Source organism: Lytechinus pictus, chromosome 9 (genome assembly GCF_037042905.1).
Source record: "Lytechinus pictus isolate F3 Inbred chromosome 9, Lp3.0, whole genome shotgun sequence".
Taxonomy (NCBI): Eukaryota; Metazoa; Echinodermata; class Echinoidea; order Temnopleuroida; family Toxopneustidae; genus Lytechinus; species Lytechinus pictus.
This window is the reverse complement of record NC_087253.1, coordinates 25,445,233-25,504,994: the sequence shown is the minus strand read 5'-3', so window position 1 is coordinate 25,504,994 and position 59,762 is coordinate 25,445,233. Positions and strand designations below refer to the sequence as shown.

Genomic DNA, 59,762 nt, shown 5'->3' with positions numbered 1-59,762 from the left:
TGTGATACCAGGAAAATTATTCACTGTACATGTACATGTACGGTGTATTGTAACTCTGTGTCAATCAATGCTGTGAATATTATCTGTAAGATAACAGATATTAGGGCGCGCGACACTGGCGCCGGTCTGACAGTCCCAGACCAGTAAAAAATGCTGTCAAGTAACTTTTCAAAAGAAGCCAGATTTACTGGTCAGATATGACCAGTAAAAAATATATTGATACAAATGATATTTCCTCCTCTTTTGTAAATTATAAAAATGGCTCTCCAAAATCGAGAAATGACTCTCATGAATTATGGTACATGTATGTGTTTTTTTTTGGGGGGGGGCAATAAAAGCAATAAAAGACAGCAAAATAAACTCACTTCTTTTTCATGTTTTTCTTTATTTTGGGGACCAGTAAATTTCAGGTTTGGACCAGTCAAAATGGAAAACTGGGTATCTATATGTACTGGTCTGACATGAACAAGTTGGACCAGTAGAAAAAAAGGGTTAGTATGGACCCCTGGATATTACAGGCAAGCTTTTTTTTTCAACCAGTTTATTTCTTATTCTTAACAAATGAGTACTTTTATGTGCAAGGTTGTGATAAAGCACAAACTTCAAGGGTGTCTTCTAATAATTATCTTTTGAAAAATGCAGTGATTTCTAATAAAGACCTATCAATATAATATCTTAACTCTGCCCAGGATATATCTACAAGACTGTTATTTCCTTGGGAGGAGACAGTTCATTCAGGGAAGCACTTCATCGACATTTTTGTCTGACAAGTTGTCAGATCAGACAACTGTCTTTCAGATTTTGATTGGCTGAGAGGCACAGTTCCTATGGTAACTATCGGATAAAACGTCCGACATGTCTTTTCATGAAACGCCCCCCAAGAGGAGTGCTGGTGGCATGATGCACATAGTTGTTAGAATTTTCGACAACCCAGTCTCTGTGATGTCGGGGGAGCATTTTATTGTTATAAGTTACAGAAATCCTTGCATCTGATTGGTTCAGGGGTGCGTTTATCCGCCACTTTTTTACCCTAGAATCATGATCTGAATCATGATTCAAATCATGATTCTGCAGAATCATGATTGCGTTTAGTCGAAATTGAATATAATCATGATTAGAATCACAAACATGAAACACGAAAAAAGAGGCATTTGGAAAGACGTTTCTGCAGAATCACGTAAGAAAATGTTCGAATAAACGATATCGTGATTACAATCATGATTCTATGACCTCACTGTTGTGTCGGGCTACTTTCGGTTTGACTCTGGCCAAGCTCAAGGCGCTCTATATGCTCATTGTATGTACATGATTATGTACTACGCATGCATTTCTTGTCATGTTCAAGTTCTGTGTTGGTCATCGCATCGTCCACTACTTTTCATTTTTTGGTCACGTCGATCTTCAAGTTCTAGTATAAAACTAAATGAATTAACTGGAATGATCTCAGTTGTTGTTGAGTATACAGTATCAATATGGGATCAATATTAAATTGGATCTACGCTGAAATTCACTTCCGAACACCATTTTGGATAAACTATAGTAGCATATGGACCCTATATGATAGAAGTAAACAAAATTAGGTATAGACTGAATTTTGGAAGCAAAAGATTTTTCGAGAGCCGAAACACGTGCGATAAACTTCCTCTGTCAAACTGCGCACTAGTGATGCGCACTGGATTGGCCCGAATCTGAGGAGAAACAGCATTGGAATGAAGGTCGTCTAAACGCTGATTCTGTGATATTGTGATTCATGTTTGTGTTTTGAATCATGATTCAAATCATGATTCAAATCATGATTCTGGCTTGAGGTCACATAAACGCAGCCTTAATCAAATTCGCCGATGAAAATCACTGACAAAGGTGTTTCATGAAATGAACCCCTCATGTGTCTCATGTACAATCAAAACATTACTCATCACACATGCACAGTACATAGATATATTACAGTGGTTGTATATAATGTTATATACAACAGTACATGGTACTAATCACTCAACAAGGCCGTTAATAGAGATGTACTATCGCCTGTCTTGTCTAATAATAGATCCCTAACATTAATGACTGCCGACATACAATACACATGTCTATGATGAGGTACGGACAGGGACAGACTACTGTTCAAAATGATGCAACCAGGAAAGCAGTTCATGACTGACAATGTCAGTTTTATTGGACATTTACCAAAGTAACGGTACTTAATATCAAAATTACACTGTAAGTCGATCAAAATCAAGGAAAATATCAGATCGGAAAAATTTTCAGAAGACAAAATTGACGAAACACTCCCGGATATTTCATGATCCAAGCAGGCAGTTATTTATCAAGATCTTTCAATGTTGCAATATGAGTACCACCTTTCCGGTACGCAGACACAGAACTTTTCCAAGTCTAGCAAGCCAGTTTGCGAGGTCACCTATGCTGTCCTCCGCCTGCTGAGTAAAATCTCAGGTGCAGATCTATTTTTCCGTTTGGTCTCATCCAAACTGGTCTAATCCAAGTTTGTCTACTCATTTCCATCTCAGTCTGAGGGACAGTTTTAGTTTAAAACCATCACCATTTTGGAATAACAATTTCCATTTAATACACCTGTGGTTAATTCCATAAAATGATCAACCTTTTTGTACATGTAATGTACGTCCGACCCCCGGGGGGGGCACTCGACCAAAAAAGTGGTAGGGGTGTGCCGCGGGCGAGACAAAAAACGGGGGCCTTGGAGCGGGCTCATTGTAAAAAGGAGGGTCCTCGGAACGGGCTTCGGAACTACAAATGTTTGTGAAAACGGGGTCCTTGGAACGGGTCGCCTGCGTGCGAGTGCGTATGCATCCCTATGGAACGTATTTGCAGCTAGCCCGGCGGCACGACTGACAGGCGCGCTAGCGCAGAGGCGATGGTCGGACAACGAGCTGCGGCCGCTTTTCACCAAAATTGCGACTGGAACGGCGTAACGGAAAATATGCAAAGCCCTGGAGCGGATTTTTTTCTTCTTTTTTCTCGAGAAGAAGAAAGTGCTATGCTCTGGAGCGGCTTTCTTTGTTCTTTTTCTCAATAAGACAAAAATGCTATGCCTCGGAACGGAAATTTGAGTGTAAAAATGGGGGTCCCCTCCGCGGCACATATCCACTATGCATTATATACTGAGTGCCCCCCCCCCCCCCGGGGTCCGACCCCCATTTTTCTCAATTCTTACTTCACTTCATATTAAAACTGACAGACTCATGGTCCTTTGAGAACATTACAGACTGTCAAAAGAACCAGAATTCAGAGACAGAAAATTTCAGGTCCCACATACAGTATACTATATAGGGAGTTGGACGTACATATATATGTATTTTATGGCTTTTTCTCTGTAGTATTGTTGATGCCACACTATCTTATTCTAATGTTTACACTTTTGACAAAGTTGATTCATCCCTTTTAGGCTTTAAAATGATATGTACAGTACATATATTGAGTATGTAGGCCTACATACACATACATGTATCTGTTTAATAGTACCATAGCACTTTATAAAGAATACGTTGACTATAAATTAATCTCTATTCAAAACAGTCTCCTTGTCAAACAAACACACACACACACACAAATAGAGAACAAATTAAACAATAATATTGGTCAAAGTTCTTTAGCTTTGGCAAACAGATGACTGACATAAAATCATTGCGATACCAAGTTGTCATTGAGAACTTTAATTGTTGGTTTACGGTTTAAAGGTAAATGCTAGTTTTGGTAACGATATCAAAATGAGTTCGTACAGAATCCAATGAAATGACCACCAAAGTGTCCGTTTGTATAAATAAAACGCATGTGCCAAAGGATTCTGGAAGAAATTGTGTAATTGCTGAGAAATCAGCAAATAAGCACAGGATTCGGGTAGAGCGTCGGGCCCGACGCTCAAAGCAATAATTATACACTGTCCCACGTGCGCTTATCTGTGTTGGGGAAGTTCAGTCTGAACATTTTTCAGCGTAGATTTCAAGATTTCACAAAGTTCAGTTTATGTAACTGTACCAGATCTAGATCCTCGATGATATACTGACAATTAAGCCTGGTTTTACAGACTTTCTCATGAAATCAGTGTTTACTGCAACTACTGGAATTTCTCTTTAATTCACTTTATCTGAATGCATTTCGGCTACAGATAGTCTATCACATATACATACAGCTTTTCAGTAGAGTATATTCATCAGAAACTGTAGGTCTACATTCAAGCCTATCTTTTTGAAGAATAGAAGGAACCCCTAAAAATTATGCCTTATTAGATTCTTTATGTATTTTCTATTTATAATAATAATAATACATAAGATTTATATAGCCCACTTTCCATCTTGATTAATTGCTCAAGGCGCTTTAGAGCAGAACAACAAATCTATTTACATATAATACATGTCTGAACAATAAGTCAATGTTATCCTATTTTGATGAAATTTTCAGCATTTTGCTCTGTGAATTTTACTATATTTTTTTAACAGCTCAGAATGGTCAGCTGAGTCCATGCAGTTTATTATAGGGCTATGCTGATATAATAAACGAAACCATCTACCAAATGATCAGAAGTTGATTGAAGTTACAATTATACGTATCACAATATAAACGAACAACACTCAGAAAATAAACTTTTTAAAGAGGTCGTGGCCAATTTGACCTACTACTTTCCCTGTCAATGAAAATTATGATGCAAAGTCAGCTGCAGATCGTGATTTTGCCTGCGAAACATGAAGCATAAACAGCACAGATCGGGATTCTGAAACAGCGTTTCGAAACGCTGATTCTGTCTTCGCAATGGAAGCATACATACAACCTAATGAAGTACTCATAGGCCTACAATGTACATACAAGTGTCTTAAAGGTCAAGTCCACCCCGGAAAAATGTTGATTTGAATAAATAGAGAAAAATCAAACTAGCAAAACGCTGAAAATTTCATCAAAATCGGATGTAAAATAAGAAAGTTATGACACTTAAAAGTTTTGCTTATTTTTCACAAGACAGTGATATGCACAACTCAAATGAGAAAGTTGATGATGTCCCTCACTCACTATTTCTTTTGTTTTTTATTGTTTGAATTATACAATATTTCATTTTTTTTAGATTTGACAATGAGGACCAACTTGACTGAATCATATCGTATTAAACAATGCTCATTTTACATGTTTAGGGAGGAATTAATCGTTGTTTCACTTGACAATGAGGAGAAAAATAGAATATTCCCTATTTCATATAATAAAATACAAAAGAAATAGTGAGTGGATGACGTCATCAGTCTCCTCATTTGCATACCCACAGGATGTGCATATAACTGTTTTGTGAAATTAAGCAAAATGTTCAAATGTCATAACTTTCTTATTTTACATCCGATTTTGATGAAATTTTCAGTGTTATGTTTGTTGGATTTTTCTCTATTTGGTCAAATCACCTTTTGTTGGGGTGGACTTGTCCTTTAAGTACATGTATGCTACTGCTCAAATGTTGGTAGTACATGTACATGTAGGTACATGTAATGTGACCGTCTCCAGCTGTTACACATGTATGTATTTCTAAATTTAAATTAGACTTGTTTATAACAAATGTTGCACATCATGTGTACAGTGATAACCTGGCAAAAATGAGGGTCAATGAACACTGTGTATGAATTTGGAGGATTTAATTAAAAAAATTTATATAATTTTTTTTTTTCTTTTTCTTTCTTTCTTTCTTTCTTTCTTCCTTCCTTCCTTTCTTTATTTCATTTTTTTTATTGGGGGGGGGTTGAGTCATTACATGAAATTAAAATAGGCATGTGAGGTTTTTTTTGTTTTTTTGTATGCAATATGAATAGTGGCAGTCCCCTTTCTTCTTTTTACATGTGATTATCTACAAATACAGAGCAATCCTAGTCTGCAGGCATAGACCCTTGGGTTTTGCAATTCACATAGTGCATAATAGGTGGTTTCAAACCGCCTCGATCACAAGAATCCCCGTTAAATTACGAGAACTTTTTTAGGCTGAAAAATACCCATTAATCATTCCTGCATTCACACCGCCCTGAAACATACCCTTCGGGATAAGTTCCTGAAGTTACGAGCATGCGCAGTATGGTCTGATAAGCAGCAAGGCGCGAAATTCAAATCACTAGCCCAGCAGCAACCCATGCACGGCGCCGCACCCAACGACACGCTGGGCTAAAAGTTCCCGTAATTTGCTTTCAGACCGCCAAAATACCCACGACCTTGGAAAAATCCCCGCGAAAGTTCTCGTAATTTCGCCAAGTACCTACTATTTATCGGGTATTTTCTTTCGGGGATATTACGCGTAGTTTGCTTTCAGACCGCCAAAATACCTGGTATTTTCTGATCGGGGTAAATTTCCCGATCAGAGAATACCTGGAACTGGCGAACTTCGAGGCGGTCTGAAACCACCTAATGAAGTAGTGAGACTAGATTCACTACGTACCGTGGCTGGCTCTACCAAGACAAAGAGGCCGTTCTCATTACGCTTTCTAAAACTAGTTTACTGGAAGCCGATTCGGGAAACCAGTTTGGAAGATCGCTTTGCTAGCGTTCTCACTTGATAACACGAAAGTTGTTTTTAAAATCACTTCACGTAAAGCGCTCTTGTTGCTATGGAAATGCTCTCAGTGGGATGACACGTTTCGCGCGAAATCCGAAACTACAGCATAGGCATTCTACACCTGTCGTGTAGAGTAGCGCGCTCAAAATGTGCGAAGATCTCTTCCCGAAGAACGGTTGTGTCCTCACTTACGTTAAAACCAGTTTAACGAGGCAAAGCGATCTTGAAAACTACATCGCGAGGTGGTTTTCCAAACTGGTTTGGAAGATCGCTTCCAAGACCGCTTTGACCGTTCTCACTACGCGTTAAACTAGTTTCCACTAAACTAGTTAAACTAGTTTTAGGAACGTAGTGAGAACAGCCTCAAAGACAGAGCCTTTGGCGTCTAATACTCTAGACCTGTTTTTGGTGTTTCAGAGTCAGATATGAGTCTGTGCTTTACAGACTAATTCAATTCAGTGTTTACAATTTCCAAACTTGTACTCAACCCTTTCATGACCACTATATTCTACAGATTTTCGTGAGTATAAATGAACACTAGGTTCTTATCATTAATCACCCTTATCTCCATTATGATATGATATCGCATCCGGTTACGTACAAGTACCGGCGATGACGCTCAATTTCTAATTAGTGCAAACAAACCTTTAAACGTTTCCAAGTGACAAATAATGATAGCAAATAATGAGCAACCAATGCACTGTATGTACATACATGTATGTAGACCTACATGTAGGCCTGCATGTAGAATGAGATAAAAAATGAATAAATAAAAATAAAATAAAATCAAAGGATGCTGCTCTTGCCATAAGGCTATACAGGTGGACCTGTAGTTTACATAATATGCTGAAAATTTATCTTCATAATAATGGATGTGATTTTAAAATGAAAGCCTACTGTGTACTGTTTAATACCACAACCAAAGATAAAAACCCAGAACAAAACAAAAAAAGAAAGAAAAGAGAAACGATGTACATGTAGGCCTACATGTAGGCTTACATGTATATCACAAGGGAAACCAGATTGTCAGCAAACACAATTAATAGTTCTAAACAAAAATTAAAAAAAAGAAACACTGGGAATGAGAAAGGGACAGAACTTTAGAATTTAAAGTATAAAAATTTATTGTTTTGAAAACTACCCCCAAAAAAATTACAAAAAAATTACAGACCAAACAAAAAGAAAAACAAATTGTGAGGCAAAATAGAAATGTCACTCAGGAGCCTGAGTTTGATATAAAAGATGTACATAAAGATAGGGAGAATCTGTCAAGCAGAGATGATGTATTCCATTTTAATAGACTAGAGCTGATGGGAAAAATATATCATTCCTTGGGAAAAGAATATCCTTCCTCAAAAAAGAACAAACTTTGGAAATGATTAATTGGTTCAGAGAACTACAATGGGACCTGCCATCTAAAATGATTACAAGCTTGTAAATGTAAATGTCCATCATCCAAAAAGGTCCCTTTACACCCTCCTGACAGCAAAATATACATTATGAATAATAATAATAATATGTCTAATTATATAGCGCAGTTACATGTATGTGCATATACTCAACTGCGCTTTGATACTTGGTATCATATTATTACCCCGGCTGTAGCTGAGCCGCCATATTAATAGGTGCTAAAGCGTTCAAGGAATAAATCCTGCCAGGTACCCATTCACCTCACCTGGGTCGAGTGCAGCACAATGTGGATAAATATCTTGCCGAAGGAAATTACGCCATGGCTGGGATTCGAAGCCACGACCACAACGCTCTATTAAAATGTGACCCATTTCAATGAATTGCAATCACTGAGATAACTACTACGGTCTTCAGCTTAACACCCAATCAAAATCAGGACTTCCATGGTAGTTTTAGCTGTGCTCCCCATATACAGTGTAGGCACTCAAAGTATTCAATTAATTTCTTCCTACTGGGTACCCATTCACCTCACCTGGGTTGAGTGCAGCACAATATGGATAAAATTTCTTGCCAAAGGAAAACACGCCATGGCTGGGAATGGAACCCATGTCCCTCAGATTGAACGACAAGAGTCATAACCACTAGACCTCGATGCCCCTGAATATTATAATATTATTAATTTTATAAAAAGTCTTTTATAATGAAATGACAAATGGGACCCTGAACTTCACAGGCTGAACTGATATCCATAATTTACATGTAAAGATATTTTTTTTATATCCTACATAGATTGAATCCTGTATAGTGATTGGTACAAATAGTATCATGTGACCGAATATATTTCAACTATGATGTTGCATGACGTCAGACCTCGATACACTAATCTGCGTTCTGCTGAGCGAGGGCTCAGAGAAAAGTAGGTAATTCAACGCAAGTAACCGGACTTTGCAAGCTCAGCACATAGATTTTGGTTATAAATTATTAAATGTAGGATATAAAACAAATATATCAGGCGTTTCATTCGAAAGCATAGTGGGAATTATTCATCCTCGGTTGGACTGGCAAAACTACTATTTCCCTCTGGGCTTCGGCCCTCGGGAAAAATAGTAATTGCCAGACCAACCTCAGATAAATAATTCCACTATACTTTCTCAAAGCCTGATATATTTGTTAATTATATCAGGCCGGTGTGAATATACCTCTCCTACTACATAAATACTCAACAGTAAGGTCAAAGAGTTTATATTATTTACCTTTTGAATAAGAATTGCTCTTACAAATATGATACAATAGCTGTAATTTTGTACAAATACATGTAGGCCTACAGGTAATGGGCTTTTAAATCCGAGATCAATTCATCAAATTCCAAGGCTGCAAAATTGTAACAAATATCATTAAAAAAAAAGAATTTGCCCAACCCTTTCTCCCTTTGCTTTTAAAGTATTTTAATACATGTGTACACACTGTAAAGTACTGTACATGTACATGTATCACTTCACAAGTTCACAGATTATCTACAAAAAAATGCAGAAATTCATTGGCAATTGTGTTCAATGTATAAGATCCTTACATGTCTATGATTCAACACAAACAAATGTAAGTTTTAAGATAATTGTTTGATATCTTATTGGATCAGGCTATAAGAATACTTTACCAATTGGGGATAGGGCTATACATGTACATGAACCATGGTGGTAAAAAGGACCTACATGTATACATGTACATATAGCCTACAGGCTTCACTATTCCATACAAGTTTGAGCAGTCTGTTTATGTCATGTAGATCTCATGTACATGTAGGTATACCCAAAACAACCCTACGTGAAAGGGATGCAATGGAACCACGTATACATGAAAGTGATATCCACACAATGATAATTAGAACACTCATTGATTCTCACACTGCAGTCTTATTGTTCTCTGTGATTGTGGCCTTGTGAGAGTGGGCGTGTCTGGGGGATTTCCCCCATTGTCTTTGTTGAAACCCTGTCAATCATAGAGACACTGTGAGTGTGCTGTTGAGTAGTCATACAAAAATAAACACACATATCCCATTCAATGCAAGGCTATTGTATACACCAGAAGAGTATCAATATGTGAAAACACATCCATCACATAGTGCCAAGCTACATGTACATTTGTAGGCCCCTGGCCTACTGCATTAATAGCTACATTTAAATAGTATTAAGTATTGCACTCAGGTCAATTTGGAATTTGTTTTCTTAATTGCAATATCCTACATGTACATATTAAAATAAAATTTGTCATACATGTAGTTATTCTTACGAATGTACATGTAGGCCGACATTACATAGCTAACATTACAAACATAGTATATTGATGTACATGTATGTCGAGGAAAACATTGTAAACATGGGGGTAGCGGCAATGTTGCCCCAGAAAATTTATGCCCTATAAAGCCCTGGAAAAAACAAAAATTCCCATAGGGTCCAATGCAAACTAGTAGGCCTACATTACAATATAAAGCAAAAAATTATTATATTTACTTGAGAGAAATGTGAAGTATTGTTAAGGTTCATTTATTGATTGTGATAATATTTACTTGTGTATATTTTTATATTTAATTGATTCGATAAAGAACCTTTAAAAGGGCTTTAAAAAAAATCAAAATTGGGTTGTGAGCTGAAAAATTAGACTTGGGGAAAAGTTTATTCCGTTTCTCTGTATGTCAGTTTTGCTTTAACTGGCCAAGGTACATGTACATGAGCAAAAATTTATCATAAAAAATAGAATATATTTTTTAATAAAATAAGAAAACTGAAATGAAAAGAAAATACACAATGCAGATGCAATACGGTCATATCATATCAAGCCACGTTCAAAAATATAACAAATCAATTCAATATCGGTTTGTGTTTATAATACCATAATTAAAAATAGATGAAACAACACTAGAGAATGAGATATCTAGGCCCTTATAAAATATTAACCAGAATACATTGCCATGAACAAGTATTTTAATAGAGCAAAGTTCGGGCGTCTGCTGCTTTTACTACATGTATATATAGAAAATCAATACATTGTCTACCCTCCTTTGAAAAACATGTTTTATGCCTGACCTACTATTGGGTGTGAATAAATGGAGCGTGTTTAATATGGCAGCATGCATGTGTGGTGGGTGCACTCCAAGGCTTTTCTAGATTCCCAGCTGATTGACCGGTTATGTGTGATGTTCAAACTGGTCATTATTTGTGGCAAATTGCCATTTGGTCTACACCCACTTGGTCTAAAGTGTATTTTCTGTTTGGCCTCATCCCACATGGTCTTATCCTAGTTTGTCTGTAGTTAACCAGTTTTGTCTCCTACACATTTGATGTAATTGCCATTTATTTTAACCCGATACCGTTTCAAACATTTAAGCACACAACATACAGTACCGGGTACATGTACTGTATGTATGGGAAAATAATTATTCCCTATATACATGTATGTACATGAATATATAAATATATAGTACAAAAAATATGAGATTTAATGTAGTGCAAACAGGAAAAGGACTAACAATTTATTTTTAAGAAATCATAGAATCTCCAAGAGTTTGGGTGGTCCTTTTCAGGACCAACAATTGCCAAAGAAAGATACATGGTGTACCGTGAAACCTAATACTCCAACGTGAAACACAAGCACTAATCTATGAATTTTCAAGTGAATGTTTTTTGTATTTGCTGAATCTTTTAATACAAATTATTTTTACAAGTACGTACATTTAATTCTATCAAAATCTCAATAAACATTCAACATCAGGGAACCATTGCATAAAACTTAAACTTAAAAACATAAACAAAACTCTGGCACATATTAAACGAAAACTCTGGCAAACAGAAATAATTATGCCATTGAAACGTACACATGATAAAACTGGCAAAAAAAATGCCAGAGTTTTTTATGGCAAAGTATTTTATGCAATGGGTCCAAAGATGGTTTCCCCTCTATGAAATACATGTACCTTACTAGGGTTAAATGATTTATTGTTGTTGTAAATTTTTTAGGGGTAGACTTTCTGACTGTAAAGGTAGAATATATTTCATGTGGTTCTGAAAGGCCTTCAAAAAGCCAATACAGAGCTCTATTGATCAGAGATCACGTCATCACACACCCTTAATATAAACAAAGTGTAAAATTTTAGAAAAGAGAACAAAAGCGTGTCAAGAAATCGAGGTCAAAACTCTATGGCTCAGTTAAAAGATAGCTTATGCGTAGAAAAATATTGATACAGAGGTTATTAGCAGTGAATATAAAGTTATATGCCCTACTCTATCCTAGAATTCAGGGAACAGTTGAAATAAATGACTCTCCTTTGAAGAACTCAAAACCAACATACAGGACCTATACATGTATATGTACATGTACATATGCCTACTGTACATTAAAGGAGAATGAAACTCTTGGAGCAAGTTAGCTTTCGTGAAAGCAGAAAAATCAAAGAATAAGATCAACAAAAGTTTGAGTAAAATAGGACTAGCAATAGAAGAGTTATGAGCATTTGAATGTCGAGATCACTAATGCTATGGAGATTCTCCCATTGGCAATGCGACCAAGATCTATGATGTCACAGATGAACAACTCTCCCCTTTTGGACACTGAAAATATACCCCAAAACATCTCTTTTTGCTCATTCTAATCATATGACAAACGATTCATCAATGATATAATGTTGTGAAACCTCTGTACTTGTCCCGCTCTCATAAAGAGAACACCTCACCTTGCATGCCGTGTGATAGACTATAAAAGTGAGAATATAACTAAGTGAAATAAGTACTAAAGTAATGAGGGAGTTGTACGTGTGTGATATCACAGATCTTGGTCGCATTGCCAATAGGAGGATCTACATGGCATTAGTGATCTCAATATTCAAATGCTCATAACTTTCTTATTATTCATTCAATCTTCCTCAAACTTTCAACAATATGTTTCTTTGATTTTTCTCTTTGATATGGATTTAGCTGGTTTTAAGGGTTTCATTTTCCTTTAATCACACTTCCTTTTAGGAAATAATAATAGCTAAAATACAAATTATACGAAACATGAGAAAACAAGTAGGAGCTATTTATTTCATCTCATTTTAGAAAGAATGAAAACATTTTTTATACACATATTAAAAAGGTCAAACATTATGTGTAGTCCCACACATGCATTTCTAAGGTTTTTCTGGTGCACGAATCTCACAGTTGATTTGTATGCTCACTGGAAAAAAAAATACATAGGCCTATTATAATCTACAGATACTGCACATTCACTCCCAAAACATTTTATTGCAGTTCTTTTTTTTTTACTACAATCTAATCTCATGTTAAGAATTTACATGAACCATTTCAAGTTTAAAGAGAAACAAACCCTTTTGGAACAAGTGGACTTGTGTGGAAACAGAAAAATCAAAGAATAAGATCAAAGAAAGTTTTTAAAAAGTCAGACAAAATAATGAAAAAGTTACGAGCATTTGAATATTGTGATCACTAATTTTATGAAGATCCTCTCATTGGCAATGCGACAAAGATGTGTGATGTCACCTGTGAACAACTTTCCCTTTGATGGACTATAAAAATACATGTATCTCCAAAAATGTCTCTTTTTGCTCTTCCTTACAATGTATATACAAACTCTCCATCTATGATGATTTATTTTTGAAAATCTGTATTACATGCCACAAGCCTCAGCTTTTAGGGTATACACCTTCCTCTTTAAACCCAACATGTACATATTTATAATATTGATTTTTGTATGAATTAATGTTTACAAAAAATGTAAAGAAATGGAAGAAAATAAATGTTTATTTGAATTGAATTGGATGCCCTCCTATAGTATAGAAATAATACACTTATCTACTGATACATGTAGATGTGATAAAAGAAGCAGTTTAAGTGAAATACATACAAAAGTAATGGGAAAGTTGTTCACATGTGACATCACACATCTTTATTGCATTGCCAAAAGGATACATTGAAATAACGATCTCTAACTTCAAATGGTCATAACTTTCTATCATTTGTTCAATTTTTATCAAACTTTCATTGATCTGTTTCTTTGATTTTTCTGTTTTCACACAGCTATCTTATTTCAAAGGTTTCATTTTCCTTTAAGGAAAAATTAAGGAGAATTACATGAAAGAATATACTTGTCCATTGCCTGCAGATATTATCCATAGCATATGACTGGGCTCACAAGGTCAGGCATTGTACAAGTTCAACCAAAATAGATTTCAAATGGGGAACAGGTGGATCTTAGATGTTATTAGATCCAAAAAAAAATGGCTGCTTGCATATCTGGAAGAAAATGCTTCAAACACAGTGAGATTGATTGTAGACTTGAAAAAGGTCTGGGCCCCGTCTTACAAATAATTAGATTGATCCAATCAATCGTAAGTCTATGGAAATCAAGCAGTGTCATATTTTTTTCTAGAGGAGATTGGCACAATGTCCTTTGTAAACAAAGAGAAGCTCAGTGAATTTTCAAGAAAACAATAAATGCATGAATATGCTCCATAGTTCGAAAATATTTTGAACAAACATGCATAAAACATGTTGACGTTGCTGGCCGTCCATAGTTGCGATTGATCGGATCAATCGTAACACTTTATAAGACGGGGCCCTGGAATACCGTGAGTAATATTAGCACTGAGTCATCATCACCATCCTAACCAAATAATCACTATGGTTAACCCCCCCCCCCCCCTCCCTCCTCTCCATCTCTTCCTACGTTTTGTCTTCACCCTTATCACATATCACATCTACCGTAATTTTCATCACCTTCCTACATGTATCTTTGTGTCTTTATTTTCTCATTTTAATAGCCTATAGTCTCATGATCTTCTGTTTCTCCTGTCCTTGCTTCATACCTTTGAAATTCTCACACAAGTTCACTACCAGTTTTATTCTCTCTACTCCATCTCCTTCATCCTGTATTTTGACTGGGGATCTCTTGTACATTCCTTCTTCTACTTGAATTCTTCACTTTCTCCTTTCTTTCTTCCTTCTTCCTTCCTTCTTTCCTTCCTTCCATCCATCCGACCATCATTCCTTCCTTCCTACCTACATGTACCTGCCTGCTTGCATCTTCCTTTTCTTTCTTTCTTTTTTTCCTTCCTTCCTTCCTTACTTCCTTCATCCATCCTTCCTTCCTTTTTTCTTTTGTTTGTTCTTTCCTTCGTTCATTCCTTCCATCCTTCCTTCCTTCCTGCCTGTCTGCTTGCTTTCCTTCCTTTCTTTTCTTTGTTCCTTCATTCATAAATTCATTCCATCCTTCCTGCCTGCTTGCTTTCCTTCTTTCCTTTTTTTTCTTCCTTCTTTCCTTTCTTCCATCCTTCCCTCCTCTCTTTTTCTTTGTTCCTTGGTTTTTTGGTTCCTTCTTTCCTTTCTCCTGTCTTTCTTCCTTTCTTTCTTTAATTCTTTCTTTCTTTTTGTCTTTCAGACTTTTGTCAGTCTGTGCAACAATCTGTCTATCCATCCTTCCTCCCTTCTGCCTCTTCCGCATTCTTCTTTTAATAGTTCTTCCCTTCCATCTCTCTTCTTCCTTTTCAGCTCTAGCTCCTCCTCCTCCTCTCCATAATCAATACTGCATCTTTTTTTCAGATGTGAAATGTAACCTTTGTCATAATAAAAGCACTCTTCCAGTAAGGTTTTCATTTTCAAATTATCCCAAGATAGAATCCCCAAATAAGGGAAAGTGACGTCACAGCTGCCAGCATGGGATCTTAACCACCAAGGTAAAGTGTAGCTTACATGAACTCTCATTCTGCACTGAGCCTTCTCTTTGCCAAGGTAAACTGTACACTGTAAAGTGGAGCTTTGATAATACCATGTAGAGCTATTACTATGATAATACCATGTAGGTCCATGATAGTAAACACACAAACTCTAATATTATATCAAAGTCTTTCTCTTTTAAAGATCCAGATCCACCCAATCACAAAAATACTGGTATTTTGACAGTTACCTCCAAGATACATCTATCAATAACAATACTGCAAGAATGTTTGCAGGAATTTATCAAAAACAGGGGGAAAATTACAAGGGGGCTTGGGGCGATTTAGCCTCCAAAAGAGAACCGGAACCTAAAAAGGGAGCACTAAAAATCCCCACTTATTGCAAATTTGCAATGTTTAATAATAAATAATCAAATGTTGAAGATTTAGAAAGTAAGTTGTGAAAAGTAGCCTGCAAAAATTAAACAATAAATTTGTTTTGCCTGATAAAATATTATGGAAAATGGTGGACTTATGCGACAAGTAAATTATAAATACTTGAGAGGCTTGAAAAATGTCCTTTAAAGATGTTACATGTAGGCCTATCTGGAATTCCTTACTGTAAAAGAGTCTTGAAATTTAGACTATTCCTCAGTGGATGTTTTCTATTGTGTAGGGGAAAGATGGAGTAAAGTTGACCAGACAGTGTGAAGGTTCTTGAGGTCAAATCCATAGGTCACATGAAGGGCCTGCTGATAGGCTAAATATTCAGACCCCTTTCTAAAAATGCTTTCAACTTCCTTCCATTGCAATTACTGGGCAAGTCCATCGTAACAATTTCATTGAAATCACATGTAAAATAAGAATGATATGACATTCTAAATTTTGCTTAATAAAAAAAAAAAAGTAATATGCACATTATCCTGGTCAGTATACAAATGAGGTTTGTGTAACTAATGACATCACCAATTTATTATTTCATTTGAATAGATTTTATTACAAGCAATATGAAATAGTAATTGATTTTCTCCTCATTACAATGTGAACCAAAGTTTTTATTTCTCCTTGAACATGTGAACTTGCAATTAATTTATGTGATATGATAAAGAGTGTCAATATTGTTAAATCTGCAAAGCAGACTTAAATATTGTAATCCAAATAACTGTGAGTGACATCATCAACTCTCCTATTTGCATAAATTATCACAACTGTTCTGGGGAAATTATTAAAAAAGATACAATTTAAAATTTTGTAAATTTCATATTTTACATCTAATTTTTATAACATTTTCAATCTTATGCTAGTTTGAATTTTTCTTTTCCCTCAAATCAAATTTTGTTGGGTTGACTTGGTCTTTAAAAGAAACATATTTAAGTGTACAAAGTATTAAAAAAAGGGCTAGAATAATGTTGCTGTCACATTGGTGAAAATGAAACACATTAAAAATTGATGACTTTCCCCAGCAAGTGTGCATTTCATTGACTTCTTAAAAGCTTTGATCCGTAGATTTATAATGATCTGTGTATAGATCTGCAGGTCATTACACTGTTATTTGGAATATATTCCCTTCTCTCTTAAGTCTTGACCAGAAAAATACACCAGAGATCTGGGGCCCATTTCAAACTTTTTCAAAGACTACAAATTTTATAACTTTTGCCATTATTGAAACTTCTATGGTCTATGGAATCTTGATTGTAGTTGGCTGCCGAGCCTTGTTACCTTGGTAGTTGACATATTGATAAAGTTTAATACAATAGTTTGATTCCCACTTGGGTGCCCTAGCGCCCTTTGCCTTAGCTTTGGTAATAAGGCATTAATCCTCATTACCACTACCAGTCCCTCTGATTTATATCAAGTGGGAATCAAACGCGGATCAAAGGAATCCAAAACCCCCGCTCTACCGACTGAGCAATTGCACCTCCTCTCTGGAAATGGAATTAACAGCCAGGCAGGGAATTTGATAAACATGTCATAAAAATTAAAAACCTCTTTCTGGCATGCACATGAATCATATTCATGATCACACGAGTGATAATAATTGCAGTACGTTAGTTACCCTCTCCATGCCCACTTGCACTTATTACGGTACTGACTTAGTAGAATTCTTCTTCTTCTTCTTGTCAGATATTTTGCAGTCATATACTCTTCAAATACATCAATCACAGAATCATGTAATCACATATTCACTATTGGGCATAAGAAATTGCACGCGCCGGTAATGGCAGTGGCTTCCTCAGTCGCTGTTTACATGGTTTATGAAATGAGATATGATCCCTTTTTGGAGTTCGGTCTCATTTTCTCTCTCCAACTCGAACTGGGCAAACATTCATAATGTCAGGTGTAATTCTACAATACTTTTCAAAGTTACAACTTCATTACAAATACTCACACGCAGTACTACTTATTCCTTTCCAGCTATGATATCCGTTTCCAAAATCGCTGACTTTATCGTAATGATTCTACTTTATCACGGTCCACAAGTCATCGTTCATTCATCAACTTCGCTGACTGGATCATATTATCGTACGATTTTACATGCACGCATGCAATACACTGCACTGCACCTAAAGCTGCAGTGTTTACCTTAACAGGACTAAACGGCTATTGACTAAAGCTGGCGCTTTTTCTTACCTGATTTTTACGCAAAATATTTCATCCACCTCATATGAAAATATTAAAAACGTAACAGAAATGAGAGAACAGCACTGGCGTAAATCCGTGTTGATGCATGGGTGGGGGGATGACTGAAATATTTTGGCATTTTTTGCAATCATGTTTTTAGATATGCAATGAATTGTCAATTTGTCATTGATATGTCCACAGCTCGACAGTGGCGTACCGTGGGTCACGGCATTGGGGGGGGGGCACCAGCAAAATTTTTGAATCACTGAGTGAGTGCGCTCAGTTGCCAGTTATACTGACCTAATAGAGACATTTTAAGGACAATGTCATTAAACAGATATGTATCTCACTGATCAAATAATGCGAGCGCGAAGCGCGAGCTGAATTTTTTTTATATTCACACCTAAAAAGGGACATTATAATCAAATTTGTGTTATTATGATAGATACCTGTCTCGCTAAACAATGCGAGCGCGAAGCGCGAGCTAAAAACTTAGATAATTCAGACCTGACGTGGGGCATTCTAAGGTTTCTTTGTAGGAATTAACTAGGACCATACGTATTTCATTAACCAAATGATGCGAGCGCGAAGCGCGAGCTGAAAATTTTTGATATTCAGATCAGAAGAGGGGACATTTTAAGGACTGATTTTGGGAATTCATGAAGAGCAGACATATCTCACCAATCCACTAATGCGAACGTAACCACGGACAGGAAATGTTTCATATATACGAAGACCTTAACATGGGGCAATCACTTTTTGAGACATGAAAAAGAAGCATATATGTCACTACATACTCAAGTGCTGGGAAATATATTTGGTTTGTATTGACTTGAAAACGGGATGTTTTAGTACAACAGGATTATATATCTCGTTAAACAGACAGTGCGAGCACCAGGAACAATGAAGACGTAGGCCCTGGGCAAATTATAAAGTTATGATAAAAATGTTTCTTATGTGATGTAACATAACATAATTATAATATAATATATTATAATGAATAATATTTTCTTCTTTCACTATGTTTCTCTTCCTTTCTCCGTCTTTTCTCCTTTTCCCCCTTTCCCCGTTTTTTTTTTTTTTTTTGGTCAGCCAATGGGGGGGGATGTGCCCCCCCATGTCCCCCGTAGTTACGCCACTGTATGTCCATATGGCAAATACCCCTCCAATATTATTATCTTTTTAACCCCATGATGGTTTAATGGTTTTATTAGAGATTACATATATATTCTTTTGACATTCCATCTTAATCCCTTCCAAAGACCCAAACATTTATGAATTGGAAGAAACGGGGGTTTCTCTTCAATGTTATAATAAGGACATGCGTATTTCGTTTGGAAATGGTGAACTGGCTCTTTATTTGCATTTTATGATTCAATAATATTGTTTTATTTGTTAGGCGGTATTTTAGGAAGAATTTTCACCAATAGAACAATTATCTCTTGTGATTTTTTTTCCATTTCTTTCGTAAAAAGTGGGGGGATGTTTGTACAGGCCATCCCCCCCCCTCCTCAAAAAGTGGGGGGGGGGGGTATATCCCCCCATCCCCCCGGGATTTACGCCAGTGGAGAACAGGGTGTGAAAATAATAAATATAAGGGACGGATCTAACTTAGCTTTCGTCAATAAGGAAGGGGGGAATATTTCATCCACAATTTTCTCCTATTTGCCACTAAAAACTGATTTGTGTGGGTGTTTTTTAAGGGGATATAGTCCCAAACTAAAGATGAAAGATATCGTCGTGCATCATGATATAAAAAAATAAGGCCTAAATAATTATTGAGCGCGCGAAGCGCGAGGTAATTTTTTTTTTATTTGTTGGTTACACTTTCCTGCAAAGGGACATGTTAACGACTGTTTGTAATAAATCATGACGGGGATATGACCCCGGGGGGGGCCACTTACATTGACGAGTGGATACAGTGGCGTACCGTGGGTCACGGCATTGGGGGGGCACCAGCAAAAATTTTGAGTCGCTCAGTGAGCGCGCAAAGCGCGCTCAATTACCAGGTATAGGCCTATTGACCTTATATAGAGACTGTGCCATTAAACGGATATGTAATGTATCTCACCATGGACCTATTACGAAATAGGTCCATGATCTCACTGATCAAATGATGCGAGCGCGAAGCGCGAGCTGAAAATTTTTGAAATTCATACCTAAAAAGGGTCAAAATAAGCTATTAAATAAAAATAAAAAATACGTATCTGTCTCGCTAAAGAAACAATGTGAGCGCGAAGCGCGAGCCGAAATTTTTGTATTTATTGACCCCAAACAGAGACAGTTTAAGGACTATTTTTTAGAAATCAAATAAGAGAATACATATCTCACCATCTAATTTGAGTGCCAAGCGCTTGCTGATTTTGTTAGAAAACATGAAACACCTTTTGTAGTCATTGTAATCATGATTAAAATACGCATCTCACTAATCAAATATTGCGAGCGCGAAGCGCGAGCTAAAAATTTAGGAAATTCAGACCTGAAGAGAAGCATTCTAAGGCTTGTTTGTAGGAATTTACGAAGACCATACGTACTTCACGTACAAAATGATGCGAGCGCGAAGCGCGAGCTGAAAATTTTGTATATATTGAACCCAAACAGGGACATTTTAAGGACTATTTCTTTTTTTTTATCCATTAAGAGTATACATATCTCACCATAGTCATCCAATGCGAGTGCCAAGCGATTGCTGATTTTGTTAGAATCACATTCAAACACATGAAGAGCTTTTTGTAGTCATATAGTAATCTTGATTATCATACGCATCTCAGTAGCGCAAAGTGCGAGCTGAAAATATATGAAATTCAGATCTGAAGAGGGGAGAGCCTTAGAGCCTTAGAGAGATCTAAGGCTTGTTTGTAGGAATCTACTATGACCATACGTATTTCACTAAACAAATGATGCGAGCGCGAAGCGCGAGCTGAAAATTTTTGATATTTACATTAGAAAAAGAGACATTTTAAGGACCGATTTCAGGAATTCATGAAGAGCAGACAAATCTCATCAATCCACTAATTCGAACGTAAGCACGAACACGAACAAGGATTTTTTTTATATACAGACCTTAAAATGGGGCTATCACTTTAAGTAGTCATGAAAAGAAGCATATGTCACTACATAAAACAATAATAACTCGAAGTGCGATGATATATATTTGGTGCATATTGACTTGAAAACAGGACGTTTTGGTACAACATGATTGTACATGTATATCTCGTTAAACAGACAATGCTAGTACCAGGAATAATGAACAAATAGGCCCTGAGCACATTATGTTTCATAAAGTTATGAAAAAAAAAATAATTCTTATGTAATATAACACAACATATAATATAATATAACATTATAATGTACAATAAATTCTTCTTTCCCACTACGTTTCTTTCTTCTCCCTCTTTTTCTCCCTTTTCTCCCGTTTTTTTTTTTTTTTTTTTGCCAGCCGATTGGGGGGGCACGTGCCCCCCCATGCCCCCCCCCCCCGTAGTTACGCCACTGAGTGGATACCATGCGCGACCAAAAAAACACGTAAAAAGGATGTCTTTTTCAAGATAGGGCACGTTACGTACGTAACGTGATAAGGGTGTCAAAGACACAAAAATAATGAAAAAGGGTATCTATTTAGCTAGGAAAGCTACGTGTTTAGGGTCAAATTTGCGGGGATAATAAAACAAAATTAAAATGTTTTCCCAAATGTTTTATAAAGGATGTCCTTTTTGCCCCAACACTACGTGTTTTCGCGAGGTGTGGAAGGTGGGGCCGTATACTTAACCAAAATTAATGATGTGTAAAGGTAAAACCGACGACCGACGGGCCCGTGACATAATAAAATATCGCTGTATACTTGTTTAGGGGTTCATTTCAGGGAATACTTGCCAAGAGTATCGTTTTATTTCTAAAACTTGTTAAGGGTAGGGTTTCACACGCCAATACTTGTTTAGGGGTGCATTTTCAGAATATGGAAAATACGTGTTTAGGGTGCTTTTCGAGATCCCATGGTCGCGCATGGTATCCACTCGTCAATGGAAGTGCCCCCCTGGGGAAAAATCCATATTTTATCATTCGAAATAGACATGAAATTAAGCTTTGCCAAATTGATCGTGGGGCCCGGCAGCCGATGAGCAGCGCCAGATCGACGAGGCTCTATCTTAATTAAATCGTTGAACGCTAAACAGGGTAGCCGGAGACCGGGGAGAAATGGGACACTCTTGTAACTTGAAAACTTATTGGCCAATCAGCAAGACGGTTACATCAGTAAAAAGGTGTGCCTAGGCATAGATAATTAGCCAATCAGCAAGCCGGTTACTTCAGTAAAAAAGGTGTGCCTAGGCATAGCTCAAAACAGATATATCAGCTACTCTATAGCTCTACAGGCAAGTTATAAACGAGTTTCTTTTTTATACCCCTTAGATACTTTTTCATCATTTCTTGTGCCAATATTATATATTATAGGTCCTATATTATGCTATTTAGTAACTTAATAAGTATGCAAACTTCTGAAGATAAAATTGTTTGATAAGAGACAGTTTTTTTTTTTTCAAAAGAAGTCAAAGAGCTGAACTGATCCAATACAAAATTTCAAAAGGACTTGATCAAATTGACCTAAACAACTTCTTCGAGATTGATGTTCATGGTAGAACTAGAGGTCACAGCATAAAATTAAGAAAAAAACATATTTATATGCAAATTGCAAATAAGGCAAACTGCCTTTTCAATTAGGAGTGTAAATAACTGGAATGCTTTACCCGAGGAAGCAGTTTCTGAAGTCGGGTTTAACTTAAACTCAGGTTTAAAGTTGTGGTTTAAGTATGGGAAGCCAAAAGTATCAAAATTTTTATTAAGTTGTATGTTTCTTATGTTTACTGTGCTCTTTCCTGATTCATTGATCATGTTGATGGTGAAGACAATCATCTATTTATAGTTCCTATAGACAATTATGAATGATTTGAGAGCCAAATGAGCTGAAGTATGATATCTCTACTGTTAGTAATTTATGTAACAATTGGCTATCCATACTTAAACCACAACTTTAAACCTGAGTTTAAGTTAAACCCGACTTCAGAATACGGGCCATTATGTTTAAATCAGCTATTGGGAGGCACTGGAAAAAACCATCCACTAAAGTTTTTACCCTACCAGAGACTATCCAACGTGACGAGGGGCAAATAAGCTACAAGCTTTACGTCTCTATACATCCAAGTAAATCTAAGTAATAGGGACTGCAATTTTGTTTTTTTTATTGCAGAGGGGGAAATGGGACCATTTCTCCCCAGGACGTGTACTAGTTCTACTTGTGCAATTCAACTTCCATTATTGTGAAATAGACATCATTATCTTAAGATTGTTATTGCACACTAAATGATTTTCTCAAGTTTATAGTGCTTCGAGGCGAGCTGGCGTTATTTTTCTCCCATAATTTATCTAAGAGCAAACCAATAAATAATTTCCACACTTTATTTTGTTTTTCCTAAAATAATAGACAAGTATAAGTGGAAAACTTAAGCTTGCCAGCAAAACATTAAGTTAGTTTCAAATTAATATTCATGTGTTTAGGCCACAACACATTATTTAACAAGTTGCCTCGTTTACAGAGAATTTTATCCCTATTTTAGGCATAAGGATATTTACACAGGCGCGTAGCCAGGGGGGCGGTGGGGGCGGTCGCCCCCCAAAAACTCTCCCAAAAAGAAAAGAAAAAAGAAGAGGAAAAGGAGAAAAAGAAAAAGTGAAAGGAGAAAAGAGAAGAAAGGTATAGCTCTTGTTGTTTTTTCCTTCTTTTTGGTCAAAAGAATAACAACATAAACGAGACGTTCTTCTCTCTTCATGCTATAAATTTGCTTCCGCGGGAAAAATATCAAAATTGCCATTCTCTTTTGTTTCCCACATCTTTTTTCTACTCTATGTTTCCCCTTCTTGAATGTGGAAATCGTATGTTCTTGCCAGAAATTATAAAGTATACATGGGTGTAAAGAGTATGAAAAGTATTTTTTAAATATTGCATTGATACAAAATGTTGGCTCTTCTGTTCGGAGCGGGTAAACATTACCGTCACTCCCGAGCCCCCAAGTGCTTTTTCTTCCGCTTTTCAGCAAGCAATTTTTGGCAAAGTGTCTGCTCAAAGGGGGAGGAAATAAATTCGTGCCATGCTAGTTGCAGTAGTATGTACGATATTAAACTTTATTCTATATCGCTGCACATCCATCTCCTGTCTTATTTTGCGTCATTGATTTGAAATTTTGAATATCACTGAAGCTTCTTAATAAAAAAAAAGAGGCGCTTAATATGAGCGATATTTTTTTTCTTCCAAAATAAATCACAGAGGTTTCAGCCGTGCTTCGCGAGCATGGGAAATGAAAAGTCCTTCTTCTAGCTTGCATCATCCCTTTAACATTTTGGGATCGTTTTTCTTCTTAATTGTGTTATATATATTCTAAGATATATACAAATTAGAACAGGTTAAAGTTTCAGATAAATTTCTAAAAATCAGAGCGGGAAGGAATAGGGCCTATTTTCTTCTGTATATACCAATTTTCTACTCTGTTTTGCGACTTGAGTTAACGAAATTTAATGTGGATATACTTTTTACACTCAAATCTGATGTGACCAAGATAGGCATAATTGTATCATTTCTTCTTTCTCTTTTTTTAAACGTTTTAAGCTTCCGCGCTTCGCGCGGAAAGAGAAATTATTTAAATATTCTCCAATCTTTTCCCATTTTTTGGAGAGCTCATAATTTCTTTCGAAAACAATTTTTTTTAAATCACAGCAAGTTAATATTCGAGTTGATAAGGGTACTTGAGACGCCTTCTTTTGATTTGAATTCGATGAGATATAAAAAAATTCCCTGCACCCTCCCCCCTAGGGAGCGCGCTTCGAGCGCTCTGTAAGTGCTGGCACGCTTCGCGTGCACTTACCACCCCCTCCAAAATTAAATCCTGGCTACGCGGTAGCACTTACATCACAACATTTTATTTGGGCAACCGACGAGATAATTATCCCAAATGCCAAAAATTTTTACAAGTTCTTTATGCTTTTTGCCATTAAGAAATCAACCCAATTTATTTCATTAGAATTGTTCATAATTCATTATTCTTGGTTAACAGCAGTAAAAGTTATTACACAGTCTACTAGAAGGGCAATTACATCATACATCATTATGTCAAATAACCTAGGCCTAGGTTGTTCTTTGTTTTAAGTGCCCTTTTCAAACGAGGAAGTGCCCCCCACTCTCAGATTTACACGTACCTCATGGGATAGGACGGTTAGGAAAAATCATGTTTTCATAATGTGACTCGTTCACTTCTGTATTTTTCATTGTTTTACAAATAATTATGGTTTTTCAAGGAGGGAAAATGTCTGCAGTCTGAGTTGCTGCTTTGTTACCCCAAAATTAAGGGTTTCAAAAATAATTAATTAAACAAAATAGAATAATGTAGGGGTGGCAATTCATACTTCATTATATACTTCAGTATCTATCAGTGGCGTACCGTGGGTCACGGCATTGGGGGGCACCAGCAAAAATTTTGAGTCACTTATTGCTCATTGAGCGCGCGAAGCGCCCTCAGTTGCCAAGTATACTGACCTAATAGAGGCATTTTAAGGACAGTGCCATTACTGATCAAATAATGCGAGCGCGGAGCGCGAGCTGAAAATTTTTGGTATTCAGACCTAAAAAGGGACATTATAAGCAAATTTTTGTAATCATGATACGTACCTTTCTCGCTAAACAAACAATGCGAGCGCGAAGAGCGAGCTGAAATTTTTGTATATTTTGACCCCAAACAGGGACATTTTAAGGACTGTATTTTAGGAATCGATTGAGAGTATACATATCTCACCATAGTCATCCAATGCGAGTGTCAAGCGCTTGTTGATTTTGTTAGAATCACATCTAAACACGTGAAGCACTTGCAGTCTTTGTAATCATGATGAACGTACGCATCTCACTAATCAAATATTGCGAGCGCGAAGCGCGAGCTGAAAATTTAGGAAATTCAGACCTGTAGAGGGGCATTCTAAGGCTTGATTGTAGGAATTCACTAACACCATACGTATTTCACTAACCAAATGATGCTAGTGCGAAGTGCGAGCTGAGAATTTTTTATATTTAGATCAGAAAAAGGGACATTTTAAGGACTGATTTTAGGAATTCATGAAGAGCAGACATATCTCACTAATCCACTAATGCGAACGTAAGCATGGAAAGGCAATATTTCATATTAAGACCTCGTTAAACAAACATTGCGAGCACCAGGAACAATAAAGACATAGGCCCTGAGCAAATTATGTTTAATTCATAAAGTTATGAAAAAGAATGTTTCTTATTTAATATAACATAACACAATTATAACATAATAATAACATTATAATGAACAATACTTTCTTCTTTCCCACTACGTTTCGTTTCCTTTCTCCCTTTCCCCGTTTTTTTTTTGCCAACCGATGGGGGGGGGGGGGGGTCACGTGCCCCCATGCCCCCCCCCCCCGTAGTTACGCCACTGGTATATATATAGTACACACATTATGATCATGGTTTAGCTTGACAAATTTAAAAAGTTATAAGGAATCTTTCCTGATTATGCAAAAATGTCCAATTTCTCCCCTACGCAGCAGCAACTCCCATCTGTTAACGTCTGTTGGTCCGACGCGACCGGGGTTTGAACTCTCGACCTCCTGTTTGTAAGACGGACACTCTACCAACTAAGCCAACACACCGGTACAAGTACCATTACAAGTGAAAAAACAAGAACAATATTATATCTCGCTTATCAATTAATGAGATGGCGCCAAGCGTAAGCTTATATTTAGACCTGGATACTGAACATTAATAACTGAGAACAGGATATGGGTGTTTAAAAACAATTTTGAATACTTAAAAAAAGGAGCAAGCTGTATCTCAACAACCAAATAATAATAATGCGATCTGATAGTTTTTATATACTATATTATGAAAGGGAACCCCTTAAAGGTCAATTGCACCCCAGAAAAATATTGATTTTAATAAAAAGAGAAGAATTCTATACAAGCATAACACGGATAATTTCATCAAAATCGGATGTAAAATAAAAGTTGTGTCATTTCTAAGTTTCGCTTATTTTTCACAAAACAATTATATGCACTACTCGGTGATAATATGGAAATGAGACTCGGAGTCCGATGATGTCCCTCACTCCTTATGTTGTTTTTTATTGTTTGAAATATACAATATTTCATTTTTTATAGATTTGACAATAAGGACCAACTTTGCTGATCTATATATGTTAAAGCAATGGTAGTTCCACATGTTTCACAAAGTTACAATGAGGAGAAAATTATAATATTTCATAAATATATATTTTATATATTATTTATGTATTTCAGTCCCCGCATTATTTTGGTTACTGACCAGGATACTCTTTTGTAAAATTGAAGTTCAAGTTCAAGTTTTATTTTCCATTTCCATTATCAACATTATAAGCAAATACAAATCAAACATGCATTATAAATATAAACAAATACAAATGAAATATGATAACAATGATTACAAATCAATTGCAAGTTCCAAAACATTTGTAAAATAGGTTTAACAGAATCTGATATGGAATTGAGGGGATCCACTAAAAACCATTGCTTGTAGAGCGTGGATCTCCTAAAAATAGTATATTAAACATTTGAAAAATGGGACTCATTCGCAAGTGTAAATACAATAAGTTAAAATAGAATATTGGAAATAATAATAAGATGGTGAGTAATAGTGAGAAATGATTAAAAGATGACAGAGATACGGAACGATACTAAAAACTAAAAAGAAAACAGACACATGACGAAGAATAGAGGGGAGAGAGAAGGAATAAATTACTGAAAGGGGAGCGAGAGAGGGAGAGGGCAAAGATAAGTGGGGGGGGGGGGAGGGGGGGGGAGACAGATAGAGAGGGAGGCACACACACACACGCAGATTATGTGGAGAGAAAGGGTCAGAAAGAGAGAGAGGGGGGGGGGGGAGCAAGAACGAGAGTGCAAACGTAGATCAAAGAGAGTGTGACTTAATAGCGTGCTTAGACAATACTAAAATATACAAACTAATTAATTTCTTTGGTAAGACAGTAACATAAATATTTTTAGTTTTCTCTTAAAGGAGTGGATAGAGGGGGCCTGTTGAACATCTTCATGGAGTGAATTCCAAAATTTGGGGGCTGTGGAAATAAAAGTACTTTGCCCAAAACGAGTTCTTAAGATAGGTAGATGAAAGTTATCGGCTTGTCTGGTAGGATACCTATTTATGAAAATTGTTATTTTGAGAAAACAAATCATGAAATGCAAAAGAAACCATATTGTTTTTATACATGTACATAAACTGTCCAAGCTGAAATTGGTATAAGTCTTGAATCTTTAAAATTTTATAATCAAAGAAAAGCGGATCAGTGTGAGAACGGGGGTGTGAGAATGAAATAATACGAAGGGCTTTTTTTGTAATAATAATATTTTGTTAAGTAAACTTTGGTGGGTATTGCCCCAAACAAGGATCCCATAGTTGATATATGGTAATATAAGAGAAGAATATAATGTAAGTAGAGAAGTAACAGGTAAAACGTTTTCAACCTATTCATGATGCCTATATTTCGGGATATTGTTTTACAAATATTATCAATATGGCATTTCCAGGAGAGTTTGCTATCTACATGAACTCCCAAAAAATTAATTGAGGAGACACTTTCCAATTGAAAATCTTCAATAAAAATGTCAAAAGGTAAGGAATCTATGGTATTACTGAATAAAATGTATTTAGTTTTTTTAAGGTTAATTGATAATTTGTTAGCTCTGATCCAATTCAAAATATTAGTTAATTCAGAGTTTATTATGTTAACAAGTGTAAGTGGATCATTGTGAGAGAAGAATAGATTTGTGTCATCAGCAAAAATAATGAAAGATAAAATGTTAGATGCTCTGCAAAAATCATTTATGTATAAAATAAACAAGAGGGGTCCCAGAATACTTCCTTGTGGCACACCACAATTAATATTACACAAATTAGAGGAATGGTCATTAAGAAAAACAAATTGTTTTCTGTTAGAGAGGTAATTCCTGAACCACTCCAAGGCCTTCCCACGTATGCCATAATGCGATAATTTATGAAGTAGGATGTCATGATTAATAGTGTCGAAGGCCTTGGAGAAGTCCAGGAAAATACCGACCATGTGTGAAGATTTATCGACAGCATGAGCAACTTTTTCAACAAAGGATAATAAGGCGTGAATTGTACTGTGCTTTTTTCTAAATCCAAACTGGAAATTTGAAAAAATGTTATTATCATTCAAAAATGTAATCGTTCGGGTATATATGAGTTTCTCCAGAGTTTTAGAAAGACATGGTAGTAGGGAGATAGGTCGATAATTGTTAATATTCGGTCTATCTCCTTTCTTATAAATGGGAATGACTCAAGTCCACCTCTGAATAATGTTGATTTGAATCAATAGAGAAAAATTAGAAAAGTATAATGCTGAAAATGTCATCAAAATCGGATGTTATATAAAAAAATGATATGACATTTTAAAGTTTCGCTTATTTTTCACAAAGCAGTTATATGCACAATTTGTTTTTGTTACATGCAAATGAAAGTCCCTCAATCCGTCATTTTTAAATTATTGTTTAAATTATACAATATTTCAATTTTTACAGATTTGACAACTTGACTGAACCATAAAATGTTAAACTATGGTAATTTCACATGTTCAGGGCGAAATAAAACTTTGTTCGCAGGACAATGAGGAGAAAATTAGAATATTTCATATAATATAATACAAAAGAAATAGTGAGTGATGTCATCAGTTCCCTCATTTGCATATAACTGTTTTGTGAAATTAAGCGAAACTTTAAAATGTCATAACTTTCTTATTTCACATCCGATTTGTATGAAATTTTCAGTGTTATATATGCTTGCTGGATTTTTCTCATTTTATTCAAATCGACTTATTGTAGGTGTGGACTTGTCCTTAATTTAAAGACAAGGGGGGGGGGGCGGTGGGAACATTTATTGTTGCGTTGACATCCCCCATGCACACTTTAAAAAATAATTTAAACAACGCTGTTTACAATGTGAATCGCAAAGTAGTTGTTTAAAAAATATTAAAATCTTAAACAACAAATTTCAAATTCAAGTATTTAATCATCAATAATTCAAGCATTTATTTTGTTTAAAATGTTTTAACAACTACTGTACGATTCACATAGTAAATAGCGTTGTTTAAATTATTTTTAACATTGCATAACACAAAATATATTCCTCGGCTCAAACGCCCATGAACCTTGGTGAAAGTCTGAGTAAGTTTTTCCGTCCTTCCCCATATTGTTTCACCCAGAGGTGCGAAGAGAAGTTAAAAGGGGGTGGGGGCACTGTTACCCATGCAGCCCCCATGATCGCCGTCCCTGGCTTCACCTCGCAAAAACTCTTAACAATAGATCGATCAATATACCGTCTACAAGAATAGGACGGCATGGTCCAATAATCGGGAATAATTATCCAACATCGATCAGCCATCGATCGAAATAAGCTTTACAGATAAAGTGGATTTAAAGGCAAACTTATTGAACTCTATAGCCAAATACATCCACAGTTATCACGCAGCATACTGAGCACATTATGAGAAGCGGTATTTTGGAACTTTTTGGAAGATACCTTTGTCGTCAAGTTGAATCATATTCTACACTTGGATCATTTAAACGATTTTTTTAAATTTGTTTAATGATAGATGGTCCAACTTTTCCTCGATCAAACGCTGTCAACTCGTCTTGGACACTTTCAAATCAAGTGAAAGTTCTTTTGAAATAACGGCGAAAGCCGAAGTTTAAATCCAATTTCGCCAGAGATAACATCAAAAGTCAGCGTCACAAACAAACGATATAATTGAATTATGGATTACTGACAAGAAGTTTGGATGACATATACGCAAGGTAACTAATATTTGAACTTCTTTTCAGAAATATGATATAACTTTTTGTTAGGTTCGCTTTCTCATCAGTGTATTCTGGGTGATATATTGAATGATAATATTGGCTATATTCAAGATGATGATTCACGCACAGGAAGGATGATGATGTGCAAAGCTAATTTCTGAACTTTAAATTGGTAATAAAAGGACAAAAATGCTTACTCTAAAGACTAATCTGATGATATTGATAAACATCAATGAAGGAAAATGACTATTTAATTAATGAACTGAATTATTCGACCTGAAGTAGAATTATTCAATTGAATGACCAATACATGGTAATTGCTCGATTCTGTTTGAATATATAACCATGATTCTATTTCGAATTCTATACCTCTAGTTACATTACTCATTTTAGCCATTCTAATTAATCCACATTTCTAATGCTCTCTCTAAGGTAAAGTCCAGTTTTAACTTTATATAATTGAACTGAGACAAGATATTCACAATGCTTCTGTTGCGACGTCACTTCAAAGCAATAACCATCCTCCTCATCACCCTCATCATCTGCCTATCCGTTCTCCTCATCATTGACGGAATCAAAGATAAAGGTAAATAAACAGCAAGTATTTCTTTTATACTACTTGTTCCCCTTCTTATTCATCTTCTAACATTTATTTTCTTCTTTCTTCTTCTATCCTCTTCATGTTTCATTATATGTATATATATTTGTTTTGTTTTGAAACATTTTTTTTAAATTCAATATATTCATAATCAAACATATCATACATGTATCACAAAACATTACAAGACGAAATAAATATTGCAAATAATTATTAAAGGTGACACTTGATCACACTTACTGAAAATTACATATCATAAGACTAATATTACAAAACATTGTTTAATACATGTACATAATTGGAAAAGGAAAAAAAAAGTAATAATAAAAATGAAATATACGCATCCATTCGTTACTCTAACTCAACCTGTTTCCATTTCTGAAGTTGTATTGCAAATTAGGAATTCCTCTCTTGTGCAATCTTATATTCCTCTTCCCTATATTTTCTGCAATGTTTTATTATGATTCCAACAGGTGGCAAAACAGCTTCCTGCCTTGCAGAATAAATCTCTTTTTAACTATTAAAATGACTGCATTTAAACTATTTGAACTTCCATCAATCCCTAACAAAGTGACTTCCATGGAGAGATTCTCCAATTCTTTTAATCTTAATTTATGTCCAATATTTTTCCAAAGTGCTTGAACATTCGGGCAACTTTTAAATAAATGATCAAGAGTTTCAACTTCTTGGTAACAAAACGAACATTTGTTAGATGAATGGAGTTTATCATTTGTGTAAATAACCCCGTGCAGCTGTTTAAACTGAAATTCCCTAAGTTTACAATGTCAATGCACGGTAGAAAAACGCGGTCTCATGATAATATGCCGAATTTGTTTTACTGTTAAACCTGTAAAAATGCGATTGATTTTATGCATTCATCCGTATTTTTTAAACCGTTAATAAAATATCTATATAATTGCTTTGAACAGATCTTGTCTAGAATTACATTTCTTCCTAATAGTTCTTAAGAGATATTGTCGTCATGGGACTGATTACTTTGTAATGGATTAAGCCTGAATGAATGTTTCCACCCAATTGGCAGAGCATCATATATACCATATATTTTTAAAATATCATTATAGGGTCCAAACCGCGGTTTGAAAAGTAAGATACTGGCCTTAAATGGCCGTTTCCATCAATCAAATGAGTAAGTTTAAATATCTTATGAGTATAGAGTTTTATATCAAATACCATTTTGCTATCAATACAAACATGTTTGTTAGTGTTTGAAACACAATCATTCTCCTTTGTCCTACATTCTTCCATTCCTTGCCAAACTCTTAACATTTCAACATAGAATGTTGGTAACTTAACTTTGATCTTGGCGGTATTATAATTACATTGAAAAATGAACACACCACCAATTGATTTACATAAACTATTGAACAGCATTTTCCATTCATCTGATTGTTACAATATAATAATCTTTTCATCCACATTACACGTTGTACTATAATAAAAACTTCAAAATTTGTTACTCGTAAACCTCCATTTTCATAGTTTTGATACATTGTGTTTCTTTTTATTTCATCTTGTCCATTCCAAATAAATTCGAATGTGATTCTTTCTATTTCCACATAAACCCACTTCGGGACCACAATCAAAGATGAGACATAAATAACTTTTGAAAGTGCATAGGTTTTTAGAAGATGAATTTTCCCTAATATAGTCAAATCTCTTTGCTTCCACCAACTCAATAACTTTTTTTATTTTGCTTAATATTTCTTTGTAGTTCATTTCTTTTTAACCTTCACATCCATGGTAAAATATATTCCCAAAATCTTCACTTCTTTAACCATATTCCATCCTTTTGGGACAGAGTCCTGGTTTGTACTGGTTCCTAATCTCATTAAAGTTCTGTTGAGACCACTTAATTTACCAAAAACATCAAAAAGTAATTCAAGTCTTTCTTAGGACCGTTCATCTCGTACAAAAATCGATACATCATCAGCTTACAGCACTTGTTCAACTTCATTCTGAGCCAATAAAATACCCCTAACCCCTGTATCATTTCTTATAACATTTGCAAGTAATTCAATAGATAATATACAAATGTATAAGGCGAGAGGGGATATATATATATATATATATATATATATATACATCCCCTCTCGCCTTACATTTGTATATTATCTATTGAATTACTTGCAAATGTTATAAGAAATGATGTATCTCCACCAAGGGCGGATCCAGAATTTTCCAAGGGGGGGGGGTGGCAAATTTTTCGGAGGATATTTATTACGTACCCGAACAATTTTGACAAGCAAAAAAAAAAAAAGGTCTTCAATTTCAAAAGTGGGGCAAACTCGGTTTTAATCATGGCATTTTTACATTATAAATTTTAATTTTGCTTCTCAAATGGGGGGGGGGGGGGGGGCACGTGCCCCCCTGGATCCGCGCCTGCTCTCCTCGTCATTGAAATAGTCATCTTCACCAACATGATCATGCTATCACCACCACAATCAATCAATCAATCATCACCATCATCATCATCATTAACATCATCTTCATCATCATCAACATCATCATCTTCATCAACATCATCATCATCATCACCATCATCTTCATCATCATCATCGTCATTAACATCATCATCATCAACATCATCATCATCATCATCATCATCATCATAATTATGACCAACACCACCACCACAACCAACACCACCATCAATCAATCAATCAATCAATCAATCAATCAATCAATCAATCAATCAATCAATCAATCAATCAATCAATCAATCAATCAATCAATCAATCAATCAATCAATCAATCAATCAATCAATCAATCAATCAATCAATCAATCAATCAATCAATCAATCAATCAATCAATCAATCAATCAATCAATCAATCAATCAATCAATCAATCAATCAATCAATCAATCAATCATAATCATCATCATACCACCACCACCGCCATCATCATCTTCATCATCTGCATGATCTCAATCATGATCATAATGATGATCTTCATTACATGATTATTGTCGTCTTTGTCATCATCATATCATTTTTTTCTTTCATCATTTTTTCTGGACTCTTGCTTGTTTACTTTATCTCCTCCTAATTTATATTCTTCTCATCCATTCTTCCTCTTTTTTTATTTCATAATCACTTTCCACTTCATCTTAATCATCATCCTCTTCACCATCAGAAAGTTGGTCTTCTTTTTCTCTGTTTCTCCTAGCTCTTTTTCTCTGTCATCTATCTATCTATTTCTTTATTTATTTATGTTTATTTTGTTGGTTTATTTATTTATTATTATTAATTTCATTAAATATATATATATATTTTTTTTTTTTTTTGGGGGGGGGAGGGATTATGGTAATTTTATTATTTTTGTATTTGGCTACAACACTGATATAATGCCCATCATATAATTTTTTGTTTGCTCCTTATCTCTTCATTCTTTTCAGTAAATGGCAGAGAAGTTCAAGGATTTTCATCGTCAATCAGGAGGCTTCGACCTGTAGATGTGTCTGGTGTTGTCAAGGAGGTCGCATCCCGTATCAACATCGACATCACCAACCGCAACAATGTTTCATTCAACGAGGACGCAGTCTCTGCCGTTGGTGATGAGAGTGACAGTGATGAGTGGTTAGATGATGATGATGGAATCGTGCTCTACCCTGATGATAACGAAGATGAGGATGATGTCAAGAATGATGCATTTGATGGTGAAGTCATTGATGATCACAATGATGGAAACGATGAGGATACAGAGCAGATCCCTCAGGTATATACACTGCAAAAACGCCGGTGTTAATTTAACACCAGCCTGGTATCTATAACAGTACACACCCGAGAGGTGTTGAAACAACACCGGATTGGTGTTGGGCTAACACAAATTGGCATTTATGCAACACCAATATCGGTTTGATTATTAACTGGTGTTTTTTCAATGCTTCTCTGGTGTGGACCGATATAGATACCGGGCTGGTGTTAAATCAACACCGGAGTTTTTGCAGTGTACTCCCCCCCCCTCCATTCTGCACCTGCACTTTTACATTAAATATAATTTGTAATTGTTTCCGGGGTTGCCACGTAGTCAAGCAAAGCTTAGAGTGGCAACATCTGCAACCTTCTTAAAATTGTTATAGAAGATACAACCTTGCTCATATTAAAAAAAAACCCATTTTGTTATGTACCATGTTTTTTTCTTTATTTTGTGTTTGAAAGAGTTGCATGAACAATAAATGAAAATGAAATTTTTTGTTTATCATCATGAAATACATTAGTTATATTGAGTTTTATAATATTATGTAGGCCCATCTGAAATTAGCAAAAAGGACAAAAGTGAAGTGACCCCAGAGAAATGACATGAAAGTTTCTGTTTAAATTTTGTAAGAAACAGATAAGGTCTCTAGCTACGATTCCCATGATAATTCCCAAAGTTTAAATACTTTGTGAATTTGATATTCAGAATGTTTATGAGTATGTGTTTTTGAAAAAAACAAGGTTGGCCAATCCGTAAAAAAATGATTTGTTTTTCCAAAAATGTATGGGTCACATACCCTATTTTATTATTGGACTATTGAATATCTGGAATAGTGAAACTGCAGGATAACAAATCCTTTTTCATTTTCAAATTTATAACCATCTTTGTGCGAGTACATGCAATTTGCGTGTCATGATAACAAAACATCAGACTAACGAGCATATACATCTTTCACCTTTATTTATTTCAATGTACACTCTTAAAAATAAGGTGCTGATTTGAACCTATTCTTGCCCCATTTTTGGAACATTTTATGGTTCTCCAAAGGAGCAGAATGGGTTCTAAACAGTCATTTGAACTATTTTTTGTTCTATAAAAACCCCTTTAAGATTTTATTATTTTTTTTTACAAGAGGTTTTGTTGTTGTGAGAACCCTACCAAATTTGAATAGTGTTCTTTATAGAACCTATGGGGTTCTTAACGCCATCAAGAATATCATAGGTCGTATAGAAAACCTTAAAGGGTTCCTTTTTAACCAAAAACGGTTCTAGAGGACTGTTTAGAACCCTTTTCTACTTCCTTGGAGAACCTTAAAAGGTTAAAAAAAAAGGGGCACAGAAATGTTTTAAAATTTCTAAGAGTGTATAGGCGTAATTATTATATGTCTATTTAATCGCCACCCCTCATATTTTTCCTATAGATGAATAAACTAGAGCAGTTAAACATTGACCCCGCCCTGCTAAAAACCAAGGATAAAATGATCGCCAGACAGGATCACTTACACAAGTCATGTGATCGTCTCGGCCTGCACATACGCGATCTTGACGACCCGAAGGACATGAGCGACATCATTGATCACAAAGGGAACCTGGATACACTCTTTTGGAATGACAAGTACAAGTTTGTTACGTCTGTAATTTTCAAGGTAAGATAATCAAAACTTGATTGATGACCGTGGGTTGCGAGATGGTCATTGATTCTCTACTGTATTATATATATATATACACTACTCAAAAAAAGTTAAGGACCACTTTTTAAAACGTACATAAAGATTTTATACAAGGTGTTTTATTTCTGGAAATACCTCAGTACAACTGTCCTAAATGTCCTTAAACACGCTGTAATCAATTTCACGCATGGGTGGTTTCAGTTGTTGCACAATGTCTCTCGCATCACTGCACATCCTGAAAAGTGGGCCCCGAGGGGTATCAGCTACCGACATGAAGTGGTAAAAACGAATGTCTGAGTGTCTTTCAGGCAGTTCAGTAACGAGTGTGACCACCTCCTGCAGCAATAACGGCTTCACAGCGTTGTCTCATGGAGCTGATGAGGCGATTGATGTCTCTGACGTCCAGTGCATCCCATGCAGCCTCCAGAGCCACACCCAGCTGCTGCAGTCCAAGTGGATGGGCTTCGAGCTGCTCGAGACTCCTCCCCATCATGTCCCAGACGTGCTCTATCGGGTTTAAGTCCGGGGACCTCGCTGGCCACTCCATACGCTCAATCCCCTGGCCCTCAAGGAACTCGGTCACCACCCTAGCTCGGTGGGCACGGGCATTGTCATCCATGAAAATGATGTTTTGTCCCACATTTTCTGCAAATGGCACCACTATAGGTTCAAGGACCTCATCCCTGTACCTCACTCCTGTCATTGCTCCCCCTGGGACCACGTAGAGACGAGTACGGTTGGCGTAGGTGATGCCTCCCCACACCATGACGCTGCCTCCCCCATAACGGTCATGTTCTGCAATACAGGGGTCTGCAAATCTCTCTCCTGGTCGCCTCCAGACTCTCGAAACTGGTCGGCCACTGCGGGGTCTCTCGGAGTATAGCCCTGTCTCTCGGTGTCTTTGATTTGCTCTGCTAATGACACTGTGTGACACGCCCATCCTTCTGGCTACTCTTCGCTGACCGAGGCCAGCTTCCAGCATCCCTAGGGCTCTGGCTACATCTGTTTCACTTAGGTGGTGTCTTGGCATTGCTGTTGTAGGCAAGTTATTGATTGTACAGACTAAAGACGGAAAATGCTTTGGAAGACACTTGTCTTATGGCCCACTGCAATGATGCCAGAGACATCATGAAAGAACTGCATGTGTGAAATTGATGTCATTGTGTTTGATGGCATTCTGGACAGCTGTATCTTGGCATTGCTATTGTCAGCAAGTTGTTGATTGTAGAGACTAAAGACAGAAAATGCTTTGGAAGCCACTTTTGTACGGGCACATTGCAATGATGCAAGAGACATGAAAGAACTGCATGTGTGAAATTGATTTCATTGTGTTTGATGGCATCCTGGACAGCTGGATAGCAATGCCAAGACACCACCTAAGTGAAACAGATGTAGCCAGAGCCCTAGGGATGCTGGAAGCTGGCCTCAGTCAGCGAAGAGTAGCCAGAATGATGGGCGTGTCACACAGTGTCATTAGCAGAGCAAATCAAAGACACCGAGAGACAGGGCTATACTCCGAGAGACCCCGCAGTGGCCGACCAGTTTCGACAACCCCTAGAGATGATCGCTACTTGACGAATCTCAGCCTCCGCAACCGCTTTCACAGTGCACGCCGCCTCAACAATGACTTCGCTGCAGCAACTGGAGTGATTGTTTCCACTCAAACAATCCGTAACCGACTTCACAGAGCCAATATGCATGCCAGACGGCCAGCTCAGTGTGTCCCACTCACCCCTGCTCACAGAAGAATTCGTCTCAACTGGGCCCGGGAGCATGTCAGATGGACCAGACAGCAATGGCGTAGAGTTCTGTTCACAGATGAGAGCAGATTTTCCCTTGACCACAATGATGGACGTTCGAGAGTCTGGAGGCGACCAGGAGAGAGATTTGCAGACCCCTGTATTGCAGAACATGACCGTTATGGGGGAGGCATCATCTACGCCAACCGTACTCGTCTCTACGTGGTCCCAGGGGGAGCAATGACAGGAGTGAGGTACAGGGATGAGGTCCTTGAACCTATAGTGGTGCCATTTGCAGAAAATGTGGGACAAAACATCATTTTCATGGATGACAATGCCCGTGCCCACCGAGCTAGGGTGGTGACCGAGTTCCTTGAGGGCCAGGGGATTGAGCGTATGGAGTGGCCAGCGAGGTCCCCGGACTTAAACCCGATAGAGCACGTCTGGGACATGATGGGGAGGAGTCTCGAGCAGCTCGAAGCCCATCCACTTGGACTGCAGCAGCTGGGTGTGGCTCTGGAGGCTGCATGGGATGCACTGGACGTCAGAGACATCAATCGCCTCATCAGCTCCATGAGACAGCGCTGTGAAGCCGTTATTGCTGCAGGAGGTGGTCACACTCGTTACTGAACTGCCTGAAAGACACTCAGACATTCGTTTTTACCACTTCATGTCGGTAGCTGATACCCCTCGGGGCCCACTTTTCAGGATGTGCAGTGATGCGAGAGACATTGTGCAACAACTGAAACCACCCATGCGTGAAATTGATTACAGCGTGTTTAAGGACATTTAGGACAGTTGTACTGAGGTATTTCCAGAAATAAAACACCTTGTATAAAATCTTTATGTACGTTTTAAAAAGTGGTCCTTAACTTTTTTTGAGTAGTGTATATATATATATATCACTTTTATCATCTCTAAAAAATGGGAATAGTTACTTTTCATTATAATTAGTGCTTCCTTTGTATGCTAAACAATGTTCGCAGAATTTCCATTGCAGGTTTTTTATTGTTTCAAGACCACCACATTTACAATTAAGTTTATGCATTTCTTTGTAAATATTGATGAAATACAACGTGTACACGTGCATCAAAAATGGACTTTCAAAATGGGCCTAATATACATAATACTGTATGATCTAATGTGGGAATAATGTCCAAATCATATTAGAAGCATAACAGATCATTTATATTATTGAATATGACTTAAATGAAAAAAAAATAATAAATTCTGCGCATAATTATACATCAAATAGCTAATTGTAAGCTAGAAAAATATGGGTTATGATTAGAATCGTTCTACATTGATCATTATATTTTTTGCCCCCTTTTCCCCCAGAGTGGATCAGGTAACTGGAAGAAGTTCTTGAAAGAGCTTGCGGCCAGGCAAGGTAACACAATCACAAACTTCCCATCCCAGCTGCAGAAAGCAAAGTATAAGCCGGATAAACCGATATCCATTCTGAAGAAAACACCCCTGGAAATCAAATACCGACTAAAACACTACCTGAAGATTGTGACGGTAAGGCACCCGCTTATACGCCTCCTCTCGGGGTATCGCGATAAATTCATCGAACACACGGATAAATTCCGCAAGGACATCCCAAAGATGATTATCGATTCACGTAAAGGAGACGCACGCAGGAATGGACCAAAGCACGTGACTTTTCCCGAGTTCGCCAACTTTCTGACGCGAAATTCGCAGAACTTGAAAAGCGGTGATCCACACTGGACGCCACAATACATCCGCAGCCGACCGTGTGAGCAAAATTATGACGTCATCGTTAAACTAGAAACGTCAGACGAGGATATCGATTTTGTGAAGCGTGTCGTTGGTATCGATGATAAAATGTTGTTCAAAGAGGAATATACAGACCGGCATACGGTGAGCAATACTGAATCGGTTGTTATATCACATTTTCAACAGTTGAGTGAAGAAACATTCCAAAAAGTTTGTGATTGTTACAGCTTGGATTTTGAACTGTTTGGCTATTATCGGCCGAAAAGTGTGAAAGATGTTGGTCAAATATTTGAAGACTTCTTTTGATTCATGCGATTGACGATACTGTCCAGTATCCATCAATGGGGAGGTTTCATGGAGTGATTTGTCAGGATTTTCACTGATAACTGTTAAAAGCTACTGAAATCCTTGTATCTGATTGGCTAAGAGTACATTTATAAGTGAAAATTACTGATATGCTTGTGAAACCTTCCTGTGGATAATGAAAGACTTTATAAACAGTGGGTTAACCCGTTGACTGCTGATTTTTAGAATTCCCATAGGTTTGTCGAGGAGCCACAAAGTTCCAGTGAAAAATGGGTTAATCATGATATGAGCGATAGATGGAGGCCAGACAATGGCTAGTAAAGTTTAGTGTTGATCTTATCACACCCCTAACCCTGGATTTAAAGAAAAAGATAGGAACAAACACCATCGGACATGATGGCTCAGTGGTAGAGCGCCTGCCAAGTAGGCCGTGGGTTCTATCCCCGGCCAAGTCATACCTGAGACTTTGAAAATGGGACCTACTGCCTCCATGCTAGGTGCTTTGCATTTAGATTGGAGAAGGGTAATGATAACATAATTACATGTAATGCAGGGCCCACTGGAAGAACAGCTTACAGTAGAAGAAGCTACATGTGGTAAAGAAGAGTAATAATTATTTTTGTTACATTTACATTGCAGATTAAGATTGACATACTTTGGGTATGATTTGTAAAAATATGTTTTTTCTCTGAAGAAAATTTGATAGACTATAATTCGGTTACACTTCGTAATTCCGAAGGTTCTTTATTCCGAAGGTTTGTAATTCCGAAACATGCAAATTGCCTATAACTCGATGTTCGTTAATCCGAAAACGTAAAAGGGTTCGTTAATCCGAACATTTGTGGCGTTATTCCGAAGGTTCGATAATCCGAAAACGAAATAAGGTTCGATGTTCCGAAGGTTCGTTAATCCAAAAACGAAATAAGGTTCGTTGTTCCGAAGGTTCGTTAATCCGAAAACGAAATAAGGTTCGTTGTTCCGAAGGTTCGTTAGTCCGAAAACGAAATAAGGTTAGTTAATCATTCAGTTTTCGGACTAACGAAACTTCGGAATTACGAACCTCATTTCTTTTTCGGATTAACGAACCTTCGGAATTACGAACCTCACTTCGTTTTCGGACTAACGAACCTTCGGAATTACGAACCTCATTTCGTTTTCGGACTAACGAACCTTCGGAAAAACGAACCTTCGGAATAACGAACCTTTGGAATATCCGAACCTTCGGAATAACGAAGCTTCGGAAATACGAATGTATGCGATATAATTCAAAGGTAAAATGCAGTGGACCACATACTTTTATGTAAACAAAAGAAAAGGGTTAAATGTAGTATTTTATATGTTGTTTATTTACAAAATATTACAAAATATTTATAACATACAAAATATACAGTTTAATGTCCATTAAGGGCCCAGTCTTACAAAGAGTTATGATTGATCAAATCCACCTAAACTATATGGAAATCCAACAATGTCATGTTTTTTCCTCCAGGAAATTTGCACAATGTCCTTTGAAAACAAACATAAGCACACTGAATTTTTAAGAAAAAACAGTGAATGTATGAATGTAGGTCATATCTAGGAAATATGTTGAACTAGGATGCATTTTAGATGTTTAGATGTTGACGTTGGTGGCTTTCCATAGTTTAGATGTTTACGTTGGCGGCTTTCCATAGTTTAGATGTTGACGATGGTGGCTTTCCATAGTTTAGATGTTTACGTTGGCGGCTTTCCATAGTTTAGATGTTGACGTTGGTGGCTTTCCATAGTTTAGATGTTGACGTTGGCGGCTTTCCATAGTTTAGATGTTGACGATGGTGGCTTTCCATAGTTTAGATGTTTACGTTGGCGGCTTTCCATAGTTTAGATGTTGACGTTGGTGGCTTTCCATAGTTTAGATGTTGACGATGGTGGCTTTCCATAGTTTAGATGTTGACGTTGGTGACTTTCCATAGTTTAGATGTTTACGTTGGTGACTTTCCATAGTTTAGATGTTTACGTTGGTGGCTTTCCATAGTTTAGATGTTGACGTTGGTGGCTTTCCATAGTTTAGATGTTGACGTTGGTGGCTTTCCATAGTTTAGATGTTGACGTTGGTGGCTTTCCATAGTTTAGATGTTGACGTTGGTGGCTTTCCATAGTTTAGATGTTGACGTTGGTGGCTTTCCATAGTTTAGATGTTGACGTTGGTGGCTTTCCATAGTTGTGATTGATTGTAACTCTTTGTAAGACATGGCCCAGTATTAATCAGACACAACTTTCCAATTTTTAACCTGGCTTGACTTGTTCAAATTCATGTTATGTAATTGTTTTATCAAACTATCAATAGTGGTGAAATAAAAAAGAGGCAATTTGATGTCTTATTTAGCAAAAACAAAAATTAAAAAACTATCCCTTATTTCTGTATCTACATTTGACTTTTTAAATATATATAATTATATTATTAGGGTAGATGTATTAAACAAATATGGCACTTTTGTTTTGATGTATTTCGGGGACACAGTATTACAATGATTTTATTGTGAAAAACACCAAAGAAAAATAAAATAAATAATGCATTTGTGGAATATTTCAGTGTAATTTTTTGCATTTTATTTTTTCACAATGTACTATAGACTAGGCAAAATATACACATTCCATAGAGTGTTTGTCTTTTTAGCAAAAGTTGACTCTCCCAATCCAGGAGTAGAAAAAGTGTACAATTACCATTGTGCGTCCGGAGACAACGTTCCAAACATTGACTTCCCGCAACATTTCTTCTCCATAAAACTTCATAATAGGACGATACTCATAGTCACAAGGGCATTTCTACCAGTGTGCACTATCTCAACCCAGGTTTGAAAAAAAAACAGGTGGATTTAACTGCCCCTTTGATGATTCTAGAGGCACGGCGGTGGGAACAATATTCCAATAGGGAGTGCTGGTTTGGAAGAAAAATGTTTGCACTCCATAATGAAGGTGAGTTAAGTCAGGAAAATTTGACAAGCAGAAAAAAAAATGGTTACACTACAAAATGGAGATGATTGTAAAACCTGATTTTCAAGGTGTTGCCTATGGTGCATAACCCATGCAGCACCCCCAGGTAAATCTTGGGGGGGGGGGGAGGCGCTCCAGCACCCCCGCTTCCCAGGGCCATGTCCAGAGTCAACATACAAAGTATCTATGATGTTACGCTTTCTCCTCCATAACTGTTCAAACTGAAGAATAATATCTACAAAGGCATATCAGTCTCAATTGAATGCCTTCACTTGGGTGTAGCAAGCATAGTTTGTTCGAAGTCTTGATTAAATGTCTTTCCACTTCACTGACTGAAGAGTTCAAATTCTCATGCACTTACATCAAATTGGAGACTCCCATCGCTATCTTTCCACTAGACGAGAAAGTCCCAAAATGCACACATATATATATATAAAAACCCCTCAAAAAAAGTTTGGAAATCTGTGTTTGGCCATTAATTTCTCCCAACTTCCAATTTTACACAATGCATATTTTACATCATTCAAAAGATCATTTAATTCTCTTTAAAATGATACCATGCTTGTTACGATCATGCCATCATGAAAAGAGCAAGATTCAAAAGTGTTGGATGAGGTCTAAATTGAAAAGCTGCAAAACGAGCAGAAATAGTCTTGAAGGGTCAATACAGAACATGATTCTTTTGTCTGTGTCAATAGCGATGAAAATCCATTCAAATCATGCCTCTGCTTCTGTAGTGATGGTTCTGTGAGATAACATGGTTTGAGTCGTGGTTTGAAATACCCATGCATGTTTGTTTGTTTGTTATGTGTTTGCTTGTGCAGAGGTGTGTTTGATTCCATGTTAATGTTGATGTTAAGGTGCATGAAAACAAAAGAAACCGCTGAGAAACTCACTCATCACCACTGAAAAAAGAACAGTGACTTTCAATATTGTGTCATTTTGCAACTTTTGAAATTTGACCTTGCCCCACATTTCAAGGCACTGCACCTCCATGTGAACCATAATCATATCATGTATGGTATCATAAAGAAAATTAAATGATATATTCATTGATATTAATTACACATTGATATTTACTAAAACCGATAAGGAATTATCGATCAAAGTCAAAAGAAACCGCTGAGAAACTCACTCATCACCACGGAAAAAAGAACAGTGACTTTCAATATTGTGTCATTTTGCAGCTTTTGAATTTTGACCTTGCCCCACATTTCAAGGCACTGCACCTCCATGTGAACCATAATCATATCATGTAAGGTATCATTTTAAAGAAAATTAAATGCTCTATTCATTGATATTAATTACACATTGATTTTCACTAAATCCGAGGAGAAATTATCGATCAAGGTCAGATTTCCAAACTTTTTTGAGGAGTTTATATATATATATAGGCCTACATGTATATATATACATGTATATATATATCACCCAAATGCACTTCACAGCGGTTGCCGCTCTCAATCCAGGAGAATAAATAGGAGATATATTGGATGATAAACAATGCATCTCATTATTGTAAATGAAGTCTGAGCTGAAGTAATACCTGGAGTTTACCACTGCAGTTGCCGCTCTCAATCCAGGAGAATAAATAGGAGATATATTGGATGATAAACAATGCATCTCATTATTGTAAATGAAGTCTGAGCTGAAGTAATACATGGAGTTTACCACTGCAGTTGCCGCTCTCAATCCAGGAGAATAAATAGGAGATATATTGGATGATAAACAATGCATCTCATTATTGTAAATGAAGTCTGAGCTGAAGTAATACATGGAGTTTACCACTGCAGTTGCCGCTCTCAATCCAGGAGAATAAATAGGAGATATATTGGATGATAAACAATGCATCTCATTATTGTAAATGAAGTCTGAGCTGAAGTAATACATGGAGTTTACCACTGCAGTTGCCGCTCTCAATCCAGGAGAATAAATAGGAGATATATTGGATGATAAACAATGCATCTCATTATTGTAAATGAAGTCTGAGCTGAAGTAATACATGGAGTTTACCACTGCAGTTGCCGCTCTCAATCCAGGAGAATAAATAGGAGATATATTGGATGATAAACAATGCATCTCATTATTGTAAATGAAGTCTGAGCTGAAGTAATACATGGAGTTGCCGCTCTCAATACAGGAGAATAAAATGGGCATTGTGTAGAACAATCCATCCACATCATCAAACTTAAAGTGCAAGTTGATGTAGTTTTTCACTCTGGTTGCCGCTCTCAACCCGAGAGAATTGATAGGCACTGTTTTAGAAATTATACATGGAGTTGCCGCTCTCAATACAGGAGAATAAAATGGGCATTGTGTAGAACAATCCATACACATCATCAAACTTAAAGTGCAAGTTGATGTAGTTTTTCACTCTGGTTGCCGCTCTCAACCCGAGAGAATTGATAGGCACTGTTTTAGAAATTATACATGGAGTTGCCGCTCTCAATACAGGAGAATAAAATGGGCATTGTGTAGAACAATCCATACACATCATCAAACTTAAAGTGCAAGTTGATGTAGTTTTTCACTCTGGTTGCCGCTCTCAACCCGAGAGAATTGATAGGCACTGTTTTAGAAATTATACATGGAGTTGCCGCTCTCAATACAGGAGAATAAAATGGGCATTGTGTAGAACAATCCATACACATCATCAAACTTAAAGTGCAAGTTGATGTAGTTTTTCACTCTGGTTGCCGCTCTCAACCCGAGAGAATCGATGGGCACTGTTTTAGAAATTTATCAAACAATGCATCCCCATCTTTCAACGTGGAGTCCGAGTTGATGTCAAACATGATGTTTATCAATGCAGTTACCGCTCTCAATCCAGGGGAATAATGGACACTGTATCCCCATCTTCTTTAGTAAAGTCGGATTTGAGGTCATATATGTAGTTTATCTACAATAACCAAACTGGAAAGAATAAATGCTAAGGAAAATACCAAGCAAAAGTAGAATTGAATTGAATATCAATAAAAAAAAATTCCTTGAAACCTTGAGCACCCAATCAGAGTATCCTGCTAGACCACTAATAACAACAATGTTAGGTAGGGCCCACTGGGAAGTGGCCACCCTGGGTAAAATTTGGCATTACATATTATTTTCATGTTCTAATGCAAGCTCATGCAACAAGCCTCTCAAAACATTCTAAAAATATTCTGAAAAAAATGTGGTTTGAGCTGCTCCGCAAACAACCCTGGGTAAAAGAAGACATTATTATTTTTATGTTCCAATACGCTCATGCAAATTAATAATAATAAAAATAATATTATGCAATATTTATAGAGCACTTAATACAAATGTTTCTAAGTGCTGTATACTATTACCCTGGCTTTAGCATGGCTACCCTGATTGGAGTCACACTCGAGCATTCAAGTAATTTCTTTGTACCAGTTACCCGTTTACTACACCTGGGTGGAGAGTGGCAGAGAAACGCCTTGCCAAAGGACGCTAGTGCTGTGGAGGGATTCGAACCCCGGACCTTGTAGTTCAAAGTCCAGAACTTATCCACCTAGCCACAACACCTCTTGTGAACAACTCTCCCCATTACTTTGTATATATTTCCCTTAAACTGCCTCTTTTATCACATCTTTCAGTAGATCATGTATTCTTTCTATAGGAGGGCATGTAATACAGATTTTTAAAGAATACATTATGGATAAAGAGTTTGTATAACCATAAGAAAAAGCAAAAAGAGACATTTTGGGGGTAGTTTATAGTCCATCAAAGGGAAAGTTGTTCACATGTGACATCACACATCCTTGTCGCATTGCCAATGTGAGGATCTCCATAGCATTAGTGATTGCAATATTCAAATGCTCATTACTTTCTCATTATTTGTCCTATTTTTCTCAAAATTTCTTTGTTCATATTCTTTGAATTTTCTGTTTCGACACAAGCCTACTTGTTCCAAAGTTTTCATTCTCCTTTAAATAGTAATAATGAAATATTCTGGGGGCATCTCATGAAAGGACATGTCTGACGTTTTATCCGACAAGTCCCAAATTATCCAACAGCTACCATAGTAACAGTGCTCCCCAGCCAATCAAAATCAAGTAAAGTTAAAATGTTGATGAAACGCTCCCTGGAAAAGGATACGGTTTGAGCTGCTCTGCAACAACCCTGGGTAAAAGAGGACATTATTTCTTATTATTTTAACGTTCCAATATGCTCATGCAGCAAGTTCCTGATAACATATTAATTAAATACTCTCAAAAGGATACGGTTTGAGCTGTTCGGCAAACAGTCGCATGTCCTCTGGCACGTTTTCGGACCCTGAAGGCGCCACCACACTGAGTTCTACAAGACGAGAGGAGGTCATGTGTTCAAGGGAGCTCTCTGCTAATCCAGGCTGAGAAATCTGAGTGAAAAAACAAAACCAGATTAGTTCAAATTTATTCAAAACGCCCTCTGCTGAGCTTTGGAAAAACATACCTGGATCCTGTTTCACGAAGACAAATTTCTATAATAAGTTTACTATCAGCAAATCTAATGATTTCAGTAGCTTTAAACTGTTATTTCAATATATTATTATGTCAAGTTTTATGAAACGGACCCCTGACATTGCTAAGCAGGCAGGAGAATCATTTAAGACCCTTTTGAAGACATTCATTTTTCTGAAATGAATTGAATTAAGAATTACAAATTAAGATAACCTATTACTGATTATAATTATGTTTGCTCCTCTGCAGACTTCTCTTTTTCTTCTTCATTTTTTTTCTTTTCTTTCTAAGGCACATGACAATATCATTGTTGCATATGCGTTATATAAGCAAAGCTCTGTATCATTATTATTATTAGTAGTATCATTTTATTCTATATCGAGATCATTTCTCATTCCCTTCCTTTTATTACAGGTTTGTATCCACTAGGCCTACTCTCAATTTGGTCTGTTTGGTCCATATATCACTTAGTCTAATACCCTTTTTACACACGCTAAAATTTCCTTAACCCCGTACTATAGGTGGGGCTAAATTGCCATTTAGCCCCACCTATAGTACGGGGTTAAGCTTAGCCCACTTTCTTTTTACACAGCATTTTTGCAAAGTGGGCTAACCCCACCTTTAGTATGGGATTATTTGGCCCTGCAAAAAAGCAGGGTTATCCCAGCCATTCATGCCCCGCAACAGAGCCGGCCCTGTTGTCCAATCAGAGGTAAGCATAATGAATATTCATGAACAGCGAACACGGCGATGAGAAATTTCGAGTGAAGTACTTATACTACGAATGTTTTTAAAGCGCGCGCGGTTTTGGATATGTGCGCTCGTGAATATTCATGAGCTACCACTAGTCTGGGGTTAGCGAGTTTTGTGTGTGAAAAGCAAGCATTCCATATCCGGGGTTAGCAATAACAATTTGGCATGTGTGAAAAGGAAAAAAAAATGTACGGGGTTAAGGATAGTACGGGGTTAGCGATAGTCCGGGGTTAAGAAAATCCTGTGTAAAAAGGGTATAACTGTCATTTAAGTCTAATACCAAGATGGTGTTATTTCCAATACATGTACATGTATGTCAACAAATGAAAATTTGGTTCATCAAGTCCCTGTCACATCGTTCCGTGCAAGCCTTGTTTGTGACTTGCGAGTAAATATATTTGCTACTCGCAGGTCACCTGCATTGATAGTATCTTGCACGTATCTCACACGCAGTTGCCTGCAGAAGCGCACTCAAGTCTGATTTTCACACAGAAAAGTTTAGAACATGCTCAAAACTTTGATGCGGGTGAGTTGCAGGCAATCACCAGCAACGCACCTGCAAGGCTTCCATGGAACGGTGTGACAGTTCATCTGATCATGTACACCAAGGTAAAGTTAATTTCCTGTGCATTATTTCCTTTATTTCACTGGTCCAGCGGTCTCCATTGAAAATCACAGGCAGTCACCATTTAAAAAAAAGCCATTACACAGGGATGCCACTAAGAATCGCTTAAAAAGGTCTGATATTCATCTAGAATGAACCATTTTGTTTTTTTTTAAATGTGTTTTCTATGGCTGAAAATATGTTTAAAAAGTCTGAATTTAGCCGTCTTAACACACTAACACCGCCTTTCACGATCTCCTACAAACTGCCTTTAAAGCAGCGCTGACCAAATCATGCATCAGATGATTTCATAACCTCAAAATAAGAATAACTACTAGTATTAGAGGCGCAAATATTCATATCTGAATGGTACGCGCCTTAAAACCTGAGATAACAACATCACTGATTATGACTCGGCTTTAATTATTACTTACCTTGAATAACTTTGATACCGTTATCTTGAGTCGGCCCTTCCTGAACATATGACCTTCTGCCACAAACTCATAATCCAATCTGAGATAGAAAAAAATAGGAGCGACAATGAAATGAAAATAGCAATCTATATCTGGATCACTCCACAAACTTAACGGACGCCGCTTTTTACTGGAGTTTTTTTTCACGACTTACAGTCACCCTTTGGCAGTATAATATCTCGGCAGAAATGTTCTATTGGGACATTTTGCCCCACCGAACTGATTTTCTGACTTTCTTCAAAATGTATGACATATGCAAAAATCATTCCAATGGAGCATAAAAATTATCTTTTAAGCAATGCAGAAAATCAAATCTTTTACTCGATAGTTTTTTTTCACGACTTACAGTCACCCTTTGGCAGTATAATATCTCGGCAGAAATGTTCTATTGGGACATTTTGCCCCACCGAACTGATTTTCTGACTTTCTTCAAAATGTATGGGATATGCAAAAATCATTCCAATGGAGCATAAAAATTATCTTTTAAGCAATGCAGAAAATCAAATCTTTTACTCGATAGTTTTTTTTCACGACTTACAGTCACCCTTTGGCAGTATAATATCTCGGCAGAAATGTTCTATTGGGACATTTTGCCCCACCGAACTGATTTTCTGACTTTCTTCAAAATGTATGAGATATGCAAAAATCATTCCAATGGAGCATAAAAATAATCTTTTAAGCAATGCAGAAAATCAAATCTTTTACTCGATAGTTTTTTTTCACGACTTACAGTCACCCTTTGGCAGTATAATATCTCGGCAGAAATGTTCTATTGGGACATTTTGCCCCACCGAACTGATTTTCTGACTTTCTTCAAAATGTATGACATATGCAAAAATCATTCCAATGGAGCATAAAAATTATCTTTTAAGCAATGCAGAAAATCAAATCTTTTACTCGATAGTTTTTTTTCACGACTTACAGTCACCCTTTGGCAGTATAATATCTCGGCAGAAATGTTCTATTGGGACATTTTGCCCCACCGAACTGATTTTCTGACTTTCTTCAAAATGTATGAGATATGCAAAAATCATTCCAATGGAGCATAAAAATTATCTTTTAAGCAATGCAGAAAATCAAATCTTCATTCTTTGGAATGATATCTATAATATTTCTTTTTCAAATAAGTCATCATCTCTGAGAACAATTCATTCAGCTAAAAAAAATTTAGATGAAAACATTAAAAAGAAATGATTCTCTTTTATTATTGGGTTCTCATAAATGGAACAAGCCAAGTGGCTAATTACATCATGTATAACATGCAAATAACAAGATTAACATTGAATACAACCCCAAGATGAATTTCTGAAGTTTCATGGAAATATTCTTACTTGAAACCAATCTCGTCGAGAAAGCCGGGCAAGTTTTTAGAGGTAGCGCAATCTTGATAACTACGAACAGTGACCATCCTGCTCTTATCACTAACATCATTCTGACCGATGTATCTTAATTGCCTGCAAAGGAAGGAAAGTGAATTTCATCAAGAATATTTTTTCAAAGGACTTTCCCCCTCTTATCTCAGATAAACAGAGGTGTAGAGGTGTTGTGGCTCAGTGGATACGCCTCTGGTCTTTGAACCACAAGGTCAGGGGTTCAAATCCCACTGCAGCACTCATTCATGTCCTTTGGTAAAGCATTTATCTACATTTGCCACTCTCCACCCAGGTGTCATAAATAGGTACCCAATAGGAAGAAATTCCTCGAATGCTCGAGCACCCGATCAGGGTAGCCGTGCTCAAGCCGGGATAATAGTATGCAGCACTTTAAAAATTGTATTAAGTGCTATATAAATGTTGCATATTATTAGTATTAAAAAAAAATCAGTAGCATTTAAAGGAAGTGAACTGACCAAAACTGTATGAGGTCATTCTTTGGCTGTGGGTTATTAATAGCTGGTGGTATATCCCTACAGAGTTATACAAGACACAACTTAACTCCTTGATTGCCTGTGGTGATCTGCCTGGAGGTGGTGTACCAACCTCAACCTCAGGGTTTATTTGCATGAATAATTTGTTTGACAATAAATATTTAGATAAGATCATTTGTATACAAAAAGAAGTACATGAATATAAAAGGCTTTCAAATTAATATAAATGAGCTTCTATGACTAGACATTACTTTACTAAAGGCTAAACCATTCAGAGTAAATCAACTGAACCATGGAATGAACATGAAGAAAAGAACATTGCAAAGGTATTGTATGAGGAATGCAAAGCAGGAGATGAAAGGATAGCACTGAAGAGGGAATATGAAGCATGAGATAAGAATGTAAGGCATGAGATGAATAAAGGAGTCAATGTAGAAGTGGTGAGATCAAAGGAAAGGTAACATCAAAGGAAATAGAATCATTCAATACATTGTGTTCAAAATAAACTCCTACAATAACCTATCCCAAAATATTGGTGTAAAGTTTGGAATTGATAATCATTAATAACTACCAAGTCTATGCACTGCAGTTCAATTGTTTTCATCCAGTAATTTAAAAAATGTTTCGGTTCCTCATCTATATTTCTTCAATCTTATAATTTATTTTAAAATTGATTTTAGTGGACAATCCTATCCCCAAATATCTGTGCAAAGTGTTTCGCCAATCTTAAAATTGATTTTACGACTGCTTTTAGTTGATGAAACCCTCCCATCCCCCGGTTTACAGAAAATCGTAATTCTTATTACGACTATGCATTTCAATTCAATTGTTTTCATCCAATACTTTTAAGCATGGTTCAGTTCCTCATACATGTTGTAGGTATATTTCCTCAATCTAAAAATTCATTTTAAAATTGATTTTGGTAAACAACACACCCCTGAAGACTCACCATGATGAGCTAGGTGGGTTTATTGACCTCCTGGCCCTCAACACAGCAGTCTGTTGATTTTGACCACCTGAAAAACAACAAAAAATATAATAATCATCATCACCATCATCATCATCACCATCATCATCATCATCACCATCATCATCATCATCACCATCATCATCATCATCATCATCATCATCATTACCATCATCATCATCATCATCATCATCATCATCACCATCATCATCACCATCATCATCATCATCATCATCATCATCATCATCATCATTACCATCATCATTACCATCATCATCATCATCATTACCATCATCACCATCATCATCATTATCATCATCATCACCATCATCACCATCATCATCACCATCATCACCATCATCATCATCATCATCATCATTACCATCATCATCATCATTACCATCATCATCATCATCACCATCATCACCATCATCATTATCATCATCATCATCCTCACCATCATCATCATCATCATCACCATCATCATCATCGTCATCATCATCATCATCGTCATTATCACCATCATCATCATAATCAAAATGCACAAAAAAGTTTGTCAAAAATGATTCAAATTTATAATGCATGTTTCTTTCCTGGGAATTTAGACAGGATATTCCTTTGACCTGATGGTAATAAGTTCAGTTTGCAGGAGTTCTTGCTATGTCTGACAAGCCTTGGGCAAAATTTGAGGATGTCCGCAACAATATGAATGCATAAAACTTGAAAACATTATCAAACAGGCCTATTCAACAAATTTTCTCTAAGCCAATCACAAACAATGACTTCAGTAGCTTATAGCCAATGAAAATCACTATGTAATACACCACAATTCTATTCGGTATATTTAATTGGGAAAAGTGACAAGGTATGTCATTCAAATGAACAAACATAAATACTTGAAATCCGACCCGCAAACATCAATTATTGGCTTTGTCAAGTACTTTATTCCTGTATTTTAAGAAATCATTATGTTTCAATTGAATTAATCTCATCCAGACATCCATTTACCCATCCATTAATCCTTCTGTTTTTTTAACAATAAGCCAGTTCGTAGTCCATTTTGCGAATGATCAGAAGATTCTGCCCATGGTCAGTAGAAGGTCATTGGTACTAAAGTGACATGGCAGTTTAATATTTAATGAGACAAGCACCAACTTTCATGTCTTGATTATTCTTTTGAATTGTGTTTTTCATTAGATAAAAAAAAGAACCCAATGCACCCACTAGTGACTGGTATTTCACAGTCGGCCAAGTACAGTAGGCCTACATTTTTATAACAACATACTAATGCATTCAAAGTAGAAATGCAACAAATATCTTCATAAAGTGTTCATTGGTGTGCTATTCTAGTCACCTGGTCTATTCAAATTCTTCATCCTGCTATGTAAGGCATGCTTACATAATAATATATCTTGCTTTCAAATCTGCCTATCATAACAAAAGGTCATTTGATTGAAATTGTCCATGGGGTAACTACGAACTGGTCTTTCAGTATTTATACATAACATTGGGGTTCTTCTTGTAATTGCTCCATCCATCGATCATCCACTCATTGATTGATTGAATCATTCATTTATTCATCCATTGAATCATTCATTTATTCATCCATTCATTCATTCATTCATTCATCCGTCCATCCAGTTATCCTTCCATCCAACCATCCTTCCATCCATCCATCCATCCCTCCATCCCTCCATCCATCCATCCATCCATCCATCCATCCATCCATCCATCCATCCATCCATCCATCCATCCATCCATCCATCCATCCATCCATCCATCCATCCTTCCATCCATCCATCCATCCATCCATCCATCCATCCATCCATCCATCCATCCATCCATCCATCCATCCATCCATCCATCCATCCATCCTTCCATCCATCCATCCATCCATCCATCCATCCATCCATTCATTCATCTATCAATCCAATTATCCATTCATCCATCCATCATATATCCCCTCCATCCTTCTGAAATGTTTTTGAACAATTGCCCAATCAAAAAATGAAAGGTAACTCACGTAGTACAAACACCATCTCATGATCCCTGAACGTCTCTGGCGTCTCCACGTTGTCACAAAGAGCCTTGAGACGGAGCAGCAAGGCTTCACAGGCAGTGTCCATGATGCTCCCTACAAGGAGGTACTCTTGTTGAGCGGTGGAGCTGCTGGAGCCGCTTGTAGATGACATTCCAATACCATGACTCATCGCAGGATTCATCATGCTGTATTAACTTTGAGATCGACAGAAGAACAAAATTAATGATAACTAGATTTTAATTCGTCATGCGGACGAATTAGGTGGTCTGTCATGATTTTTCATTCAGTGTCGGCTAATGTTGTATGGAATGAATCATTTAGATATGATTGAAAATCTTCATCATAGACATCATAGGAATACATTTTGACCATTGCTAAATGTGATTATTAATGTGGTGATGACAATCGCGGATGATTATAATGATGGTGGTGATAATGCAAAACGGTAAATACGAAATGAAGTTTGGAGCACGTAAAACGCCTTAAAAACTCCTAATAATTTTCAGACGATTTTACCCAAAATTAGTTTTTCAAAATAACGTATTGAAAGGCGCCTTAATTTTCACAGCAGCTAATTTTAATCGACAGTACTTTAATGTTTTTATGCAAAATCTTTTTTTTTTCAATTCTTTGTACTGTCAGCAATTTTTTTTTATGATTTCAAGCAAGAATTTTTACAACATCATTGGGAATAAAATTTACAGAATACTTGAAAATTCATAAGTGATACTTTCTGAAAAATAAAATATCTTTAATATTTTCATTCAAAATTTCTGCTAATTTTTATAATTTTTATGAGAAGTTTCACAATGTAACAATTTAACAGCATTCACTCTAGTACTCATCAGTGATGTATTTGATAAAAGAATTAAGTATATTTTTTGGGGTAAATGTTTGCAAAATCTCTGCAAATTTCTAAACATTTCACATAATATTTTTTGTCAAGAATTTTCAATATCCATATATTAATTGTGTAAGACTTCGAAATTTACCTGAAAATTCTTTCTTGATGGTTTTTGCTGAAAAACGTCAGGTAAAATATTCAAATACTCGCAATATTCCTGCAAAAGTTCGGGAAAATGTGTAATTAACTAAATTGCACAATTTTTCATTTGACAGAAGGTACCTGAAAACTTGTTATACGTTATTTAGTAAAAATGACCAAATAGAAAAAATCCAGGAATTTCCGCAAAAAGTCCAGAATGACATTTTTCAACCCAATAGCGTCTCAATATTGCAGCGTTTCCTTAAAAAAATGCGTAAATGATGTTTTACAATGTTAAAATTACCCCTTATAAAGTTCCGGCAAAATTACAAAAAATGTCCTACATAAAAAAACCGCAATGCAAGGGGGCTTGAAATTTTCAGCAAGACCGTACAATTGATTAATAAAAAATGTCCTTTAAAAATTTCTTAAAAAATAGGTCCAGAAAAAAATTGAAAAAACTTAAACAAGTCATAACACATTGATGCTGTGGTCAAAAATGAAAATTAGTCCCACGTTATTTGCAGAGAATTGTCTTGACTACATCGTATCAAAATTGGGGAGAAAACTGACCAGTAATAACGAAGATACGGTCAAATACGTTGATGTATGTTGCGAAAATATGTAATTTTCACTAATAACTTAATCTTGACATAATTACGAAATCTCCAAATGAGATATTGACTATATCCAAGAGTGAGAAAAAATTTGGGGTCAACGGACTCCCTGAAGAGCTACAGTGAATTTTATATGGGCATATTTTTGCCCATTTATGACTTATTTTGCAAGTTTGCACGCGCGAGTAATGCAAATTTGAATGGACCCGCATTCCCGTATTATTGGTCGTAAGAGGCTGAATGAGGTATCAAATTAATCAGAAGATAATGGACAATGGAAAGACATGAAACAAATGATGACTCGAAGATGCATACCGATGGTAGGTGCAAGAACGCGCACGCATACCTGTGCGCGCGCAAATTCTTGACATGCTCAAAATGACCAGAAACGTACCCAAACTTGACCACGGTCGATTTGGGGAAATTTAAAATTTTGACGCGCGCGTACGTGCGCGTCGTGACCTTTGCATGACCTCTGATGATATGTCCTGATGACCTGTCACCTGAACTTGATATGATGCAAATATGGATGATTTTTTATGATTAGTTGCGATGATATGATCAATCATTTAATTTTACAAAATGGCGCCTAGATGACGTCATCATGATTTGATAACCTTGAAAAGTTTTGTTTCCCATGTCCATAATAATGTCCATACATGACATGAAAATCAAGGAAATTGACGTTCTCGATTTTGAGATAAAGTGGGACAAAGATTTGGCAATAAAAATAAAGAAAATTCTGACGAATATAATAGGTGATCTGTCATTTTCATGACAGACCACCTAATAATACCAACATGCTTTATAGCGCATATCACTGCCCAATGCGTCCCTATGGGCTTAGATATTATTACCCTGGCTTTAGCCCTGCAGCCTTTTACAGCGCGGTGGCATTTCAAGGAATAAATTCCTGCCAGATCCCCATTTACCTCACCTGGTCGAGTGCAGCACAATGTGGATAAATTTCTTGCAGAAGGAAATTACGTCATGGCTGGGATTCGAACCCACGACCCTCTGTTTCAAAGTCAGAAGACTAATCCACTGGGCCACAGTTCTAAAACCCCACTTTAAACGATAAAAAAGAGAGAAGTGATTTCATATCAAAAGGCAAGCCTGTAGACACAAGCGTACCCAAGGGGGGGGGCAGAGGGGGCAGTCTGCCCCCCCTGACGAGCCACAACCCATGCAAAGGACGTATCCCTGCCCCCCCTGACGAGCTTGAAGACTTTTATTGCCCCCCTGACAAGCTTGAAGACCCTTTTTTTTGTTTTTTTTTGTTTTGCTTGTCAAATTATTTTTCTGGTACGAAATCCTTCATTTGTGATTGAAGACCTTTTTTTTTTTTGCTTGTCAAATATTTGGGCGGACGGTTTTGCCCCCCCTGTGAAAAATCCCAGGTACGCCACTGCCTGTAGATCTCGGAAATTTTATACGAGGCTTTACCATGGTGTCCAGAAATTTTTCACTTCAATGGAGGCCTAATAATTTGAGATATTAAAAACAAAAGCTTGCAGTTTTGATCCTTCATTCCATCATCTTGAAAACATCATTCCAAGTTATTTTTCTGTTTGGCTATTATCTGCCGAAGAACGCTGTCAACTCGTCTTGGACTCTACAACACTTTCAAATCAAGTGAAAGTTCTTTCGAAATAACGGCGAACGCCAAAGTTTAAATCAAATTTCAATAACATCAAAAGTCAGCGTCACAAACAAACGATATAATTGAATTATGGATTACTGACAAGAAGTTTGGATGACATACACGCAAGGTAACTAATATTTGAACTTCTTTTTAGAAATATGATATAAATTTTTGTTAGGCTCGCTTTCTCGGTGTATATTTATTCTGGATGACATATTGAACAAGGATAATATTGGCTATATTCAAAATGAGTGATTCGTGCACAGCGATGATGATGTGCAAAACTTATTTCTGAACATTAAATTGGTAATTAAAAGGACAAAAAGGGCTTACTCTAAAGACTACTCTGATGGTATTGATAGACATTAATGAAGGAAAATTACTATTTAATTAAATGAACTGAATTATTTGACCAGAAGTAGAATTATTTAATTGAATACCAATACATGAAAAAATACATGGCAATTGCTCGATTCTGTTTGGATTCTATTTGGATTTCTACCTCTACAGTGCGTATAAAAAAAAACGGGACAGATTTGAAGTCTATACAATTTTTGTTTCAAATTGTGATCTCTATATTTTGGTGTCAATAGGCGCTCTGAAGTCTTATCCTTCAAATGCCATTAAAATAATTTAGTTTCGCTCATGCTTGAGCGAACACGGAATGTTTTTGTCTGGGGTTATAAAAGAGACTTGCGCCAAGATGGCATAAAATGATAAATATGATGGTCAGATTTCTTGCTAATCAGCAGACTTCCTCTTAACCTTTTCATTATCTTTGTCATAATTTTCGAACTATGCCGTCAAACTGCATTGCCAAATCTTCTTATTTGGTTGAATAATTCTGTTGTTCCTTTTTAATATGTTCTCTTTTAGCTTTGAATATTCTTTCTTTAGGCAAGAACAATTTTTTTTAAACCGCGAAGTATGGGAGAGCGTGTTTTATTTTTTCAATTCCTTTCATTTTGTGCTACAAAGGTTATGGTGCCTTTGTTCAGTGGCATACTGATGGGTGGGAGCTCGGGGTGACCCCCCCCCCCCCCCCGAAAAAAAAAAAAAATCATGGCCAAGAAAAAAAAAGTGGAAAGGAAAATAACACAAACATAGAAATTGAAGTATGATATCATTTTCTGATTATGTCAAAATCACGAAATTTGATATTTCAATAAAAAAGTGGACATTTTTGCTTGCTCGCTTCACAACCTTTCAATACATTTTACCCGATCTGCCATATCTTGCTCCTTCAAAATGACTCAATACACCATTGCAATTGAAAGAAATGAATCCTTTTCTGTTTGTCCTATCAAGCACATAATTAAACTTGGTGAAGGATTCAACAATCCCTTGAAAATAGGATTCATGTGTTTTATAGGTACCATAACATAATTTGTTTCACAAACCAGTAATAAAAGGAATTGAAT

The 59,762-nt window shown here is 36.5% G+C and overlaps 3 protein-coding genes across 3 annotated transcripts; 1 reads left to right on the top strand and 2 right to left on the bottom strand.

Moving 5' to 3' along the window:
* Nucleotides 1-14,863: 14,863 nt before the first annotated feature.
* LOC135155450 (uncharacterized) lies at nt 14,864-15,442 on the bottom strand. The gene has a single exon (XM_064104422.1). It carries the CDS (start codon nt 15,440-15,442, stop codon nt 14,864-14,866), a length of 579 nt encoding a protein of 192 aa, XP_063960492.1.
* A 15,402-nt stretch (nt 15,443-30,844) lies between these two features.
* LOC129268084 (carbohydrate sulfotransferase 14-like) lies at nt 30,845-43,340 on the top strand. The gene is made up of 5 exons (XM_054905666.2): nt 30,845-31,199; nt 31,635-31,788; nt 35,219-35,538; nt 36,941-37,165; nt 40,267-43,340. The coding sequence occupies exons 2-5, from the start codon at nt 31,686-31,688 to the stop codon at nt 40,972-40,974; spliced, it is 1,356 nt and encodes a 451-aa protein (XP_054761641.2). The 5' UTR covers nt 30,845-31,199; nt 31,635-31,685; the 3' UTR covers nt 40,975-43,340.
* A 200-nt stretch (nt 43,341-43,540) lies between these two features.
* On the bottom strand, nt 43,541-55,317 carry LOC129268086 (mediator of RNA polymerase II transcription subunit 18-like). Its single transcript, XM_064104986.1, has 6 exons — nt 55,077-55,317; nt 53,036-53,102; nt 51,551-51,673; nt 50,181-50,259; nt 48,171-48,307; nt 43,541-46,860 (listed from the first exon to the last, which is right to left on the bottom strand). Exons 1-6 carry the CDS (start codon nt 55,276-55,278, stop codon nt 46,830-46,832), a joined length of 639 nt encoding a protein of 212 aa, XP_063961056.1. The 5' UTR covers nt 55,279-55,317; the 3' UTR covers nt 43,541-46,829.
* Between the last annotated feature and the right edge of the window lie 4,445 nt (nt 55,318-59,762).

Coding starts and splice junctions, on each gene's coding strand:
- LOC135155450 (XM_064104422.1), bottom strand. CDS start 15,442: ATGCGGAAGAGGCAGAAGGGAGGAAGGATGGATAGACAGATTGTTGCA.
- LOC129268084 (XM_054905666.2), top strand. CDS start 31,686: ATGCTTCTGTTGCGACGTCACTTCAAAGCAATAACCATCCTCCTCATC. Junction 31,789..35,218: donor TGACGGAATCAAAGATAAAG/GTAAATAAACAG, acceptor CATTCTTTTCAG/TAAATGGCAGAGAAGTTCAA. Junction 35,539..36,940: donor ATACAGAGCAGATCCCTCAG/GTATATACACTG, acceptor TTTTTCCTATAG/ATGAATAAACTAGAGCAGTT.
- LOC129268086 (XM_064104986.1), bottom strand. CDS start 55,278: ATGATGAATCCTGCGATGAGTCATGGTATTGGAATGTCATCTACAAGC. Junction 50,260..51,550: donor CTCGACGAGATTGGTTTCAA/GTAAGAATATTT, acceptor TTTCTATCTCAG/ATTGGATTATGAGTTTGTGG. Junction 48,308..50,180: donor CGGTATCAAAGTTATTCAAG/GTAAGTAATAAT, acceptor TTTTTCACTCAG/ATTTCTCAGCCTGGATTAGC.